The sequence below is a fragment of the Crocodylus siamensis genome, chromosome 1, assembly GCF_052110815.1.
Source record: "Crocodylus siamensis isolate JL-2025a chromosome 1, ASM5211081v1, whole genome shotgun sequence".
In the NCBI taxonomy this organism is placed as follows: domain Eukaryota; kingdom Metazoa; phylum Chordata; order Crocodylia; family Crocodylidae; genus Crocodylus; species Crocodylus siamensis.
The window spans coordinates 211,160,513-211,225,946 of NC_143395.1; the positions used below are offsets into that span (position 1 = coordinate 211,160,513).

At 45.6% G+C, this 65,434-nt stretch overlaps 1 protein-coding gene across 5 annotated transcripts; it reads right to left on the reverse strand.

Moving 5' to 3' along the window:
* Positions 1-8,602: 8,602 nt before the first annotated feature.
* TMEM45A (transmembrane protein 45A) lies at positions 8,603-49,159 on the reverse strand. Of its 5 annotated transcripts, none has more exons than XM_090055680.1 (7): positions 49,000-49,158; positions 48,530-48,729; positions 30,199-30,394; positions 27,450-27,662; positions 19,104-19,288; positions 14,641-14,786; positions 8,603-13,888 (listed from the first exon to the last, which is right to left on the reverse strand). In XM_090055680.1, the coding sequence occupies exons 2-7, from the start codon at positions 48,701-48,703 to the stop codon at positions 13,795-13,797; spliced, it is 1,008 nt and encodes a 335-aa protein (XP_089911806.1). In that variant the 5' UTR covers positions 48,704-48,729; positions 49,000-49,158; the 3' UTR covers positions 8,603-13,794. The 5 variants fall into 5 exon arrangements, with proteins under 5 accessions (XP_089911806.1, XP_089911816.1, XP_089911826.1 ...); XM_090055690.1 differs by having other exon boundaries at positions 48,937-49,158; XM_090055700.1 differs by lacking the exons at positions 48,530-48,729; positions 49,000-49,158 and adding exons at positions 33,019-33,096; positions 36,050-39,917.
* Positions 49,160-65,434: the final 16,275 nt, after the last annotated feature.

A 65,434-nucleotide genomic window follows, 5' to 3' on the forward strand; every position in this document is an offset into this window, starting at 1 on the left:
GTAGTCAAGGAAATAGACTTGGACTTTTCAGTTGAGGAAGCTGGGTTTTTGGTTGTAGCCATGTTGATCTAAGGACACAGGCAGACAAGGTTCTTTGAGCAGATGTGATGTCGTTTACTAAACCAACTGAGTAGTTGGAAAAAAGTTCTTGGCAAGCTTTTGGGCGCAGTCACCCTTTTCAAGCATATGAAGTCTTTGTTGATCTGAGACCCCAAGGAATAAGAGAAGCTAAAAGTGTGGCAGGATGTCAGTGAGAATGTAAACAGGCAGAAATTAGGGAAACAAAAGGTAAAGCAGGGAAGGGGGTACGTAATCCAAGGTAGAAAAGAGGCTGTCTGTGAAAAGAGACAGACAGACAGAAACAGCCTCTTTTCTACCTTGAATTACCACCACTGTAGTGTCTCCCTTACCTTTGGTTTTTTTCCCCTGCTCCCCTCCCTCCCTCCCTCACCCCCCCCCCCCCCGCTTTACCTTTTGTTCTCCTCATTTCTACCTTTCTACCTGTTTACACTGTCCCTGACATCCTGCCACACTTTTAGCTGCTCTCATTCCTTGGAGTCTCAGAACAGCAGAGACTCCCCATGCCTAAAGAAGGGTGACCGCACCTGAAATCATGAACTTTCTTCCAAAACTAAAGATACTGCATGCCTCGCTAACAGTGGTCCTCTGTGAGCCCTACATAATGTTGCAGAAAAGACATAAGAAAGTTCCAGGAAACATTCAAGCTACTGGGAATTAGGCACAGTGAGATTTATAAACATCTATATTTCTTTATAAATATGGCCCATGGTTGTTTATCCTATTAGAAACTGCACCAGTACAACTAACCAATGATGGTAACTGATATAAACTCTCAATCTGGATGAGGCCTGACAGTAGATGCAGATAATGTAGGGACCCTCATTTCAGTGGAGAATAGTTGCCATAGACTTGCCATACCATTAGGACACTCACCATGCATAGGGAGAGCAGCTGAAGCCTCCAGATCAAGTTCTGCAATTTCCATTTAAGTGAATCATCTGGATGTTTCAGGGAGCCTCTGCCCAGTCTCTTAGGGTGCCTACAGATGTTTAGGGGCCCCGCTCTAACTCATGGCACTTTACACAAAGCAACATGAATTAGAGTTCACTCCCCCAACCCAATATGTTCATGTCTTAAGTCAGGGGGTGGGGTGGAGCCTACCTCCCAAACTGCCCCTATCCCCAGCCCTGACCCCCCAGCTCTGGGGCTGTCATTGGGGAGGGAGAGGGAAGGGAAGGGAGAAGCACAGAGCTGCTTTGCCTGGCTGCAGCTGGAGGTGGGGGCAGGCCGAGTAGAACAAAGCCCCCTCACCTTGGGGCCCCCCAGCTACCCTGGCCTGGTTATTGGGGGAATCTGGGCAAGACTTACAAGAGGGGGGAGGCTTCCCCCATCCCCTACCTGGGCCTTTTGACAGTGGAAGCATGGAGCTGGTGGCTGCTTTGCTGTGGCTAGGGCTGGGGGAGAGCAGTGCAGAATGATGCCCCCTTGCCTCACGGGCCTGGCCCGGCTCCCCCCAATACCCCAGCTGGAGTAGCTGGGGGGAGGCTGCACCCCCAAGCTCTGGTCACAGCAAAGCCACAAGCAGCTCCATGCCAATCCCTCCCTCTCACTCCCTGCCCTGCAGTCAGCCCTGTAAAGTGTGAAAAATGAACTCTGGAAGGAACACAAGTTCCTTACGCCACTCTGCTTCAGAGCACCTTCATCTAATATCTCATTTGACTAGGGTTAATTTTGTGTACAGCTGGCCATTTTTAAAGTGCTCTGCAGCCATGCATGTGTTATGTCATGGCTGTAGAGCACTTTCAAGAGCCCAGCTGTGCAAAAATGTGACTTGTATAAGCAACCCTAGGCAAAGGCTGTGGATGCTCTCTTCCCCTCTTGCCCTATCTTATCTGGTTCCCCTTATATAACATAACTGGGAAGGAAGGGAGAGAAGTGAACAGAAAAATTATATTGAAGTTTGGATAGGAAGACAAAGGGTGGACTTGAGAGTGGGTACCAAACAGATTGTAGGTGGGAGATATTAACTGGGTAACGGAAGAGAAAAGATTTTTCTCTCTCCTATCTTCATGCAACATCTTTCCCGCACTCTCCCCCTCCAAACAATGCCAGGTCTTGCTATCTCAAGCAGTAACTCATTCACCCCATAACACACAACAATATTTTTCCTAGTTCATTCTTTTGCATCACATACTCACACACACACACACACTCTGATTTCTTCATTACCTCCCTCCCACAGAGACTGGTCTCTCATAAATTAATCTACTCCACAAACAGCATCATCCCCAAACCTGCATCACACCATGAATGCCAATGCTCCCATATTTGTTGCTCTCCTGAGGTTTCTGTTTCCGTGCATTCCTTTCCTGGGGATGGTTGATATCAAGTGAAGTAAGGTGCTCAGTGCAAGAAGGCCCCCTCTAGGGCTGGTAGTGAAGTGGCTCCTCTCTCTCTCTCTCTCTCTCTCTCTCTCCCCCTCTCCCTCCCTCCCTCTCTCTCTCTCTCTCTCCTTTGCCTAGCCTGCATGGGAGAGCTGAAGAGAAGGATTTGCAGAACCAGGTGAATGCCCAGTCCTTTAAAGAGGAATAGAGGGGAAAGCCCCTTAATATGTAGATGGAGGTAGTTTGCCCTACCTCAGGAGGCCAGTGATACAGTAACCAATCAGAGGGTTAGGTTTCTTTCCTCATTGGAGGAGCCTGACAATCAGAGATCTATGAAGAAAACCTGCAGAACTATGTGGAAGATGTCAGCCCTTCCCTGGAAGTTGTCTGGAGGTAGTTAGAACAAGGTATTAGATCATTTATATAATATTTTCCACCTATAAATTAGAAAGGCATCTGTTTCCATTTTACAAAAACAGAATCTGAGGCACAGAATGGTTAAGTGACTGGAAGGTTATGGGGTACAAATCCAGCCAAGGCTGAAGGTCACAGCACATTAAAGGCATGGCCAGAATTAGTAATTTGTTTGATCCTCTATATTGTTCTGTATCAGTATAAAGCAGACACAAAATACTACCTGCAGCGGAAGGGTGGCTGTGGTTTTGCACTCATTTTGCAATGGTGTTACATAATTACCCAAAGTAGAAGGCAAGGTAAAATCAATTCTCAGACCTCCAAGTCCTGCTTCCTTTTCAGTAAGCCCCAGTTGCTCCTTGTCTCCCTCTGTATTAGGGATAAGATCTGTCATGGGCATCTAAGTTGCAGAGTTTTTTGTACAAGTCTGACAAAAATGCGGATCACAAGTGAAAGGGAATGAATTGGAAAAAACAATGGGATAGTCCCAATCCACTGACAAGTTCTGTTGGAAAACACAATCACCTTTATTTTTAAACATGAAACTATAGTGTAGACAAGAATTAAATCTGGAGAAATCTTAATACCTGCCAATGCATATGAATAGCATTATCTGTTTGTGCAGCAGTGAGGAACAAACTGTTCCTGAATGACTGGATATGCCTTTCCTAGTTCCCCTCCATTTCTTTTGACCCTTCATTAGGACCAGCTGTTTCTCATTTTCCTTCCTTTCCACTTTCAAGCCTGAACAAAGTATGACACCAGCAGCAAAAACTATCTTTGATATTTTTCTTTTCTCATATATTGCAGCTGGCTCACTTGAAGTTGTAAATAGCTAAAGTTATAGCATTGGGGCATTGCTTCCACTCACGCCATCATTTATTTCAAGGCAGGTCTATGCTATTGGTTTTTGTGCTATGAGCAGAACCTAGATACAAAAATCCTTTAGGCTGCTTACAGACATGGAAAAAAAACCCAAAGCAAAACAGCACTTTACTTTCAGTTCAGCACTCCCCTGTGCTGAGCACAGCACATACCCAGAAGGGGAATCATATCATTTGACCCAGCTCGGCCAGCATCTGTTTAGCTTGCACATTTCAGTGGGGCTTTTTGGCACTTTTATCTAATAGGTGATTGAATCAGCTATTAGATAAAAGTGCTAAAGCCCCACTGAAGCGTGAGAGCTACACAGACACTAGGGAGCCAAGTCAAACTGATGCAATTCCTCTTCCGGTAAAGTGCTGTTTTGTTGGTTTTTTCCCCATGTCTGTCAGCGCCCTTCAAAACAATATCCCTATTATAAAAGTTCTATTGACTGGTTTAAAATTATGCAGAATAATATACCCTTTTTGCCTCCTTTGAATATTCTATATATATAAAAGCCTTAGTCTGTCTGTGTGTCTGCCCATAACGCTTTATTTGCGCTCTGATTGGTTGTCTGAAACAAGCAGAGTGTCCCAGGGCATTCCAAACAGCCAGAGCGCCGCCATCATGGCAGCGATGAAGTGGACAGAGCAGAGCCACACCCGCCCCTGCTCCCCGGAGGTGGTGACAGCGCAGTTGCTGGCGGTGCAGCGCTGGCCTGGCCTCCCCCAGCTCTGGCTTCCCCCAGCTTCGGCCTCGCCACTGCCACCGGGCCACAACAAAAGCCAACAGAGATGGGGGGGGAGGTGGCAGGGAAAAGGAGGGGGGAGGGAAGCGGGAGGGGAGGGACACAGTGGCAGCCCACGCCGCTGGGCCCTGAGAACAGCCGGGAGGGTTGGGAACCAGGGAGGGGAAGAGGGTTGCATGTACCCAGACATGCAACAGTGGCAGCACAGGATGTTGGGTGGCAGCTGCAGCTGTCTTGTACAAACTTCCTCCCCCCATGCCTGGGAGGCAGTGGCGCCACAGGGTGGGACAGGAGGAGTGCAGAGTTGGATGGGGGCGGCGCACAAGGCCAGAGGCAGAGCGGCACTAGCGTGGGCCAGTGGGTGGCAGTGGTGGCTACCATCACATGTAAGCTCCCCTCCCCTCCATTCCTGTGAGTTGGCAGTGGTGTGGGGTGGATCAGCAGGTAGTGGGGAGGGCCCACAGGCCCGCACCAGGAACAGAAGGGGGTTGGGGGTTGGGCGCACAGGGCTGGATGCGGGGTCTGGGGGAGGCAGTTGCCACCGCATACAAACTCCCCTCCCCTCCCTGTTCCTGGGAGCCAGCGGTGGTGCAAGGTGGAGCAGCAGGGGGCAGGTGGGTGTACAGGGCTGCACTGGGGGGGAGGCCTTGGGGCCGGACACTGGGGAGGGAGCACCTGGGGCCAGAAGCAGCATGGCAGCAACATGGGGCACTGGGTAGCAACGCTCCGTCCCCACACATCCTGCCCCCAGTCATTCCCAATGGGCAATTTGCTAGTTATTTAATAATTTCTCTTAGCTTACTTGCTATTAAATAGTGTAAGTAGTGTATTCTCCAGTGCTCTTTTCTTTCCCCTCAGAGACTGACATTGGTTGACATAATAATATACGGGCACTTTATTTCAACTCCTGTTACATATTGTGATCTTGATCTTGTAGGCACCTTGGTTTGAAGAAAAGTTTGTGAGAGGTAACACCCTGTATACAAAGGCTGGGAAGAAAGAAATTCCCTACTTCCTATTTTCAAGCAGTTTCTAGGGTATGTTATAGTGTTTTATCTAACCTGTTTTTCATCTGATTTCTAACTGTTTTATGTAGTTACATCCTAAGCAGCTGGTCCAGTGCTACATGGAAGTCCACACAGTATAACAACTTAATTCTTTTGGGGCACATCTACATGAGTTTACTGTGGAACTGCGTAATCAGCTCCACAGTAAAGTCTCCACATCTACACTTGTGGCCCTATCATGTTGCAGTAAATTAATAAATGCTACTGTAGGCTAGTACTTCGTAACCTGTAGCAGCATTTACTGCGCAGAAACGCACATGTAGACACCTACCAGATAGGGCTGTATGAAACGGCAGTGTTTCATTTTAACTTCCATTTTGATGTTTCAGCAGGGCAGTGTTTTGTTTCGAGTTTCTTTTAATTTTGAAGCCCTCTTCCATTTTGTTTTGTTGAGACTGTTTTGCTGTTTCGACACTGTTCCAACATTTTGCCAATAGGCTATAAAGGGGAAGCATGAAACTGCCTATAACTTTGTCATTGCTTGGCAGATTTGGACAAAAACAGCAGGGATGGTAGCCCCTTCTGAGGCCATGAAGCCTGTCAGGTTTCAAGGAGATGGGGCAGGAGTTTCTGGGAAACTGCACCTCAAGCTGCTGACAAACAAAAGTTGTGACGTGTGACTGCATGTGTGTGTGTGTGTGTGTGTTTCGACTCCCCTCGTTTTGTTTTGAGGCTGTTTTGAAGCCTTTTGTTTCATTTTGATTTTGCTTCTTTGCTCCCCAAATGAAACACCTGGTGAAATTTTGCACAGCCCCGCACTGAAGCATCCTTGTACTCCAGCCAGCCCTTTGCATCACATTGTGCCAGGTCAGAGCAGGCCCGGGCTGGCAGGCTGAACCCCAGGGCCCCCAGCTCAATGTGCTGCTGTCCTATTTACATTTACATGCGCATCTAGGGCTGTGTGTAGACAAAACGAGAGGTGTGTGTGCAACACACTTTAAAGCGGGCTAAATGCTTTTGCACTGCTTTATTGGTGTTGGTGTTTGCACACCTCAGCGGCATATTACACATTAGTTCCAGCCACTGTAGAAAATTCAGCGGTGTAATGTGCCTTAAATGACTTGAGGCATAGCAAACTAAAATTCCTTCGAGGAGTTTTAATTTGCTGCCCCTACAACCACAGAGCAAAGCAGCAGGCTCCATGCAGCTCCACAGGAAACCCTGCAGGTAACCTTGTAGCAGCCCAGGAAAGCAGACTCCACCCAAGAAAGGTGGAAAACCTAATCTGCACACCCCCTCCCTCCCACCCTTCCCCCCTGAGCCTGCCTGCATGCCTGCCTATTTGAGCTGCATGGGGGCCCAATGTGGTGCCCCCCCCCCAGACTGCCCGAGCCAGGTTCCCGCGGGAAGGTGTTGCCTGGGGGGGCCCACCACTGCTGCGGAGGGAAGCACCAGCCCCTCCCCCCGCAGCCCGGGGACTGATCTGCCTGCTGGCAGCTCACCTTCCCTGCCCCTCCCTGTTGGAGAGGCAGGTAAGTGTGTGCACGACATGGAGATTTAATCAGCCCTAAATTGAAGTGGTGTTTTTTAAAACCCACCGCTTCAATTTAGGGCCCCCATTTTGTCTACATACAACCGTAGGTGCACATGTAAACACAGCACTCAAGATCAATAAACTCCAGCATGATATGCAGCAGTTTTTATTGCCCCACATTAATTGCACGTGTAGAGGTAACCTCTGAAATGCTGAAAATGATTGTGCCACAATTTTAATTTGTTTGGGTGATTTAATATTAATCAGCCATTATTTATTAGTTATTAGCCTTTTAACTACCAAATATTTTGGGTGGGCTAACATATGGAATAGAGGTCAAACGCCTGTTTTCTAGTTTCCCTTCCTTGCTTTTCTGGCAGAAAGACATCACGTTTGTTGTACATCTGTTTTACCCAAGGCTGCTCCCAAAGCCTCAAAAATTGCTGTTCTCTCCAGACATCTCATAAACAAGTCTTCAAACCAATGAATTTGCAATGGAAGCACTAACCTTATCCAATCCATTCAGATAATTTTTTGTTCTCTTATATAAGAAACCTTACTGGATATATTTATTTCAGGTCTTGTGTCTTCATTTTTAAGTGAACCTACTTTAATAAAAAAGGCAAATTAAAGTTTGATGTTAGGCATTTGTGGCTTTTTGATGTATGTAAACCTACTGTAAACTTCTTTGCAGCACCACAAGCTGCACAAGTTGCACATTAATCAGTGCAGGGTGCAGCACTGGGACAAAATTTGCTACCACAATTTCCTAGTAGTAAAAAAAAAAAATCCTGGAAAAAAAGCGGGGCCACCCATGCCAAAGTCCTGAGGCCCGGGACAAATGCAGAGATGGGGGAGCAGGCAGCTCATTGCTGGCTGCTCTCACATCTCTACACGCTGTGGAGCCCCCATGCTGATACACCCTGGCTGGCTGGAGCACAGGCTGCCTCAAGATGTGGGAACAGGCAGTCTGAGGCTGTCTGCTCTGCTGCTTTCACATACCTCAGCACGGGGGCTTCACTGCAGAGCCTCCGCACTGAGGCACATGCAGCCTCTGTGCTGGGGCACATTGTGGTTCACAGGAGGGCTCTGCTGTGAAGCCCCCATGCTGAAGCACGCAGAGACAGGTAGCTACCAGCCCAAGGCTGCCTCCCAGTGCAGCATGGAGTGGCTGGCTGAGGCGCAGGGTGCCTCAGCAAAGGGGCTCCAGAGCGCAAAGACGGGGGAGCAGGCAGTCCATGACCAGTCCAGGGCCCAGGGTACCTCAGTGCAGAGGATGGCTAGCCCCTGCTGAGGCACCTTGTGCCCCAGCTAGCCCCCCTGCAGCACGTGGAGCAGTGGGAAAATCTGTCCCAGTGCAAAGCACATTAGGCAAGTTGGTGGCACAAATTTGTGCCACTACTATTTGTGGGCATCCCCTTATTCGTGTGGACCCTGCCACTGACTGCAATTTAAAAATGCTCACCCTTACCCCTCCCAGGGACATTAAGCACGACAGAAACAAAGAAACTGAACTGGAAATGGAGGCAGAGCAGTCATTTGGAAAGTTGCAAAAGAATTGTAACACAGACTTAATACTCCACCATAAAGTTACACCATTACGTTGAGGAAACAAGAGCCTTCATAGATGAATAAATTGATTTTATTTAAATACAATTATAGGCACATCTTTTCTATTATTAACCACTATATCATTTGTTAAAAGGCACCAATATTTAACAATAATTTAAATATTTACGAAAGCAGTTACCTTTTTTTTTTTTTTTAATGACATTTGTAAACTTGATAGACTCCATCCACTCCTTGAGTTCAAATGTTAACAGTTGATAAAGAAATGCCAAAGGTCAAATTTATTTAATGATTATAGCTACATGATAAGGAACAGCATTTGAAAACACTGAGTGAAACTTTCTACTTAAAAAACAATCCTCCCTAAAAGATGATGTTTAGATTCATTGTGCTATTACAAAAAATACTAGACAGGTTGAGTATACTATAAATACTGTAAACATTACTATAGTCTCGTGTTTGTATTTGAACATGGTAGCACCAGACCTCTGGATTGGTAGTCCAGAATTTCAAAACATCAGGCTGTAAGATATGTTCCTGCCAATACATATTTCTCCAGAGACGAGACTTTATATATCATGGTATTAAATAGCTGTGCCTATGTTGAAGTTAGCCTCTGGTACAGTGGTTCCCAACCTTTTTTTTCCATGACCCATTGCTGGGAGCGGAGTGTGGCAGCAGTGGTGACGCAGGGGCAGGGGAGCTTGTCTTTTCCATGCAGTACTGCTGGCATTGCCCCTGTGACCCTCATTTTGTCACGACCCGGGGTTGGGAACGGCTGGTCTAATAGATTAAGCTTCATTTCAATGCAGCATTGCAATATACTATTCGAGGACTAGGGAGACAGAAATGTCACCCAGTCATGTTGAACAGCCTCACCATACACCTGCAGGCCAGCTTACACTAGGTTCTGAGTGCCTTCAATTCACACTTAAGTGACAACTCTAACCGCTTGGCAAGTTCCACCCCTCTATGTCAAAAGCTACTCAGAAGAACCACGAGCAGCCAATAAATCACTAGTTTTAGAGGAGGAATTGGTTTGAGCTGAAAAATTCCAGTTATGGATTTTAAATGCCAAGATGTGTGATGCAGGTGTGCTCTGTTCTGGTTTGATTCATTACAGTAGTAGAACCAGCACTGAAACTGAGATTCAGATTACAAGGTATGCCTTCCTGTCTGTTAAAATGTAGGATTTAGGTTTAGGTCTATTTGTACAGTAAACCAAACTACTTATCAAAAAGACAGGTTTGGCAAAGGCAAACATAAGATATGGGAAAACTTGGAAGGAAAGCATTGGACATTATGAAATGTTTTAATTTTTTTATTTTAGCAAGTTGCAATGCCAATTTTGCTAATAAGAAAAAGTATTTTATATGTAAGTGACTCCTGTAGTTTCTTTGAATTCCTAGAGGGCAAACTGCATCAGACACTCTTGGTTTTCCTAACTTTCCAATTATTCTATGTGGCACCCTCCGAATCTCGCACAGGAAGGCGCAGGCCACCCCTCTCAGGAGACTGAATCATACATGGGTTTCCTGCATGACAACTGTAATGGAGCATGTGACAAAAGCAGCAACAACATTCAGTTCTATCACAGTTGCTGGAATCATGCCACAGCTTAGTTCCTTGAATATGGGTACTTCCAGAAGTTCAGTCAAAGATTCTCAGAACCAAGAAAGTGAAAAGAAGAGTTCTCATGGATACCCACTTCTTGTCTCATTAGTGACAATCTGTCTAAAAGAGAGTGGGTGCCCAGCTTTCCCTTCCCAGTTCTGGCCCTCGTGTTCCAACACAAGCTCTCACTAGCTTAGCAGATCAGCATGAAAACAGCAAGGTTTTTAGAAAGGAAAGCAATGCTAAATCCCCTCTAGTTTCACAACTAGTGCAGGTTACTGAAATATTTAACTCACCCTTGGGCCCACTCTGTCAAATGACTTGGATTCATTGCCAACACAAGTTTCTGCAATGAACCCCAAGGTTCTATATTTTAACAATATCATTCAGCTATTGGAATGGAAACTGCAAGAGATGTCCCCTGTATTGTATACTCGAACTGTTAAAGGACTGTGTTTTGTTTCATCTCCTTTTCTTAAAATTTGCAGCCGCTGGTTCAGTAGTATTATCTATATCACAGATGTAGCTCTTTTTATACATAGGATCTCAAGGAAAGAGAATAAAACATAGTTTTACATTATAGTCAGATTCAATGACAACCATGCTGCTTCAAATCTTTTGCTGATATAAATAGCCAAAATACCACTGATGCCAATGGAAATGTCCTTTAATTGATGCCAGCAGATCATCTGATTTTAATGGGGTTATAATTAGTATAACGAATGTGAGATTAGACCCCACGTGCCACACAAGTCTTAAGGGGTAGGTATTATTTCTACTACGAAGATAATGCCATGGACTGCTGTGAAAAAAAAACTTTGACATGATGACAGGGAAATGCCAATAAATATGGAACATGAAAACACAGATACCTAATTCACAGGAATGTCCTAAGGCAGGGTTCCTTATTGCTGCAGAGAGATACAAGACTAACCAAAGGAAAGCACTTAAGAGCAAATAATGGAAGGATCAATAGACGCGTACTGTGAAGTTAGGCTCTGGGATCCAAACTTTCCCATTTCACAGAGCACCTAAACAAATGAAAAGTTTGGGAGCACACTGTTCTCAGGGTGTAAATTAGGCTTATCTTTGTTCTTAACTATATTTTTTAACTACAAGCATCAGCCTGTCCTGACACTTGATGGGGATTAAAATAAATTTAAAAATAACCAATTAAAATTTTCATTCTAAAGAGACACTCCAAACAGGCTGTGTCCTTTAACATACTCAAGGCTCAGCTCACTTCAGGGTAGCCCTGAGTTATGTGAATTATTTGTACAGTATTACTTGTTATTGAGAAGAATGTGGGGAATACCTGAGCACCATGCTTTTTAATGCATGCAATATTTTAAATTTAGTTCCAGGTTAAAGATTTTAAAGTTTAGCTTAGCCTGGAAGATCTCTGTAAAACTTCTATAGCTTCACTCTCGAAACACCAGCAGCTGAAGATAGGATTCCCTGAAAAAAAACAGGTTCTTGTAGCCGTGTTAATCTAAGGACATGGGCAGACAAGGTTCTTTCTTCATCTCAGCCTGACAAAGGGTTTTTGAACCCGAAAGCTTGCTAAAAAAATTTGTTTTCCAACTATTTAAGTTGGTCTAATAAAAGATATCAGATTCACTCAAAGAACCTTGTCTGCCTAGGTTCTTGTAGTGCATCTGTAAATTTAAATGTTCAGTAACTACACAAAAGAAAGTGTCTTGAGCTTTTCTCCTTATTCCTGTGTTCCCTGTCATCTATAAGTTATGACAAATAGATTTTTATATGATAGTCCTGCTGCAATTTGATTTTAAGTTATATTAAGCTTGACAATGAAGGCCCAAGGATAATCCAGAAGACTATCACACACATAAAAACCAAATCCTGCCCCCACAACTCTTAGCTGCCAGTGAAAAGGATGACGTTATGTCAGAAAGCAGAACTGGGCTCTAGCCAAGGAGTATATTGTAAAAACATTAGCATAATAAGAGAAAAACATACTTCCCTGGTTCTAGTCTCAATGGGTTGGAACTTCTTTTATAAAACATATTACTCTGCAGCTTTCTGTTTTTAAATGAATAAGTGTAATACTTTAATAAATATTTTTAAAGGAAGCATTCTAGAATCAAGGTTTGTGCAGAGTAAATGACCTACCATTAATGATTCCTGCGTAACACTGCCTGAAGGATTCCTATTGTACTCTATACTAGCAGTTCCCAAGCTCCGACAGATTGCGCACCACCAACTTAAAACAATACAACCTTAAGTACCACCAACAAATTTTTAAGATCAACCTAAGTACCACCAGCAAATAATAAACCTGCCTGCGTAACACTGGTGGTACCCATACCACAGATTGGGAACTGCTGCTCTATACTCTAACACATAGACCCTATAAAAACATAAATTATTGTTGAAGAGCAAATGCCCACTCATGTCCAACTGTAGTCTTTTAAAAGAATAAACTTGGGTCATAGTTGTACTTCCAATTTTATACCCTCTGGGGGCAGTATAACTGCATGCAATACAGCTCACTAAAATTTTGCCACATATCATTCCTTTCCTATTCCTACATGTGATATGAAGGCACATCTTTTCTGTAACAGCAGCTAAAGGCACTCTGCACTTCAAAGAACAGGGCTTCAATTTGTCCGAGAAAACTATTTTAAATTCAGCTATTGCTCCGTTGCGCAAATAAAGCTAAAACTGAGAAAACATTTGTTATGTGCAGCACACTGCTCTACAGAATGCTCAGTATTTGCAAGAGAAGTGCAGGGGGAACAGTGCAGGTATCTCCGCCATGGGCTGGATGCAAGCACACTTGCTATCAACGCTGAGCCTAGCATGCACATTTATGCACCATGTGTCATCATGCAACTGCTTCTGTGCCCTGCTGAAATCCTCCCAACCTGCATGGAGGGAAAAACAATCTCTGGGGTAAAAAATGAATTGGAATGTTGCTCTACTCAACACACAGCAACCCTCCTATAAAAAGTTGTTATCCCTGCTGTAGAGAGTAAAGTCACTGTACTGGGAAGCCCAGGGTAAGAAGAGGGCCCTGGAATAGGTAGCTTCTCATAATGACGGTAGTCATTTTTTAAAACTTTGATCATTTCATAGAAATTGGAATGAATACATATGATAATGAACAAATTAATTATCTAATGAGCAATGACATTCTTTGATATATTCAACAATGTAAATGTAAGACTTTTCTACCAGTTTGTGTGCTTGTGCTTTTTCCATTTGTTTTAGCATCTACACTGTTCTTTTATGCACAATTGGAACAAAATAGCTTTTTGGGGATCTTAATACATGGAACTCTATTAGCTTCTCCAACAGCAGCAGCAGAATATCACTCAGCAACTAATGAGTTTGAACTGACTGATTTACAGTATCACCCAATCCAATATAAATTTGGATAACAAGAAAATATTTTTCTACTGAACCATGTGAGAAATAAGGTACTAACAAAAACACCACAAATTACTTACTCTCTGCAGACAAGAATGCAATCCAGTAGAACTATACAGTATTCAAAGGATGCTTTTTGCATAGTGAGTAGTATAAGGAATGAACAAGGTGGTAAACACATCTAGGAATGAGGTAACAATTAACCTAATATACTCAAGGCAGCAGACTGGTAAAACAGAATTTATACTAGATTTCATCTTCTGATTCCTGATCCCGCTCAGCTGTTTTCAGTAATCCCATCTCCACAGACTGAGCCTGCTTAATCTTTGAACAAACTCTCCTGGAAAGGGTAAAAGAAAGGGAAAATAAGCCACACATTTATCAGTCTAAATCAAACAGAGTCAAATGCTGACTCTGGTGATTTTGCAAAGGATGTAGGAGGCAATCATTTTTGTCACTAGATTTAAGACGACTATAAGAACTATAAATGGCTATCAGGGGTATACCATCCTGATAAATGGAAAGGGTACAAAAAAGGAGCGAGAGAATGGTAGGAGAAAAAGATGGGCGAGATCCTGCAGTCTAACACTGATGAAAATCCCATGTGCAATTCCACAGAAATGAAGACTCCAGAAGTTTTGCCAGAGGAAAACTTTTCAAGACCAGATAAAGGGCTACCATTAAGAATCATTGGACACAACTGGCCAGAAGAAAATGACATTTAATCCAAGGAAAATATTAACAGTGAAGTCCGTTAGTCTGTGCTTCAGATCAAATGTTAATACCCTCCCAACTAACATACTGGTACAGGCAAGCACTTATAACAAGCAAGCTGTAGGAGAATGATTCTAATCTGACCTTCACATTTTAACAGTCTCTAACTTTTCACCAGGGTTATTCTTTACTTTTATTGAATGGGTCAGTTACATATTATGCCTTCGCAACATGCTATTTTTCATTTTCCTTTTAAGAAAAAAGGAACAAAAAAAGAGCCTGATTTTAATTTTTTCAACTAAGACCCCTCTGAAATAAAGCCTCTCTCATGGTGTAACAACACAGTTCTCCCATGTTTTAGTTCTGCATTTAACTTACCAGCTGACAATGGTGTAGTTCACTGCAAGTATAAGAAAAGCAAAGGCATAATGCCAGCAATAGCACATCGTCAAGAACATCATATTATTGTGATCCATTTGGTTCCATTCTGGGCTTCCATTTGGAGGATACAGTACAAAGCCAATCTATAATTAAATGAAATACAGTTTATAACACTCATCTGATATCTATGCTATGCCACATCACATATTGCATGTGTACCACATGTCAAACAGCAACTGCTTACAGATTTTTTTTATACTGGTGATTATGTCTAAGATGTTATTAAAACAGTTATGCAGCATCACATTCAAATTTGATCATAAAAAAACCCTATAGCACAGAAAGACAAAGAAATCCATTCAAAGACAGTGACAATTCCAGGGGACCTTGGTTGCTCCTTCTTTCCTCATGCAGACAAACTCCGTACCAGCCTGAATGATCCTGCAGTAGTCAAGCTTGTATGGTATGAGTAGAGACCAAATGCACAGCCATTTTGTAGTCTGAAGGGGAAACAAAATACCAACTAGAAAAACTGCCTGGCTCCAAGATTGCCCGAACTCCCATAAACACTGACCTTACTCCCTGCACTCCAAAAGCCTGCTTACTAGGTTTTCTTTATGAGAAGGAGCAATAATCCCCTTACACTGTAAATAAAAATTGTTTGTATCTGAATATGTCGTCTTAATTTCAAGAGAAGGAGCTTGATTTTGCAAAATTTGAGTTTCATAGTATCACTTTGCATAAAAACAATAAAGACAAATAAGAACTGCTCTCCTCTGCACCCTGTGAAAAAGATTTTTCTTTTAAAAATAATAGAAGAAGTGACATCCTCATCTGAACCTGCAAACTACTGGCAGTTACAATTGTGGGACACTGTCTCAGGAGGTAGAAAAGCACAAACTCATTTTACTGTGTAAAACTATCATCTGTCCTGGTTTAAGTTAAACCAGAATTCCCCAGCATCCCAGCATGCTTTTCAGTCCTGGGCTGGGCTGTCTGCTCCTGAGAGCTGGGCTGGCCTTTCCCATCTCCCCCCTATCCAGAGCTCCAGCTGGCTAAAGAGGGGGTGGAAGCTACAGGCACAGCAGCATCTGCCTGGCTTCCACCTGCCTCTCCCCACCCCACTGCTCAAGCAGTGATCCCCACCTCTCCAACAGCAAGGACCCCAGCAGCACGACCCTGGCTGGCATCTGGTCACGGTCATGCCACCCTCATGCTAGCTAATGGTGAGAGGTGTCCATGTGTGTCTCCAATTTTACTGGAACAAAGACAGACAGAACAGGGCTTTTTGGAATTAATCATCAGGTCAGCTAGTAATGTCCCTCCATTCTTCCCTACAAATGCCTTTAAGAAAAAGCTGTTTAAGAAAAGCTTGGTCCAGTGAGAAGTTTTCGTTTTATTGATGGGTTGATAAGCTTTGTGTTCTAATAAACTCCCTGCTGGCTGTTGGCTTGTTTCAAAGGGCACAATCTGTCAGTGTTCAAGAGAGGACAGAGAGAGGTGTGAAAAATGACCTGGTTTTCAAAGCATGGGACCTGTGAGTGCCATCAGTTTGCTACAGACAGTATGAAAAAGCAGGGAGAGGGAGATTGAAAGCTCAGTACCATCAACAGATGCATGCAGTCCACATAAACAGTCCTCCCTCTCCCATCCCCCGCTTTGCCTCAGAGTGTGAGCCACAGGCCAGGGTCTGGCAACACTCCTCACTCCTTGAGCAGCAAGCAGTGGGGGAAAGCCTGACAAGGGCTGCTTCCCTCTCCCCCTCTAAGTACACCCCGGCTGGGGACTATGTAGAACAGGGTGGGGATTTAAATACCTCCCTAATCATAGCGTCCTGCCATGCCGCCGCCCTTCAGCTCAGCACTGCTGCAGGGAAGGGAGGACTCACTCTAATGCCCCCTGGCTTCTAGCCTGAGCCACTGCAGGGATGTGCCTGAATCAAAAGTGAATTGTCTATCCACCTGCAAATCGGTTCAATCTCCACAGGTTAGACTAGCCTGCAAAGATTGAATCAATTCAAGCTCAAGCTTTTTGAATGTCTGTTCCTAGCCTTGGTGACTATCCAAGCTGACCCAGGACAGACTAATACTAGTTCTCTGTGCCACTAAGTCTCTTCTAGAGTCAGTGCTCAGCAATTTAGTTGGGAACTTTTGAGGCAAGGCAAGTTTCACATGCAAAGCACTGGTAAAGCAAAAAGAAAATTCACTCATTTTTTACATGTGTACTGTTCTGCACCCAATGGGCACCTATACATGAGTGCAGAGGCTGCTGCAACACTCTGGAATTCTAGTGCATTGAAGCAGACTTGAGTAATCAGCCTCTGTGTCTCATGTATCAGTGTCCCCACACTTAAAAATAACAGCAGGGGTCAAATGAGCTTTTGTTCAAGCATCCCCACCACCATTTTTCAGCATGGGGACACTGATACATGAGATGCAGTGCCATTTTAATTAAAGCAGCTCTCAGTGCCGCTCTAATTAAAAAGTGTTGCCCCACTCCCACTACCCCCAGAGCATGTGTAAGAGTGCCGAATGTGTGGTATTCTGTCATACACACAGGTAAAGTCTGTAATCCAAGCGTGAAAAAGCCACACTTACATATCTTTTATTTTTTCAAGTTACATCTGTGGTGTACTTTGAAACCAAAAACACTTTCCCAATTATTTGTCTAAATGAATACTAGATATATAAGAAAAAATAAATGACTACCTTTAACTCTTCTGTTGTACCATTTTTTAATCAACCAAGAAAACTGCCCATATTTCAAAATACAGCAGTATGCTCTGAGATGCCCAACATTTTTCTTGAGCTCAGTTATGGAAAAGATTCATGTTTAGGTGGTATTTTCCTTGTCAATGAAAACTTCTACATATTTGATTTAGTGCTAAAAGTCCAAGGTTTGTGAGGAACAGCCAACGGTTTAATTTTCCATGTCTGGCCAGAATATAAAAAGGGAAGCCAGTCTAGACATACTGAAACAAAGAATCACTCTAGTGACCAGTTTTCCAGCATCAGGCCAAGTCTAAGTGCCTGTTAGTGCAGCAATTCATAAAATAAGTATGTGCCACCATCTTTATTTTGAGTATACATGGTTCTGACAATAACTCATTAACACATAGCTATTAAACTCCTGCTAAAAATGTGGAATGACAAAGTGGCGATAGGAACACCCGCTAGATCTTAAAAAGGTAACTGATGCTGCATAATTGAAGTAATAAAGTTCTGGGCTGCAGTTTTACTTGTTCAAATCCCAATGTTTTTAAATTGGCAAGCTGTGTTTTATGCAAGGGCTTTGGCCCAATCTTTAGTTACCTTGAGCCTAAATATCTTAAGCCTTAGTGACCCATTGGGATGCTTTTCAGTGGAGAGATGGAGTCAACTCAATGCATTCAAGATATTTCCCTTTATCCTTCTTCTTCACAGTAACTTCAGTGTTCACAGGACCTTTTCTCTACCTTATGCCTTATTTTATTAACTATGGACTAACACACTTTCTCTGCACAATTACTATATTTAGGTAGGAGTAGGAAATATTAACTGCCCCCTCCGCTGCTTTCCTTCTAGCTCCAGCCCTGCTCTAGCCCAAGGCATAAAATGCATCTGCTCCAGCCCCAGCCTGACCATGCAGCAGTCAGGGCCAGAGCTGCCAACACCATTGCTACATGGCTGGGCTGAGGCCAGGGCAACCATGTGTTCTGTGACCCAGGCTGGAGTGGATTCAGAGCTAGTGGGTAAGCAGCAGCAAAGGAGCAGAAGTGGTGAGGGGGTAAGGGGGCAGCGTAGAGGTTGGGCAGCTGCAGCTCCAACTCCAACCCTGGGGAATCAGAGCCACAACAGCTGCTTGCCCCTACCCCTCTGCCCCCCCCCCACACAATTGTACTTGAATCCAAGGGGACAAAGGAACTATCTGGACTTGGGAAAACAGAAGTAGCAGTAAAATAGTTTCCTCATCTTTAACTTGGTATTATAATAAAATCTTACATCTCTGTAAGGGCACTGATGATTAATGGCCCTTTGTGAATACTCTGGGATCAGTGTATAAAATGAATTGTGCAAATACCTAGTACAGGATTCACAATCAGGCTGTGGCAGCACTCCAGATCTTTTTAAAGGTGCTATGGTGTGCCACACAATATCATCCTAGTTAGGGGTGCAAACACCTACAGATGATTCACCAGATAAACCCAAACATTTCAAATAGGTATCTATAATGTTAAACACATTCTGACTTGTTGTGCTCTTTCTGAGTTCTATGCAACAGCAGAGTTGCTCTATTATTTTTCTGTAGTCAAAAAAGAAAAAAGTGAAAAGGAAGAGGAAGCATTTTCCAAAGGGGTACCTTGGATCTAAACAGGTTGAGAACCACTGGCCTAGTAGGTCATCCCTGAGGTATCTGCAAAGGGAATAACGACTAACAGAAACCAAGGAAGAAATCTTAAAAGTCATGAAACAAAGACTCACCTGCCAGAACCAGCTGCCCTGCAGTATGCACAGACTTGTACGGAACATCTCTAGTACAATGCTACCGCGGAAAAAGACCTCCAGAAATATGCAAATAGCTGCACCAAAGATAGCCACTAACAGTAACTGATGAACATGAAGATCCAACATGGCTCTTCCATGTATGTGGTAATAAAAGAGGAAACCTGTGACAACAGAGAAGATCAGTCTTAAGACAACAGGATTAAACTAGGCATTTTGTTGTAATAACATCTAAAACCTCTACAAAAAAACCCCAAACAGTAAACACTGGTCTTTTTCTCTTTGTATCAAGACCTTCTAAAAATTATTTTTCAGAATGAATTAAGGTATGAAAACAGGTCCCTTTCTACTCTAAAAACAAAAAATGGGAGAGGGAGATGATAAATTATTTACCTTGGTGTGGGTTGCTGCCCATGGCCAGTAAGGGGCAGGTGGACATGCTAGCTTCCATACCATACTTCTCATCAATTAAAAAAAAAAAAGGCATTACTGGTAACAGAGACAGAGACAATCACCATATTTAGAGTGTAACAAGAATGGTGCTGTAGTATGCTCATCTTGTGTTTCCTGGTGACTGATGCATGTGTAGATACACCCAAGCTAGCTTCAAACTAGCAAGCTCTGCACTAGCTAGCACTGGTACCAACATCAGCAAAGCTACAAAGGCAGTGACTTCAGCTCCCAAGTACTTACACTGAGGGTCCTGGACAGACTTGTGCTGTCCAGGTAATTAGGACAGATGGTTTAAACCTACCTCTATGGCTGGAAACACATCTTTGGTGGAGCACAATCAACAATGGGGTCAAAGGAGGGGCAAGCTGAAGTGCTCTGGGTCAAGATACAAGGGGGCCGTGGGGAGAGGGATCTAACGGTGGGGGTCTACTACAGACCCCCCAACCAAGGGGAGAAGCTGGACCAGGAATTTTTGGGCCAGCTTGCAGAGACACTTAAGGCAAGTGATGTAGTTGTCAGGGGTGATTTAAATTACCCGGACATCTGCTGGGAGGAACAGTCAGCCAGGTCGGACCGTTCCAGGAGGTTCCTGGCCGAGATACAGGACCTCCACTTAATCCAGGAGGTACACAGTCCCACCAGAGGAAACGCCCTGTTGGACCTAGTCCTGGCCACAGGCGATGGCCTGGTAAGGGGCCTCCAGGTCCTTGACCACCTGGGTGATAGTGATCATCGCTTGCTGGAATTCACCATCCAGCGCAGGGTGTCAAGGGCCTGCAGCAAGGTGGCAGCCCTAGACTTCAAGAGGGCCAACTTCAACGAATTGAGGGGATTAGTGGGAGAGGCACTGCGGTTCTCGAGAGCAGGGGAATTCAGTGCCCAAGATGAGTGTTCATTCCTTAAGGAGATGATATTCAAGGCCCAAGGGGTGACCATCCCAACAAGAAGCAAGGGGGGCAGGAGTGCCCGAAAGTCCCCCTGGCTCACCAAGGGTGTACGGGAATGCCCGATTGTCAAAAAGGCAGCGTGCAACCAGTGGAAGGGGTGTGCTATCTCCAAAGAGGGGTATACCTCCTCTGCTTGGGCCTGTAGGGGGGCTGTCAAGAAAGCTAAGGCAGACATAGAGCTAGGAATAGTGTCCAAAATCAAAGATAATAAAAAGTCCTTTTTCAAATATATAGGGAGGATGAAGAAAGCACCGGAAAATGTGGGGCCCCTGCAAGATTCTCTGGGCAATCTGATGGTTGCGCCAGAGGAGAAAGCAGACCTCTTTAACCAATTCTTCACCTCTGTTTTCTTGGGCAGGGACCCGGACTTCCCCACCATGATGCAAGATGGACTCGAGGCGAACGCCTCCAGACCTCAGGTTGGGGAGGACCAGGTTAGAGAGCTTCTGGAGGGGCTGGACGTGTTCAAATCAGCAGGTCCAGATGCTCTGCACCCCAGGGTGTTGAGGGAGCTAGCAGGGGTTATTGCAGGGCCCTTGGCACAGCTTTACGAGCGCTCATGGTGCTTGGGCCAGATGCCAGATGATTGGAAGATAGCCAACGTGGTCCCCATCTTTAAGAAAGGGAGGAGGGAGGACCCGGGCAATTATAGGCCCGCCAGTCTTACCTCAATCCTAGGGAAACTCTTTGAGATCATCCAGGAGCACATCTGCGATGGGCCAGCTTCAGGGATGATGCTCAAGGGCAACCAGCACGGTTTCATTAGGGGCAGGTCATGTCAGACCAACCTGATTGCCTTTATGATCAGGTCACAAAAGCATTGGATGCAGGTGTTGCCATGGACGTAGTCTTTCTGGACTTCAGCAAGGCCTTTGACACCGTCTCCCACCCCATCCTCATTAAAAAATTAGGCGACTGTGGCATTGATGCCTACACAGTCAGATGGATTGCAGATTGGCTGGAGGGTCATACTCAGAGGGTGGTGGTGGCCAGGTCATATTCGACCGGGGGGGAGCGGGCAGCAGTGTCCCCCAGGGCTCGGTCCTTGGGCCTGCGCTGTTCAATTTCTTTATCAGCGATTTGGACGACAGGGTGAAAAGCAACCTGTTTAAATTTGCTGATGATACCAAAATTTGGGGTGAGGTGAGCACGCTAGTAGGGAGGGAAAGACTGCAGCAAGACCTGGATAGGTTGCAGGGGTGGGCCAACAAAAACAGGATGCGTTTCAATACTGACAAGTGCAGGGTGCTGCACTTGGGCAGTAGTAACCAGCAGCACACTTATAAGATGGGAAACTCCCTTCTTGAGAGCACAGAGGCAGAAAGGGATCTTGGAGTCATTATTGACTCCAAGATGAACATGGGCCGACAATGCGAGGTCACGGTTGGCAGGGCTAACTGGACCTTGTCGTGCATCCACAGGTGCATCTCTAGCAGGGCCAAGGAGGTGATCCTCCCCCTGTACGTGACACTAGTCAGCCCACAGCTGGAGTACTGTGTCCAGTTCTGTGCGCCCCACTTCAGGAGGGATGTGGACAACATGGAGAGGGTCCAGAGGAGGGCCACCTGCGTGATCCGGGAACAACAGGGTCTGTGGGACCTGAACCTGTTCAGCCTTCACAAGAGAAGGCTGAGGGGAGACCTGGTGACTGTCTATAAACTCTCTAGGGGGGGACCAGAAGGGTTTGGGGGAGACCTTGTTTCCCCTTGCGCCCCCTGGCATAACAAGAAATAATGGCCACAAGTTGTTGGACAGTAGGTTTAGACTAGACATCCGTAACAACAACTTCACAGTTAGGGTGGCTAGGATCTGGAACCAACTTCCAAGGGAAGTGGTGCTGGCTCCTGCCCTGGGGATCTTTAAGAAGAGGCTTGATGCCTACCTGGCTGGAATCATTTGAGCCCAGTTTTTCTCTTGCCCAGGCAGGGGGTCGGACTTGAGGATCTACAAGGTTCCTTCCGACCTGACTTCTATGATTCTATGAACTGCACTATGATATGTGCAACCCCCTGGCCTGCGGGAACTGCCCGGCAAGGTCTGGGGGGGCAGGGACTGGGGACTCCTGCACCTGTCCTGTAGGTATCCGCCTTAGGACCCTGGAGGAATGGGTGCGGGGGCTCCTGGAGGAGGTTAGCAGGCTGAGGGGAATCCGTGAGGCAGAGGAGGAAATTGATAGGTATTTTCTTTCTCTGCAGGGTGGTACGACCGAGGAGAGGGCAGCCCGGGATGAGCCCTCCACTGCTGAGTGGCAGACGGTCTCCCGTGCCAGGGCTATTAACCATGTTGCGGCACCAGTTCCTCCTGTCCATCTGGAGAACAGGTATGAGGCCCTGGCAGCCCTGGAGGAGGAGGGAGCAGTGGAAGATACCAGGGAGGAGACTCTGTGCACACAATGTCCTGTGCGGGCGGCGGGAGACAAGAGGCCTAAGTGGAGGAAGCGTCGCGTCATCATGATTGGTGACTCCATCCTGAGAGGTACGGAGGGCCCCATCTGTCGCCAGGATCCCTCAGCACGTGAGGTCTACTGCCTGCCCGGAGCGAAGATTCAGGATGCGAAGGGGATGCTCCAGTCCATCATCCAGCCTACCGATTATTACCCCATGGTCCTTGTCCATGTGGGTACTAACGATGCGGCCAGGAGAGCCCCTGATCGCCTGATGGAGGACTACCATGCTCTGGGAGGCGTGCTGAGGGAGATGGGCGCACAGGCAGTCTTCTCTTCCATCCTACCAGTGAGCGGTCAAGGCAGACGCCACGAGATGTGCATAGCGGAGACCAACTGGAGGCTACAGGAATGGTGCTTCGAGGCGGGCTTTGGCTTCCTCAGCCATGACCGGCACATCGTGATGAGAGACATGCTGGGATGGGATGGGCTCCACCTTTCCCCTAAAGGTAAGCGTGTGTTCTCTTCCAGGTTGGTGAACCTCCTTCGGCGGACTTTAAACTAGGCTCGTCGGGGGAGGGGGAAGATGAGGGCGGAGGAGACGATGAACTACCAGGCCCAGCAACAGCCAGCGAGCCCAGACCAATGGTCAAAAGGGAGAAACAGGTAAGTGATGGGGGACGGGGCATTGCTGAGACTAGGGGGTCAGTGGGCACAACTGTTGGAGGCCTCAAATGCCTCTACACGAATGCTCAAAGTATGGGGAAGAAGCAGGAGGAACTCGCCCTCCTCCTAGCTGTCACCAGCCCTGACATAGTGGGGATCACAGAAACGTGGTGGGACTCATCGCATGACTGGGCGGTGAGTGTCAAGGGCTATAGGCTATACAGGAGGGACAGGATAGGAAGGAAAGGTGGAGGAGTAGCACTCTACATCAAGGAGGAATATACTTCCTCGTCAATTAGCAAGGGGGTAGAGGGGGGGCACTCCGAGGTGCTCTGGGTTAGAGTAAAAGGCAGTCCAGGGGATAGAGACTTAACGGTGGGAGTCTACTATAGACCTCCCAACCAGGGAGAAGAGCTCGACCAGGAATTCTTAGGTCAGCTCACAGAGGTAGTGAGGGCTAAGGATGTGGTCATCATGGGGGACCTGAACTTCCCAGACATCTGCTGGGAAGAGCAGTCAGCTAAGTCTGATCGCTCACGTCGGTTCTTAGCCAGAGTGCAGGACCTCCATCTAACCCAGGAGGTGCACAGCCCCACCAGGGGAGACGCCTTGTTGGACCTGGTGCTGGCCACGGGTGATGACCTGGTGAGGGGGCTGCGGGTGATGGGCCACCTGGGAGACAGTGATCATCGCTTGCTGGAATTCACCATCCTGCGTAAGGTGGCAAAGGGCTGCAGCAAGGCAACAGCCCTAGACTTTAGGAGGGCTGACTTCAACAAGCTAAGGAGGATCATTGGGGAAGCGCTGAGGACCCAGAGGGGAAGGGAGCCAGATGTCCAAGGTGAGTGGTTGCTCCTTAAGGAGACGATCCTCCATGCCCAAAGGGAGGTAATCCCAACAAGGGTCAAAGGGAGCAGGAGGGCACATAAACCCCCATGGCTCACTAGGAGCATCCGGGAATGTCTCCTTGCTAAAAGGGAGGCATACACCCAATGGAGGGATGGGGTCATCACCAAGAAGGACTATGTTACAGTCGCCCGAGGATGTAGGGGGGCAGTCAGGAAGGCCAAGGCAGAGATGGAGATAGGACTAGCTTCCCGGATTAAGGACAATAAGAAGTCCTTCTTCAAATACATAGGGGGTAAAAAGAGGGTCCCGGGTAATGTGGGGCCCCTGCAGGACACGATGGGCAACTTAGTCGTCATGCCAGATGACAAAGCTAACATATTTAACGATTTCTTTGCCTCTGTCTTCCTAAGTAGGGACCAGTTCAGCCACCTCCCTGCCGGGCCCCCCTCGGGCCCCGGGAGAGACACGCCTGGGCCAGGGGTTAGCGAGGAGTTAGTTAGGGTACTTCTGGAGAGGCTGGACGTGTTCAAGTCCGCTGGTCCGGACGATCTTCACCCTAGGGTTCTACAGGAACTGGCCGAGGTCATTGCGGGACCCCTGGCGCGGCTCTATGAGCACTCGTGGTGCTCTGGTGAGGTGCCGGAGGACTGGAAGAGGGCCAATGTAGTCCCTATCTTCAAAAAGGGAAAAAAAGAGGACCCGGGAAATTACAGGCCAGTTAGTCTTACCTCAATCCCGGGTAAGCTCTTTGAAAAAATCATCCTGGCACACATCCAGGAGGGCCTTGCAGGGGAATGCATGCTCAGGGGCAACCAACATGGGTTCATCAGTGGCAGGTCTTGTCAGACCAACCTGGTGGCCTTTTACGATCAGGTCACCAAATCATTAGACGCAGGGGTTGCTGTGGATGTAGTCTTTCTGGACTTCCGGAAGGCTTTCGACACTGTCTCTCACCCTGTCCTCATCAAAAAGCTGGGAGACTGTGGTGTCGATGCCCACACGGTCAAATGGGTCGCCAACTGGTTAGAGGGCCGCACCCAGAGCGTGGTAGTGGATGGGTTCTTCTCGACCTGAAAGGACGTGGGCAGTGGGGTTCCGCAGGGCTCGGTCCTCGGGCCCGCACTGTTCAACATCTTCATCAGTGACTTGGATGAGGGGGTAGAAAGCACCCTATTCAAGTTTGCTGATGACACTAAGATGTGGGGGGATGTGGGTGCACTAGAAGGGTGCAATAGGCTACAAGCTGACCTTGACAGGTTGCAACGGTGGGCGGATGAGAATAGGATGGGGTTTAACACTGATAAGTGCAAGGTGTTGCACATGGGGAGGAAGAACCGGCACCACACTTACAGGTTGGGAAACTCCCCTCTTGCCAGCACGGAGACGGAAAAGGATCTTGGAGTCGTCATTGACTCCATGATGAACATGGGCCGGCAGTGTGGGGAGGCAGTCAAGAAGGCCAACCGTACCCTGTCATGCATCCACAGATGCATCTCGAGCAGGTCCAGGGAGGTGATTCTCCCCCTCTATGCGGCACTGGTCAGGCTGCAGCTGGAGTACTGCGTCCAGTTCTGGGCGCCACACTTCAAGAGGGACGTGGACGATATGGAAAGAGTCCAGAGGAGGGCCACTCGTATGATCAGGGGTCAGCAGGGCAGGCCTTATGAGGAGAGGCTACGGGACCTGAACCTGTTTAGCCTCCACAAGAGAAGGTTAAGGGGGGACCTTGTGGCCTGCTACAAACTGGTCAGGGGGGATCAGCAGGTACTGGGGGAGTCCCTGTTCCCCCGTGCGCTGCCAGGAGTGACCAGGAATAACGGTCACAAGCTGGCGGAGGGTAAGTTTAGATTAGATATTAGGAGGCGCTACTTCACAGTCAGGGCGGCTAGGGCCTGGAACCGGCTTCCAGGGGAAGTGGTGCAGGATCCTAGCCTGGGGATTTTTAAAAGGAAGTTAGATGAGCACCTTGCCGGGGTCATCTGACCCCGGTGCTCTTTCCTGCCAAGGCTGGGGGTCGGACTAGATGATCTTCCTAGGTCCCTTCCGACTCTAGCTACTATGGAACTATGTTACAATGCAGGTGATCACGCTTCAGGGATATCTATAGGTGCCCCCGGCTGCCACATTCCAACTTGGGAAAAACCCCTGCTTGCAAATGGGCTCCCCTCATATGGAGGAGCAAGGAATCCACTGTGAACATATCTGCAAACAAGTCCAGCACATGTTTCTGGCAGCAGTGTGGAGCATGGACTGCAAACATGGAGGGGGAACCCCACTATGGGAGTTCTTTCCATCCCTCGCTCTCCCCCCCACACTTGCAGGCTTTTCCCCATAAACTGCACAGAGTGTGCGTCTCCAGGCAGTGGACCTCTGCTTCCAAAAACACACCTGAAGTCCTAACTTCTCACGCTTACCCAGATGCATCCTTGGAGAGACATGCCTGGGTAAGCTGGAAAACAGAGACATTCCCAAAGCTTGAGGGGGAAAATCCAGGAATAGTCTGGGTGTGCAGGATGGGGCACTCAAGCCCAAAGAGACCCTGCCCCTGGGGGATGCTGGAAAGCCTAGGTAGTTTCATGCTACCTGAGCTCTTCTGCCATAAGCAAACAGACATTGACCGCAATAAAATGGCCCAATTTAATACTACCTTCTGTTGCAGCCACCAATTTGAATATTTGTGGCATGACAGAAGGCATGGACATCTGTTGGCTTTCACGCTATGCCCCATAAAACATTTTTATGGCAGCACAAAGGCAACATATATTTCCACCCCATGGGCTACAATCATGCCTCTGAACTCTTCACATGCCCTTCGAAAATATCAATCTAGGAGGGTTAAGGTTGACATTTTGAAAAGCGCCTATGGCAGTTAAGGACCTAGGTCCCATTGAAATTGGACACTTAATTCCTTTAGGTCACTTTAATAATCACAGTCCAAAGGATTGCTATTTATTCTAAAACATGTGGTTGTTCCTTGTTTTCTCTGAAGTTCCCCAGAAAAATCTCTGAATAGATAGGCAAACTCACCTTCCACAAAAACAGCTAATGAAAGCATCATCCTATCCATAGCCACTGGCAATGCATTCGTTCCATGAGCTACAATATCAACCAGCCCTGAGATGCAATAGAATAGATACATGGTGGCATGCTGCCAGTTCATCAAGTGATCCCAGTGGTTTTCTTCATAATTATACAACTTCAAATGAGGTCCATCAGGAACAAACTGCTCAGCAATCATACCTGCATATGAAATAACAGGGGAAGAGCTGCTATCCGTTCAAAAGTACAGATTAAATTTTAAGTCTTCAGCCATACCATAGAGACAAACGCAACAGCATCCTAATTATGCTATATCACTGGTAATTTGCAGCCAGTAAAAATACAAATCAGCAGGTTAGGTTGCCTTTCAAACAATTAGCCTTGCTGATAATCCAACTAAATCTCTGGCAATCTTCTTCAGGGGCTTATAATTAGTTTAATAAGAAGCTCATTAGAACCACAAAGTTAAATGCCAACAAGACAATTTAGCGTTTCATCCCTCTGCAGGACATATATTTGCCCCTGTCACTATATAATTAATTACACGGGAAGGAATGTCTCCAATACAATTTTAAAAGGGGCTGCTGCCTCTTCTGTACATGATTATTAAAGTTCCCAGGAGAGTTTGAGAAGAGGTTTATGATGGTTTGGTTTTTTTGGAGATGGTTAATTACCATTACAGCCCTATCTTAAGACCTCAGTTTTGAGACCCGCATACAGAAAACAGTTCAACAGTCATTTTGCCCTCCTTCAGGAAGAAAAAGTTCCTGGGCTAGATGAGAGTGATAGGTTTTGAGCAGGGGAATGATACTTAGTTCACCAAGTCATCTGTCTGGCTTTCATTTTGGTTTGAATCTAAGCCATTCCATCATGGAATGCAAAATGGCAAAATGCAGTTGCCACTTTGCACATCAGAGGTCAAATGACCTCACATTTGCACTAAATCCATATCCCAGCCTCCAAGCTGGCATACAACTGTTCCAGCTGACCCTATGTGTGTCAAAGCATGAGCTTCTTAAAGTGGTTTGGAATTATGTGCATGTGCGTTAGATAGAAACCATGCTACAATTGTACCTATGCTATGGAAAGGCTAATGGTAGCTCCAGTTATTCTTAAGACTCATGGACTTTAAGGTCAGAAGGATCATTAGATCACTTGATCTGAGTTCTTGTGATCACTTGATCAGTGATAATGTGATATTCTCCAATTATATCTGTACCAAGCCCAATAACTTGTTTGGCCAAAACAGGAAGGGATAGGGCAAACCCACAATTTTTGGGGAGCTCCCTGCAAGATTGGCTTGGGGGCCCCAAGCCATCAAAAAAAATCAAAATTATGGTTAATCACAGTATAAACTCACTGAGATAAAATAGTCAGGGCCAGGCTGCGTGCACGTGGACTGTGCTGCCGGGGGTACAGCAAAGATGCAGCACATGCTGGGGATGCCTGAGTTCCAGACCCAAGGCCGGGGTGGGAGTGGAGCCGGGAACTCCTTGCCCCGCTCAGCCAGAAAGGGACTCCCTGCCTGCATCAAGCCCTTTAAACATGGCACAGGAAGCGAGGCGCGAGCAGGGCACGGCCCCTTGGCTGCAGGGCCTCCTGTGGCCGCAGGTTGCACAGGATAGGACAGGCTGGCCCTGGAAGCGGACAAAATACAGCCCACAATACTCTGGAGCACGGGCTCCAGAGACAGCTGCAGCAAGAAGCACCAGGCAGGAGCATGGGGGAGAAGCCACTTTTCCATCCATGCTGAGCAACAGTTTCTGCCCGGCAAGCATTACTGCTGCCATTGTTTAGCATGAGCGGACAAGTCCAGAATAGGCACAGGGTGGGTCAGGTCAGGGCTGTGGCACGGGTCCCCACTGGTACTGCAGGGGAGGCACTCAGGGGAGCACACATGCAGGGGGCTCCCAAGCACACCCCACCATATCCACAAGCCCTCCCCTGCAAACCCCACAACCACACCCTCCCTCACACACAATCATATACCTCACAAACACTGCACCTACCCACACCCTCTCCCACACTCCTCCATAACTCCCCATGCCCCCACAGACACACCCACATGCCTCTGGGGGAAGCCCTGCTCGCTGCCCCCCCTCCACACACACGGAGTCCCCCACAAACCCCATGCCCACCCACCCATACTCTTGTATACTGGGGGGATTGTGTGGCTAAGACTTCATTTTGAGCTATTATGCTCTAAATACACAATGCAAACACATAAAAATCAGGACATTTAAAAAAATTAAATTAAAATATGTTATTGTGGATGCCTGACTTTTAGTATATAATTTGTTTCTTTTCCAGTTCCAACATGACAACCCCCACTTCCCAAATGGAGTACTTCCAGGGCTAGGTCTGGTGGCAAGTTCAGGAGTTAGGGGGTGGGACTTCTAGTCCCAAGATGGTGGCCAAGGGGCAGGGCACCTGTTAAGGGACAGGGCTCCCCTTGCAGCCCTTGACAGATCGCCAAAACTTGTCAAGTGGCCCTCCAGCTGAAATAATTGCCCACCCCAGGGCTAAAACATGACTTTCAGAATGGAATCCAGTCTTGATTTGATAAAAAAAGAGGGAAACTTGTTACAATATTGCAGCATTAATCATTAATGAACTATTTAAACAATCACTAGAATTGTATTAAATCTGACAGTGAATAGGACTTTTTAAAAATCAAAATACTAATAAAAGTGGCCTTTGCTTTGTTTGGTCTCTTTAGAACCACAGTCTAACTTACCGATCAAGGCAAACACTGCTTTGATGATCCCCTCAATTAATTCCAAGCGCTGAAATCCTGCCCTGGTACCAAGGTAGCAAGCATTCTTGTTCTTTCGGCATATGTACTTTAGTGGGTACTTCACTGACCACCACAAGCCAAAGAGAAGGAAAAAGCTCCCAGGGAGGGCATGGCCTTTGAAATTGCCCATGTTTCTCTACAATGTAAAAAGAAAGCACAGAATTCTGATGCATTACAGTAGCTCTACAAAAAATTCTAGAAATTTTCGAAGTTGGCTAAAGAACTCCAGCACCAAAATCCTACTATTAAAAAAAATCATTTAATTCAATGAAATGTGGAGTCCCTTAGGATACTTTCAAAATCTTGCGGAGAGTCTTACAACTTCACAACACTTTGCAGAACAAGAAAAGAGTGACACAACTTGGAGATATTACAAATCTAACAGATTAATGAAACTTTACCGAACACAATACAAGATTTCAGACAAAGTTTACACTGATAAAGAGGCCATATAAATATTCAAAACCCATTCTGACACCCTTAATGAGTTGCTGTATACTGTCTTACTCTGCAAATAGTGTATGTCCTCCTCCTCCCCACCCCAAGTCTAGGGGACTAGTTGCAGAGAAAATAAATTCTCATTAAGGATAAGGCTAGCGGAATGAGGGGCTAGGTAAACATTTATTAATTACGCCTTGCACTTGTATCAACTTTCATCCAGATATCTCAGAGTAATCTACAAACGTTAACTAATTCTCAACATCTTTAAATGGTAGGTAAATTGTGCAACCGTGGATAGAGATATTGCCCCATTTTATAGGTAAATACAGTCATGCAAAAAGTTATTACTTAGTCCAATAACTGAACAGCAAAGGCAGAAATAGAATCCAAGAGTTCTGACACCCAGGCATCATCAGCCACTTCAGGCATACTATTCATCCATCTTTCCCAAAAGACACTAATCCCTGTGCAGGAAACAGCCATTCAATAATACGCAACCAACAGTAACCACTTCAGAACCATTATCAATTTGTGCTTTACATCTTTCATATTAGGAATAATAAATCTACACCACAGTACCCTGGAGTCAAATCTGATATAAATAGAATATGGAGGCTCTAGTATATCTTCCTTCCCAGTAAGTATTTCCTCTGGTCAAATGTGACCAGCAGTTTTCAAACTGTGGTTTGATGGCCCATGTTGTATTAGCTGATCATGTTGTGCCAGCTCTTCTCCCTGTTTTCACCTGCTAAATTCTATTAAAAGCAACAGCCAAAAAAAAAATCCAAATTATTTTCTAACATTTACAAATATAATCATAGAAAATTAGGGCTAGAGGGGACCTTGGGAGCCCAACACATGCTCAAGGCAGGATCATCCCCATTTAAACTATTCTATACAAGTGTTTGTCTAATCTAATCTTAAAACCACACAAAAAACCCTGTCCCGCAACTACCAGGTACATTACTCAAAAACATCAAGAACACCCTAATCTGCCATAAGTAAACCAGCGGGATGAGGGCATTGTCAATAATTTCCATATAAGCAATTACCGAACCTGCCAAAAGTTGTCCACCAGCAGCTGGAGGAAGGATGACCCAAACAATCACAATTTTAAAAGGAAAAAAGTTCCATGAAGGGCTATTTACATATAATTTATGCTATGGAAGAATGTAAGAACCTTTGTGCTGAAACAAATTCAAGGAAGGTGTGGAGGGACTTCCCTCCCCAACCAGAGAGATTTAAAATTAGTAAGGAAAATATTTAGTAGAGGAAAGTTCAGGGGAATGGTTATTTCTGAATTACCAGAACAGGGATATATGGTATTGTCTGTCAAAATACGTCCATTTCTTGCTCTGTCCACTCAAGACTGTCATGGTATGTAACTGTTCAAGTATGGGGAATGAAAGTTTAAGAGAACGTGATTTCAAGGGTTCCAAATAACACATGCATTCACTTGTCTGTGCTCTTCCCTGTACTGAGAGGGACTGAAATTCCAGAAACAAGTTTATGTTCACCTTCCCAGAGGTTTCATGCTTTATGCTTTTAAATATTCCCCCTGTATGGGACGCATTAGCCTTGGTGCCTCCAAAACCCACTGGCCTCAATGGCACCACTGTCTTTTATTTTTAGACATGTTATTTTTAATACTTTGAGCAAAGGAAAAAGAAACTTCCCCCTCCATATTTTTTTGATCTCTCTGAACACCAGTCATTCAAAATATTTTATTCATTCCACATTTGGTTACTCACTGCAGGTGCAAAGCACTTGGACAGGAAAGCAGACAGGAAAGCCTTACCCTCTACCATACATCAAAGCAAGATATTAGACTAGAAATGTAAATGAAATCTGTAAGAAGCCTATGCTTAGAGGGAGGTTATAATTACAGTAAATCAGATTCAAATGCAAATCAGCATGTTACTGCAATATTTAGTACGCAGCAATATTTGAGGCTATAAAAATAAGCTATTAAACAAGGCAGTAAGAGAACTAATACTGCAAGATGTATTTCCTTAAACAGGACCAGTTAGTCAATTAATATAAACATACATATGTTTAAAACGAATATTTCTCTTTCAAAATCAGAGGAAAAACAGGCTTCTCCAAATTTAGCCACAAAAAGAGCAGAAGAAGGAAGACTGACCACGTGCACTATTTGTTAGGGTGACAGTATTTGGATCTTGGCTTGGATTTGCAGCTGAAGAAAAGGCCATAACCTCTGGCCTAGCAAGCTGCTAACCACAAGGCAGAATAGTATATTAAAAGTAACAGTGCAAGACCTCCCCCCTTAAGCTGCTTTGTGGCATCTTGGTATCTTACCATGCACCCCAAGTTGTCCGATGTTGCTTCTGGTGTGCTTGTCGCGCCTCCTCGGCTGGCTCATCCAGACTGAGGTATCTGGAGAGGAAATTCACCACAAGGTTATCTTTTCCAGGGCAATGCGCCACCGTGAACTTAAGTGCCCAGCAGGTTATGTGGGTGTTCTCTATATGGGTTTTGGTTAGCCACTGAAGTGGGACGTGATCTGTTACCACCAGGAACTCCCAGCCCATCAGATAGTATTTGATATACTTCACCATCCAGCATATGGCTAAGCACTCCTTTTCTATTGTAGCACACCTGGCTTCTGCTAAAGTCAAATTTACAGCTGGCAAATGCAACCAGGCAGTTGTCTTCCCTGCATCATTGTAGCAGGACCGCCCCCAAGGTGCTACCAGATGCATTGGTCTGTAAGATAAAAAGGGCAGAAGTCTGAGGTATGCACTACTACATCTTGACACATGGACTCCTTCAGATTCTTGAAGCTTTTTGTCATTTCGGCAGTCCATTGTAGAGCCCTTGATGCCCTTCCTTGGACTGCATCTGTAAGGGGTGTGGCAAGCTCCGTGAAGTGCAGTATAAATCTTTAAGGGTAATTAATGAGCCCCAGGAAGGACCAGAGTTGATGACGGTTGCACAGCTCCTGAAAACAGCGTATCGCTCTACTTTGTCTTTGGGGGGTCGGATAGTTCCCTGGCCCACACAAAACCCCAGATACTTGGTCTCTTTTCCTGCCAGTTAAGGTTTTTTTGGATTGGCCATCATTCCGGCCACTCTGAGTTCCCCCAGGATGGCCTTCAGGGCGTTAAGATGTCATGGCCAGCCTGTGGTAAAGATGATTATGTTGTCAATGTAAGCAGCAGCATAGGCTGTGTGCAGCACCAGCAAGGAATCTGTAAGCCTCTGGAATGTGGCCACAGCTCCATTAAGCCTGAAGGGCATTTGTAAGAACTCAGTTAGGCCCCAGGGCATTCCGAAGCCTGTTTTGGTGCAACCAGCGGGTCTTATCAGGATTTACCAATACCCTTTGGCTTAGTCAGTGTTAGATATATACCTTGCTTCCCTGATCTTCTCCACAAGGTGGGCAATATAGGGCATGAGGAACGCGTCACAGGTTGCCAGTGCATTCAACTTCCAGTAGTCTATGCATAGGCAGAGTGACCCATCGGGTTTGGCTACTGGTACCATTGGACTCGGTCAGGGGCTTCAAGAAGGCCAGATAATCTCTTGCCTCTGCATCTTCTCTATTTCCTGCCCTACTTCTTGTTGTAGAAGATGAGGCATAGGCCTCCATTGCTCCCTAACTAGAGCGCTTGGCAGCGTCCCGATTTTGTGTTCTATTCCTTGGGCCCATCCCAGGGTCTCTTGGAACATGTCCCAGAAGGCTTCTAACATCTCTGTCAGCTCCCACCATTGCTCAGTGTTTAGGTCTTCCCCAAGCTGAACTCACACCCCATAAGTTGCTCTGTGCTCAACTCCAGGCAAGGAGGTCCCAACTCCTCTTTCATCTCTTCGTGTTGCGCCATCCAGCCCTGCAGTGCCCTCCTCTCTTTGAGAAGGTTGACAGGGTAGATCTGGCATTCCCAGCAGTCTCCGGGTTTGAGTGCCTCATAATCTACCAGACCTACTTGCTGGATCACTTTAAAGGGGCCTTGCCACTTGGAGACATGCTTACTTGTGAAAGCTGGAAGCAATACTAGTACCTTGTCTCCCAGTTGAAATGTCCTGGACTTTTGCCTTTCTTGTGCTGCCTGGAGATTCTTGTAGGAAATTTGCTGGGCCTTGTTTATATGCTCTTGCAATTCCTGGTGATACCTTTCTGCCATAAACCCTGGCCCCACTGGCCTCTCCCACTCTTCTCTAACAATCTGTAAGAGACCCCTTGGGTTGTGGCCATATACCAGCTGGAAAAACGAGAACTACATAGACTGTTGAGGAGCATCCTGCAGGGTGAATAATAGTGGGGTTAATACCGTATCACACCTATGTGGATCCTCTTGTGCATATCTCCTGAGCATCCTCTTGATGGTCCCGTTGAGTCTCTCCACTAACCTGTTGGTCTGGGGGTGATAAAGGGACGTCTTTAGATGGTTGATGCCCAGGGTGCTGCACAGTGCCTTCATTACTCCTGACATAAAATTAATCCCCTGGTTGGTGAGTACTTCGTGGGGGAGTCCCACGCAGGCAATCCACTTTAACAGCTCTTCACCCGCTTGAGTAGCCGCGATTAACCTAAGTGGAACTGCTTCCGGAAAACATGTTGCATAGTCGACCAAGACTAATACATATTGGTACCCCCCCATGAGACTTTGGCAGGGGTCCCACGATGTCCGGTGCTATGTGGGAGAAGGGTGTCTCAATCACCGGCATGGGTTGCAAGGGGGCCTTCAGAAGTCTCCACTCCTGGAATCTCTGGCACTCAGGACACGCTGCACCCTACCTGTCCACATCATCTTGTAGCCCGGCCAAAAGAAATCATGGACCAATCTCACCCTGGTCTTGTTACACTCTAGATGGCCCCCTAGCAGGGAGTTGTGTGCCAGCCTCCAAATTTGCCAGCAGAATGGGGCTGGGACCACCAGCTGACGTCTCTCCGCAATACATTCCTGACCCCTCTGGCCACGATTTTAAATACTACGTAATATTTTAAATACTATTTGATGGGCCAGGAGTTCCTAGTGGTCATGGATCATGCCTCACTTCACTGGCCAACAAAAGCCCATATAGAGAATGCCCGTATAACCCGTTGGATGCTGGCACTACAACCTTTTAAATTCTCAGTGGTACATCATGGCGAATCTCCTCTCCAGGTACAACAGTCAAGATGAGCCAGCCAAGAAGGCATGGCAAGCACACAAGAAGCAACATCAGACTACTTGGGATGTTTGGCAAGATGCCAAGATGCCACAAGGCAGCTTAAGGGGGGAGATCTGTGGCAGCAAGAAACCCCCACAGTGCTTGGAAATGCAGAAGGCAAACCCCAGTGTTCCTGAACAGGACAGCAGAGCAACCCACACCCCGGGAAACTTACCTCTCAGGCAGCCTGGGGCGGAGCAAGAGCCACGTGAGATGACGTTTCTCCGGCTCTTCAAGCAGCTGCTTCCCGGGCAGGGCGGTAGCCAGATGATTATGTCAGCTGGAGCTGCCATCACAGATAATTTAAAAACCCTGCAGGAGAGGGGAAGCCAGCTGGGAGCACACCAGCTAGGCGGAGGCTCTGTGTGCCGGCTGTAGCAGCTCTGGAGGTACTACCCCACAGCAGAGGAGTGGTGACAGTGGTTGGCACCTGCCTGGGGATGGGCAGTTCCCAGTCCCTCAGGATTAAAGTATCCAGCTGGCATTCCTCTCAGGGAGGATGCCCAATGCCTGTGGCTCAGACCCCTGAGGCTGGGGACTGAAGCTCCAGGTATGGTCGGCATCCTGGTGGTGGGCCAGATTATTGGAGCCAACACTGGACCCACAGTGGAGTGTTCAATAGCCTGTAGGGGCGAAGGTCTGAACACCTGAGCACTTGGCGAGTGGACGGGGTGTAGGGGAAGTAGAGCCCCGAGGAACACCGCAGCATACCTGTGAGTACCCAGTCTTCGGATTAAGAGGGGAAGAAACACCACTGAACCCCCTCCTTCTTTATATATTCCATCAAGTCATGGCAGGTGAGTTGGAGGACCCCAACCGTGGGGTGGGGCTATACTCACAGTGCTGACTCAAGGTGTGACATACACACACATATATCTTAACAGCATTTTATTTTTCCACCACTAATATATTAGTGGCATTTCATTTTAATCATGGAAAAAATGTCCATTTTGGGTTACTTTTTTTAATCCAAAAATTGGGGATTTTTTTTTTTAAATCAAAGTAAACCAGGATTCCTAGAGATAAGGCTATGCTCCCAACAGCAAGACAGCCTATGCTTCCCTGCCATGGGAGTCCTTGTCTGTCTGGGGCAAGGAAAAAAGACCTGGGGCAGCAGGGGAGAGGGAGAGGTTGGCTGGAGTCCAAGACAGAGGCCAAGACCTGGGGCAGTGAGAGGGAAGGCTGATGAAAACAAACAAAAGCATTAGTTATTTTTAGTTATTTGGATAATTAATGAGGGAGAGGGGGGTTAAACCTATATTTATTGCAATGATCGGGTAATTCATGTTTTTTGCCATTGGTAGAAAGTACACAAAGAAATGAGAATGCCTGACATTTATTCCTGAAACATTTTGCATTTACAAATACAATTTCACCGCTAAGGGCACCAACAGAAGTTATATTGCCACACGACTGGTCCTCCGAAAGCACTTGTCACGGGATGGGATCCCCAGGGATGGCTGTGATACCCTAAGACACCTTGACCATGCCAGTCCTATCCAATGGGCAACCTCTTTCTCTCCTGCCACATTTTGCTGGCAATTTTAGTAAATCGGGAAGCTGCCCTTGAGTTTGTATTCTGGACACAGTCTTGCCGGACTCCACTGAAACCTGTGAGTTCTTAGACCCCTTTGGCATCCCGCTTCAAAATGGATGCCTCATGGGACACCCTCAGCCTGATGGGCTAAATGTGTGGCTCCACCCCTTTACCACAACCCAACCCTCGCAAATGGGATTTAAACATTGTTTCTCCTGGGGCCTTGCTACAGCTCGGCCTCTTGTCCTCATTGGGCTCTCCACAGCACAGTCTCTGTGCCCCACACTGGCGCTGGACTCTGTTCACCCCCTTTGGCAGTGCGCCCCCTGGCACTGGGGTCCCCACACTGTAGTGAGCCCCCAATTAGGCCTCCTCCTTCCAATTGTGGTAACCACTCCTTCCCCAATTGTGGTAACCAGAACCAGAGGCGTTACTATCATGAGCAATAAATATGCTCGGATTTCTTGGAGAAATCCAGGCAATTGTCTAGCAGTTAAGATTAGCTAACGCAAAGCTTGCAAGTTTGCAATCTGCAAATGGAATTTGTCCGTCACAATTTAACCAAAGTGTTGAATCTAACTGTTTGCACCGATCATGGGCCCCAAATATAAGCAGAACTACAAGGTTAGCTGATCCAACAGGTTTTTTTAAAGGTCAGCCATAACAAGATCTGACCACCTAATATAATTAGCACATTCCAAGGAATAAGAAACCAAGGGGTTGAGCTTGGGTACAGTAATGCTAATTTCAAACCTCAAAGTAACGTGGTGTAATTTGCTTATTGGGTGAACCTGAGTTCAGGTGGTAACCTTTCATGATAATTTCTAACACCTTTTAATCCTATAGGGTAACAGCTATAGGGCAAGATTGTGAGTGGCTCTAAAGCCAACAGATTAGCATAAGATAAGGCATAAAGGAACATGCATGTCAAGTGACCAGTTAGAAGGACGGGACAGAAGGACCATCACCCCCAGTGGATTGGACTGGATCCTCACCAAAGGACCGGATCCTGACCAAAGGACCTTCCCAGTGACCCCTCAGACAGCGTTGATCGGGGATACCTGACTTCACTGGAACAACTTGGCATGCACCTGGCATAGAGGGACTGCTGATAAGTTGCCAACCCCATGTGGGAACTCTTTGTCATTCTGTCTATCTGTTGTTATTATTCACTATTAGCTCTTTATTACTGTACTATCTGTTCATCACATTAACCTTTCTGTTAACTGTCGTATGCTAAGCTACAAGTAAATTTGTCTTTACTTCACTCCCAATTCACCTCAATCCCAAACCCAGAAGCTTAACAGCTGATACACTCACAGCACCTAGCTGGTCTGTGATGCCCAACAGCCTCAGGCCAATCCACCAGTATTTATAAACAGCAACTTAAACATTAGCCCCTGAGTCATAACATAATATAAGCAGTTCAGGGTGTGCTCTGTCCCTTTAAGAAGTCAAACTTCCCCCAGCACTAAGTTCTTTGTAGGCTAGGGTACCTGTTGAGCTCCTCGAGCCCCATTAGCCCAGGATGCAGCATATCAGGCAGTGCCTGGACAATTCTTCCCTGGCAGCTCCTTCCCCTTAGCTGCTACTAAAGAACTAAACCTCTAGTCCCAGGCCTGGGGTTTATATATGCCCAGGGCCCTGCCTCTTCTGGTCAGCTGACCAGGTGCAGGTGTAGGCCAATTTGCTCATTAGCCTGTTGCCATAGTAACCTGTACCTGTGGGCTTCTATCTGGCTCTTTGGGCTCTCTCTCTGGGCAGTTCTGCTCTTAGAGGAGCAGGCACCTTAGTGTCCTGCAACAGCACTATACACCCATGCTGTGATGTATGTGCACAACTGCAGAGTGCTTTTAGAGTGGCCAACTGTGCATCAAATTAACCCTCATTGAGGGATCAGATGAAGGAGCTCCGCTTTAGAAGGCTCCACTTGTGATCCCCAGGGTTAATCTGTGCATGATCAGGGCTGGGCTGATGCAGCTTATCTCCAGCCCCCAACCTGCCAGCACAAAGGGAGTGGGGAGGGGAAGTGAGTTGCTGGGTAGGGTTTGCCCAGCCTGGGGTTTGGTTGGATCAGAGCCCCTCACCAGCTCTCCCCTCTCCAGCTCAAGCCAGGCAAGGCCCAGACAGCAGCTTGCTCCCATTCCCCTTCCCTTCCTGCTGACAACCCCAGAGCTGGGGAAGTGTGGCAGGGCTGGGGAAGAGAAAGGTAGCTCTTCAGCTCCAGGCAGACTTCAGGCTCCTGAAAGCAGACTTAATCCCTGCAGATGCAACAGGCAAATGTCTGTTGGGTCAGGGGGAGGGGAGAGAGATCTCTAACTCATGGCGCTTTATGTAAATCCTGTACATCTGTCAGTCCCCAGCGTTATAGAAAGTGCAGTTATTTTGCGTATTTTCCAGCAGTTAAAAGGTGGTTGATGTTGTAAAGTCATGTTTACATATACAATTCAAAAGTCTTGATCAAAAGGCTTCGGAGCGGTAAGAGACGCACGGGTGAAGCCTGCTGCGCCCCCGCTCCCCCGAAGTTCCCCAGACACCACCTCAGCAGCCGCAGAGCCCCCTGCCGACCCCCAGCACAGCCGGAGGTAAGCAGGCTCATGGTGGGAAGGGGTTAACTCCTCGTTCCCTGGGAAGAGGCGGCTGCATGGAGCCGGGCCGGGTCAAGCCCCCGCCCAGGCCCCTACTTGGCCCAGCCCCCCAGGGAGCCACGCAACCAAAGCCGCGTGAACAAGCTGCATAAACAGGGGCTAGAGTTAGCACAGAGTTTGCGCAGGAGAGGGCGTGGGAGGGCACGAGACCCTGCCTGCAACCCCCCCAGAGTAGCCAGCCCCAGCCGCAGCCAGCCTACCAGAGGCATGACACAGATGGGCATGAGCCGCACCCCGAGGTTCCCCCCATCGGGCACCTCAGAGACTGCCACCCAGATGGAGCCCATGGTTCCAGGCTCCACGCAGATGGAGCCCCTGGATCTCAGCTGCGGGGGCTGCCTGTTGCTTTTTCAGGCTCTGGGGCCCGGGAGCATGGCCACCTCCCCTTGCGGGGTCTGCTCCCTACTGGGGTCTCTGGCGTGCCAGCTGGAGGAGCTCCAGGCCACAGTCCAGAGACTGCGTGCCATAAGGGACTGCGAGCAGGAGATAGACTCCTACTGCCAGGCCCTTTTCCCCCGGGAGCCGCAGAGTAGAGCACTGTCTCCCTCCAGGACTAAGGAGGACTCTGGGACCTCCCGCTCTGCCCAGTCAGGGGCATGGACCAAGGTGGTCAAGGGCCCTAAGGCCCGCCGCACCAAGGCCCCTCCCTCACCAGAGCTTAGCAACAGGTTCGCACCTCTTGCAGCCCCAGCTGAGCCTGCTCAGTTGCTGGCTCCCGCAGGCAACCCAGGCTCGACCGCAGCTACTGGCCCCGCTCTCCCCAAGACAAAACGAAAGGTGTTTGTTGTGGGAGACTCCATCCTGTGGGGGACTGAGGGGGCAATCTGCCGCCCTGACCCCTTAGCCCGGGAAGTCTGCTGCTTCCCGGGGGGCCGCATCCAAGACATTGCGGAGAGGATCCCAGAGCTCCTCCGGCCCACAGACCACTATCCCATGCTTCTTATTCATGTGGGCACCAATGACACGGCTCGGAGCACCCTCAACCAGGTCATGAGGCACTACATGGCTTTGGGAGCGGGGCTTAGGGGTCTGGGAGCTCAGGTGGTGTCTTCGTCGATCCTCCCACTCTCGGGCTATGGGCTGAGGAGGGAGAGGAGGATCCACGCAGTGAACCAAAGACTGCGGAGCTGGTGTCATCGGAAAGGCTTTGGCTTCCATGACCACAGCCCGCTCTTTGGCGAGACCCCAGGGAGATGGGAGTTCAAGAAGAGTGGTTGCTTCTCAAGGAAGCGATCCTCAGTGCACAAGCTAAATCTATTCCAACACAGAGGAAAGGCAGCAAGAAGGCACAGCACCCCCCCTGGCTCTCCAGGGACCTAGTAGACCTCCTGCGGCTAAAAAGGAAAGCCTACAAAGGATGGAGGACGGGATTCACCTCCAAGGAGGATTATTCTGTGCTGGTCCGGTCCTGCAGGGAGCAAACCAGGAAAGCCAAGGCTGCAACTGAACTCCAACTAGCTTTAAGCATCAAGGACAACAAAAAGTCCTTTTTCAGATATGTGGGGAGCCGGAGGAAAAGCAAAGGCAATGTTGGACCCCTGATAAAACAGATGGGGCAACTGACAACTGACACCCAGGAAAAAGCCAACCTATTAAATAGGTACTTTGCGTCAGTCTTTCATCAGTCCCATGGGACGCCCATGCCTGCTATGGGACAGGAAGATCCGGGTGATGGGGATCCCCTACCCTCCATAAATGCTGACCTTGTGAAGGAACACCTTGAGAAGCTGGATACCTTCAAGTCAGCCGGCCCTGACAATCTGCACCCCAGGGTACTCAAGGAGCTGGCAAGCGTCATAGCCCAGCCCCTAGCATGGATCTTTGAAAACTCCTGGTGCTCTGGTGTAGTGCCCGAAGACTGGAAGAAGGCCAATGTGGTGCCAATCTTCAAGAAAGGGAGGAGAGTGGATCCAGCTAACTACAGGCCCATTAGCCTGACTTCTGCCCTTATGTAGATCTTAGAAGATCTTAGAAAAGTTTATTAAGGAGGCCATCCTTGATGGACTGGCCCAGGCTAACATCCTAAGGGAAGCCAGCATGGGTTTGTTGTGGGTAGGTCTTGTTTGACCAATCTCATTTCCTTCTATGACCAGGTGACCTATCACCTGGATGAGGGAGAAGAGATTGATGTCATATATCTTGACTTCAAAAAAGCTTTTGATCTGGTATCCCATGATCACCTCTTGGCCAAACTGCCCAGTTGTGGCCTTGGCTCCACCACGATCCCCTGGCTGGGAAACTGGCTCCGTGGTCGGACCCAGAGGGTTGTAATCGATGGCAGTCACTCATTGTGGTGTCCTGTGACCAGTGGGGTCCCTCAAGGCTCTGTCCTTGGACCAATACTATTCAACATCTTCATTAACGATGTGGACATTGGAGTCAGGAGTGGACTGGCCAAGTTCGCCGATGACACCAAACTTTGGGGCAAAGCATCCACGCCAGAAGATAGGCGGGTGATCCAGGCTGACCTGGACAAGCTCAGCAAATGGACAGAAGAGAACCTGATGGTGTTTAACACCGAAAAATGCAAGGTTCTCCACCTTGGGAGGAAAAACCTGCAGCATCCTTATAGGCTCGGCAGTGCGACGTTGGATAGCACTACAGAAGAAAGAGACTTGGGGGTCATCATTGACCGCAAGATGAACATGAGCCTACAATGCAATGCTGTTGCTAATAAAGCAACCAAAACGCTGGCTTGCATCCATAGATGCTTCTCGAGCAAATCCCGGGACGTCATTCTCCCCTTGTACTCGGCCTTAGTGAGGCCGCAGCTGGAGTACTGCATCCAGTTTTGGGCTCCACAATTCAAAAAGGATGTGGAGAAGCTTGAGAGAGTCCAGAGGAGAGCCACGCACATGATCAGAGGTCAGGAAAACAGATCTTACGATGACAGGCTGAGAGACATGGGACTCTTTAGCCTGGAAAAGCGTAGGCTCAGGGGGGGATCTGATGGCCACCTATAAGTTTATCAGGGGTGACCACCAGGATCTGGGGGAACGTTTGTTCACCAGAGCGCCCCAAGGGATGACGAGGTCGAACGGTCACAAACTCCTGCAAGACCGTTTCAGAGTGGACATAAGGAAGAATTTCTTTACTGTCCGAGCCCCCAAGGTCTGGAACAGTCTGCCAGCGGAGGTGGTTCAAGCACCTACATTGAACACCTTCAAGAGTAAATTGGATGCTTATCTTGCTGGGATCCTATGACCCCAGCTGACTTCCTGCCCTTTGGGCAGGGGGCTGGACTCGATGATCTCCCAAGGTCCCTTCCAGCCCTGCTGTCTATGAAGTCTATGAAATCTATGAAAAAAACACGTGAAAAGGTGATATATAATGATGAATACTTTGTCTTTCTTTGATAGTTAGTGTTAATCTTCCACTGGGTATAGGAAGGGATTGATATAGGATCAGGTGGGAGACACCCAAGATAGTAATATGAAATGTATGACAGGTTGCCTGTTTGAGGGGTGAGGAATAGGGTAAGTGGAATCTGTCTGAGAACCAAGGGAGGTAAATGCTATTTTTTCAAACTGCAGTGGTAATTTTGAAGAGTACTAACATAATCCCTTTATTTAAAAAATGTGAAACTCTTTTAATAATGTGAAACATCATACCCTACACTGGAGTAGGGCCCAAACTACTGTCAAGTCAGAGGATGCACATAGTTCCCTTTCCCTGCACATTCCTTTGCTGTATCACATGACCTGTAATTTCCTGTGTACATCAAACCTTGGTGAATGTTAATGAGGAAAGTGAACCAAAGACCCTTTTAAAAACAAACCAAAAGACAGAGAATAGTGAAATTCCAAAGCCATTTTCCTCTGTTCCCTACTAAACCATAGGAGTCGCCATCAGAAAGTCAGTGTTTGCAAAGTTACATAAGTGGTATCCATGTTTTCTGCCTTTTGCTAAGATTACAAAACAACTGTGTGAAAGGAGGAAATAATATTATAATCACCAAAGGGAGGATTTATTAATCAATGCACAAGGTTGAAGCCCTATAACTGTAGTGCAGTGCAACCTCCAGGATGCAGATTCACAACAATACTCATTAAAATTCCAATGTTGGCACTTAGACAAGGAGTAGTAGTAATTTAAGTGTTTTACTCCATATTTCTGATGCTGTACAATATGCAATGATTAACATGTTCAAAATTAATGGGAATTGTGCATTTCAGTACCTCTTACAGGTAGTTAAAGGAAACACTGATCTTGGGTCAAGGATAAGTGAGGGACATGTTATGGCATCCATTTTCAGAAGCAGTCACTGGTTTGGGGTGCCCCTCCTCCTCCAAGTTCAGCTGAAATTGAGGTGTTATGTACTTATGAAAATGAGTTCTAAGTTGCTTTAAGCTGAGCACCCAAAACAGCACTGGACAATCTTGACGTTTTTGGCCTGTTTGGCTTACCCAAGGCCATGCAGTTGCGGCAGGGGGTATGTCAGTGCCAGAATTAGAAGTCAAGAGTTCATTTCCCAGTCTTATACTCATCCTGACCCTATTTGTAACTGTCTTTCTTCCGTGAGTCATGCATATTACCCTGAATATGTAATAAAAACTTTCCCCATCAAGGATTTAGAAAATTTGTCTTTTTTCTCCCTCTTTTCATATGCTTTCCATTTTAAAAAAGAAGGATTGTTATGTGGAAGGCAGAGAATTTAGGTCCAAGAGGAGCTGCAAAGGAAGAAAATTCACTCCCTGTCAGAGACGAGCTGAGCAGGGTGCAGTGCCCAAGGCAAATCAGCCTGTGTGGGGCTCTGCCTCTGGTGGCAGATTCAGCAGTGGGGGGGTGGAGGGGTTGTTGAGCAGCCAGATGTAAGCCAGTGGCAATGCAGAGTCACCACAAATCTCTCCATCTGGCTCCACGGGGTCCCCCAAAGCGTGGGGCCCAGGCCAGTTGCCCCGATTCACACACCCCACCCTCCCCCAGGGACAGCCCTGCTCCCTGTTCTGGCCTTCTTCAGGAGTACAAGGTATGGTTAAAAATGAGAGGAGGCAACTATAGCTTATCTTGTGATCTTAATAGAGTTGCTTCTTTCCAACTGCTGTCTCTAATATTACTCATTTTCCCCATTCAAACCCCTCAATTAGGTCTCTGTTACAATGCCTCCAAAGTCCAGCCATATCTGAAAACTTCATACTGCTTAGTCTTCCTCAGCTTTCAATGATGCCCCTCACTCAGCTCTACCATCTGATATTTGTAGCCCATAGCCATCATTTTGCAAAGTAACTCCAGGCTCCTGAAAGATGTGTCAAGGCCTAGGGGCTTTTTAAAAGAGCCTGCTCTTTTTTTCCCTTTGTTGCTGTGTTTGCAAAAAGAAATAACCTTTAAGATTATAAAACAATACAGAAATAACTGTTTTGTTAGCCATACATGTTTCCTGCTTATGCCAATGATGGTGTCCATTTTTAACTGCATTAGGAAAGTCACACGGATATTTCTAACACCATAGCTAAGATTGATACGCAAGTTAAAGCCCATCCTAAGTGCAATAATGACAGAACATATTATTATGTTGCGCTGTATTAATCAGTTCTATGAACCAGAGAATCACCCTTGCAACTAATTAACAGTACTTTTGAGTGCTTCCTAGAATAGCTCTAAGAAGATAGGGAAGTTGTCAAGAGTACTTATTTTAAAAAACATGATGGATAGCTGTAATAAGCAACAAAGACTGCTACAGAAAGAAGATCCATTTTTCATGGAACTGTCAAATATGTCCCATGACATGACAAGCAGAAGTGCCAGTAACTAACAACTGACTTAACATTGTGTTAAGTTTTCCTAGGAGTCATCAGCCACTCTTTATATTGGTTTTCTCAATGTAAATACTTCATTGTTTTCCATTAGGTTGCAAAAAATAAAGGTTGCTCAGCTATCAATAGAGAGGTTTTTAAAACTACTTGTATTTAAACGTTCCCGTACAGTGTGTGAAAGAAATATGATAGCATCATACCAGTGGGGAAGAAGAAGAAAGCTTAACTACTCATTGTTCAAATTGAAGGAACATAGGAATAGAAAATGAAAACTGTTGTAGTATCACAGAGTAGGCCTACGCAGGTCACAAAACCAGTAATGAATAAGTGGAAGATATTGCACATAAGTAAGCTCTCATAAAATAACAAATGGACCCAAGAACCAAGGATATTCCTCAAATCACACACCTCTTTGTAATTATTAGAGGACATTTGGGAATGCTGATGGTATCAATAGTAAATTTAAAAAATCCTCCATAATGAATGGCTAGACCAGGGTGTCACAATACGTGCAGCCAGATCATCTGGAGCACAAGGTCTGAGGAGATAAACAGATACAATATGTGCATGTTCATGCTTGACCCTGCCTGGCTGATCCCCCCCCCCCAATGCCAGCCCCTCTGCAAAGAGATAAAACACTGTAACATATAAATTAGTTTTTGAAATTGGGTGCCATTCCATTGACAAGTTATGGAGGGATGCCTTGAGTCATGTAGAATATTAGAGGCCCCCATTCTGTAGTCTGTCCTCAGTTAAAGCTCCTGCTGAAAAGGGTGAGAATAGTGCCTATGAACTAGCCACAGGATCAAGAGCAAACATCAACAAGGAAGTAAGCCATGTTCTCCTCCAAGACAGAGCATGACTAGCTTTAACAGCTCTAGAAATTTTGTAACTTTGAAACCAGAGACAGCAATAGACAGAAAAATATTACAAAGTATCCTAACCCTGGCTTAGTGACAACAGATGCTTCAGTCAAGTTACAAGAGAAGAACCTCCGGGGAAAAAATAAGAGAAAAACTACAGGTACAATAACCTGAATAATTTGCTAGGCTACACACTTCCTGAAATGTATAAAGCAGTATACAAGAACTGGCCCAGCATCTTGATTAAATAATTAGCATACTTCTGGACTTACTTAATACTTTTTCTTGTTATCTAGTGGAAAGAAAAGGACTAGTATTCTAAGGGTCAATTGTACTGCCAAATAGCAAAGAATGGAAATAGTATGCTCTTCTTTGCTCTATAAAAACTAACTGCTTTTATAAAGGAATTTGTTCAATAACCAGGACCACTGAAGCTTTGCCCAATTCAACAAACATCTGGGAAGGGAAGAAGTTAAAGATGTCTACTGCTTATTGAAATATGGTAAAATGTCTTACTGAATGTGATAAAAGGAAATGGGAGTCAAGCCACAGTTCTACTGAGATAAACAGGAGTTTTGCAATTGACAAATCTTAGTCCAACCCTATCTTAAGGCTAATGAGGCCCCTTGGGTGCCACTGGTCTGGGTATTTGCTGGTCTAGGTGAGAGGACAGTAACAAGCATCCAGTGCCCAAAAAGAGACGGAAAATAGCAAACAGAGGAAAATTTACCTAACCATTGCTATAGTCACTCTTTACTACTCAGAAAGGCTATCCTTCTCCAACAGTGGTTCTCCTTGTTTTAGATCCACCTTTTCAACAAACAAGTGAGATCTAATTTTAACCAGCTCCATTTTCACAGGTTAAATATTGGAAAAGCCTACATAAGAAATGCTAAACAGAACAACGATTTACAGGGCATGTGGATAAACTCTAGGAAAGAAAAGTTCAGTGCGAATGATCAATCTTTACTGAAAAAAGACACTAACAAATTCTGGTTAAAAATTATGACCTGTCAAACTTAAAACATGCAATTACTTAATATCCTTACAAAAGTAGTTATGTAGGATCATACAAGCAAATGCTAGCTGGTTTGTTCTCCCCGAAAGCAGAGCAGGAGGAAGTCACAAGCGATACGGCAGGTGCTTCAATGTGAAAGGTACATCTAACGTGCAAGTCCTTTGTAAAGGATACCAATACTATTTTGAGTTTTTACTCTCAGCCGCCCTGAATCTTTGCTGGAAAGGACAACATATGAATTAAATACATAGATAATAAAAAAGAAAGATATAATACTAGATATATAACAAGTGATAGGTATGCAAAGTGAGCATCCAAATTCCAGTACAGACATGTAAAGCTTAACGCACTTCTATCTCTGTCCTTGTGCAATAAAGTTCCAGCTTCTGAAAATTCTAAAAGGCAGCGACCAAAAAGATAATTAAAGGACTGGAGCACACAGTAATGAACATGGTAACCTTTAGGATTATCAGGAGGAGGAGAATGTATGTGATTTCAGAAAGGAAAATGGTATGTTTCCAAGGATTTTAAATGTTTTCCTGATATTATTTCAGTATACAGCAAAATGAGGAGCCTGTCTAGATCTGGGGGTTCTAATGCTTAGCTAGAGAGCATGAATTCAGTTCCAATTCAGTTGCTTTTTCACTCAGAAATTTAAGACTAGCCTTAAGTTTTCTGAGACAGCCAAAAATATGGGAGAAAAGCAAGCTATACAAAAAACTGTGCAGAACGTGTTTTATTCACACACGTAATTTTTCCAGGTGTCTCCACTTCACAGTTTGGAATAGCTAATCTAAATGATTTCCAGTCCCCCAAAATGAGAAAGAATCACCCACCCTTTGGGTGGAGCAGTCCAGTACACCGATGAGTTTAGATCGGTGATTCTCAACCAGGATGTCACAGCACCCCCGGGGGGTCTTAAAATCTTTTTCAAGATGCCACAGGACCTTAGCCCTGATCGGCTTGCAAGCGGGATTCACAAGATAAGTCTGCAGGCTGCAAACAGACATTCATAGTTGTGGTCTTTCCGAGTTGCCTGCAACAGAAAAACGACTCTATTACGTGTCTGCCGGCAAAAAAAACCCGAGTGCAAACTCAGAGCTGGCATTTTCCAAGAGGCGCCTCGGGTCTGTCAAGGTTGAGAAGCAGTGCTGGAGCCAAGCCCCTCCACACTTCGAGGCGTCCGCGGGCCCCTCAACCTCTCCAAAAGCCAGGCTCCGCGCAAACACGAAGTGTCACATACTCGCCACGGAAGCCAAGGGCGCTCCCACGCCCAGGGAGCCAGCAACTCAGGCGCTTCTCTTACCCCGTGGTAGGGCAGGAGCCGGCAGCCGGGGGCAGCACAAGCCCCCTCCCAGTCCCCGGCCGGTCTGCGGCGCCCCCTGCTCTCCGCCCGCCCCGCGGTACTGGCCGCAGCGCGCCTCCCTCAAGCCATGCCGCGCGCCCTGCAGAACTGGCCCCGCGCTCTCCCCAGCCGCCCAGATGTGCCGCAGCTGGCTCCGCCCCGCGCCGCCTCCCATTGGCGGCCCGGCCTCGCCGCGCCTCCACACTGGCTCCGGCCGCAGTCAGTCCCGGCCCCCACATGCGGCTGGCGAGGGCGGTGTGATGTGGCACTGGGCTGCGGGGCAGGAGGGAGGGAGGGAGGGTCCGGGGCCGCAGGGGCCCCGCTGGCCGTGCGGAGCCGCTGGCTTCCCGCGCTGCCTTGGCCACAGCAAGGCCGAGCGCAGGGGGCGCTGCGAGCCGGCGCCGGCGCCGGGACACGTCCCGCACGCAGCCCGCCTTGGAGGCCAGCGCCGGCTTCCCCCCCCACGGCACCGACGGACAGCCCCGGGCCACCCCCGCCCCGCTCCTCTAGCTCCCCGGGCGCGGAGGGCGGCCTGCTTTCACCCGCCGCTTTCTTAGGGGCATCCCTTTCAGAAAGTCAAAAAAGGGTCAGGGGGAAAGGCTCGCTGGCTCTTGCTCTCTCGCCTTCCCCGGTTCTGAGGAGTTACCCAAAAGAAAAGTGACATAACATAGAATCATAGGGCTGGCAGGGATCCACTCCAGCTCCCTGCTCAAGACAGGGTCTTCCCTGACTACGCAGCCCAGTGTCTAGCCAACCTGCTCTTGAAAACTCCCAAAGATAGAGATCCCACAGTTTCTCTAGGCAGCTTCCAGTGTTTGACTGCTCCCAGACTCCTCTCCAAGTGCAGGTAAAGGCATGAGACCTAATGAAGGCTCCACACAATCACACCTCCTGCCATGCTGTGTGTGCAGGACAGGAGGTGTGGGATGGCCCATTAGATCCCATCATGCTTTATTGCTGCTAGTGCACAACATAGTGCCCATATTGAAGAAAGGTAAAAAGGAGGATCCAAGGAACTACAAACCAGTCAGCCTCACCTCAGTCCCCAGAAAAAACATGGAGAAAATCCTCAAGGAATCCATTTCTAAGCACTTGGAAGAGAAAAAGGTGATTAGAAACAGTCAGCATGGATTCACCAGGGGCAAGTCATGCCCGACCAACCTGATTGCCTTCTATGACAAGGTGACGGTCTCTGAATGAGGGGAGACTGGCGGATGTGGTATACCTTGATTTAGCAAGGCTTTTGATACACAGCGTTCTCACAGGCAAGCTAAGGAAGCATGGGCTGGATGAATGGACTGTAAGGTGGATAGCAAACTGGCTGGAGCATCAGCTCAGAGAGTAGTAATCAATGGCTTGATGTCTGGTTGGCAGCTGGTATCAAGTGGAGTGCCCCAGGGTTGGTTCAATGTCTTCATCAACGACCTGGAAGATGGCACAGAGTGCACCCTCAGCAGGTTTGCAGATAACACCAAGATGAGGGAGTAGTACATAAGCTGGAGGGTCGGGCTAGGATTCAGGGAGAACTAGATAAATTGCAGGATTGGGCCAAAAGGAATCTCGAGAAGTTCAACAAGGACAAGTACAAAGTCATGCACTTAGGTCAAAACAATCCCATGCACTGATGCAGGCTGGGGGCTGCCTGGCTGGGCAGCAGCTCTGCAGAAAAGGACCTGGGGGTTACAGTGGACAATAAGCTGAATGAGCCAGGAGTGTTCCCTTGTTGCCAAGAAGGCTAACAGCATACTGGGCTACATTGGTAGGTGTGTTGCCAGTAGGTCATGGGAAGTAATTATTCCCCTCTGTTCAGCACTAGTGAGAGCCACATCTGGAGTACTATGTTCAGTTTTCCCCCCTCTTCCCCCTACAAAAAGGAGGTGGACAAATTGGAGACAGTCCAGTGGAAGGTGACAAAAATGGTGAGGGGGGTGGGGCACATGATTTATGAGGAAAGACTGAGGGAACTGGGCTTATTTAGTCTAGAGAAGAGGAGACTGAGAGGAGACTTAATAGCAGTCTTCAACTACCTGAAGTGGGGTTCAAAAGACGATGGACCTAAGCTATTCATAGTGGTGGCAGAGAACCAGGAACAAGTCTCAAGTTTCAGCAAGGGATGTTTAAGTTCAGTATTAGGAAAAATTCTCTCACTCAGAGAGTAGTAAAACACTGGAACAGGTTACCCAGAGAGGTGGTGGAAACTCCATCCTTATAGGTTTTCAAAACCTGGCTAGGCAAAGCTTTGGTTGGGATGATCTAGTTGAGGATGGTCCCAGTTTGAGCAGGGGGTTTGAGCAGGGGGCTGGACCTCCTGAGGTCCTTTCCAACCCTAACTTGCTATGATTCTATGATTATAAGGCTGCATGGGATCCCTAGACCTCTACAATTTCCACTCTTTTGTGTTTGAAAACCCTATCTATAGCCCCAAACCTTCTTTCCAAGGATATATGTGAATGGAGACAATTCTTTATACAAAGTCACCCGTTTGGGCATTCACTATTTAATTTTGTATCCTGTTTATCAGACACATCCATACTCACTCCTTTGGCAACCTTCTATCAATATGCTTATGCATATATGCAGAGTTCTATACAGCATTGTAAAACGAGTCAGAGCAAATGCCATTTGCAAAAATGTAATTGGCAATCATTTTGTCTTTTCAGGTTGGGTGGTGTTATGTAGACTAAAAATGAAATACTAATGAACATTTTCCAGAGCTCCCACCTCACTCTGAATACAGTTTCAAGTTGTCCTCAATTCTAGATGGGGATGAGTCTGCCATGTGCAGTTACAGCTTAATAAAAGGTATCCTCCCTTGAATGAGAATACCACATTAATTGTATTCTCCTCTGTCATTTAACCAAACTGCAATATCAGTTGGCAAGGCTGTTAAAAGTGCATTGCAATAAGATCCATCCCGTAAAACATCCATTCCTACTTACTGGTCCAAAGGGACTTCATTTGCAATTTATTTTAGAATTGACAGCAGAGTGCATCTCACATAATGGGACTACCTAATGGATATACTTCTGCTGCAGAACAATTTTCAGATGGACTAAGCTTATTCAATGTCAGTGCATTTGACAAGTGCACTTACCTCATCTGTTTACCAGTTGCTTGATATATTTACCTAGGTGGCAGCAATTTTTCCTCTTTCCAGGACTCCAGTGCTTCCATTTTTACAAACGTTGCTTTACAAAAAGTATTTTCCCCATGTAGCAATATTCCCAACAGCATTTCTGGAAAAGAAAGAGTTTTGGACACCTTTGATAAAAACACCTTTGTAGTATATATTACAGGAACAACAGAAAAGTAAATGTATAAAATATCACATAGTACCTGCATAGGCTAAACAGACAACAGAGCTTCTATTATAATGTTTCTACTCTGCTCAGCACTGGTAAGGCCTCCACTGGAAAACTGTATCCCATTTTGATCACTGCACTTCAAGAAAGATGTCCACAGATTGGAAGGAGTTCAGAAGAGGGCAAGAGAATAAGAGGTCTGGAAAATATAACATGTGAAGAAAGGTTGGAAGAATTGAGACAGTTTAGTCTAGAGAAGAGTAGGAATTTTATAACAGTTTCCAAGTACAAAAAAAGTTGTTCTAAAGAGCCTGGTGATCAGTTCTCACCATCTGCAGGGTACAGGTAGCAATGGAGATTTAGGTTAGATATTAGAAAGAATGTTCTATGATGGTGGTTAAGCATTGGAACAAAGCACCAACACAGACTGTAGAATCTCCATCATTAGAAGTTTTTAAGTTCAGGTTAATTAAGTATGGGTAGGATGGTTTAAATAGAAATATTCTTGTCAAACAGTGGATTTTACTTCTTGAAATCCCTTACAGTATTTTTCTTTTTTTTGCCACACCCAACTAAAAGTACAGCTAATTCTAGTGAAGTTCATGAAGTCACACCCTTCCTAGCTCTCCTCTTAGTTACAGCTGTATCTAGTTTCTAGCTTACCAAACCTACAGTCCACAACTCCTTGGAGTTCCTTTCATCAAAACATGATGGCAAAGTGCACAACCCTCACAGGTACCAACACTTGAAGCAAGCAATAAACCATTTCCCTGGCTAAAAAGATATGTGTAAGAGACAGTGGTTGGCAACCTTTCCTGGCTGCAGGCTAGAATGACCCACCTTTGCTCAGAGGTAGGCTGGCACTAGCACACAGCCACTGCTGCCACTTTTCTCCTCCATGCAGGAATCACCTGTTGCCAAACACCACTGAAGCCCCAGTTCCACAGCCTGGATCCATTGGCTTTGCAGGCCAGATTTGGCCAACCCCTGCTGTAAAAGAACTCTATGCTTATTTCTGCCATCCCCTGCATGGGTTGCATAATTTAACTAAATATGGAGCTGATAAGTAAGTAACAAAACACTTTTCTTGTTCAAAGGAGGCTCTGGGGCAATATATGTCTGACATAATTATAAAGAAGGGTAAATCCTTTAGAGAAAGTTTAAGTATGTCGAACCTACGTTAGGGTCGTCAAACAGCCTGCCGGCTGCAACTGGACCATGGAGCAGCGTCATCTACTAAATGAAAAAGTAATTTTCTCAGCCAGCTGAAGCTTTACTTCCCAGTCTATCACTACCCCAGTTATCTTCTACCAGTGTTAATCAAACCTCTTATTTCTGTATTCCTCTGTATCCTCCTGAATGAAGGTATACTTTTTTTGAGATGGGAATCTATGACTTCCTGTCACAAGTCAGAAAACAAATACTTGCTAAATAGCAATAATCATAAACTAATTGGATACGAGTTATACGGATCCCAAGATCCTACTTTATTCTGGTGTCTGTCAGGGTTTTCTCTGTTAGGCATTGCACAAATTACTGTAGTTGCTCCTTCTTTATTAGGCTAGAAGAATCCTTATTTCTGACAAGAATCACTTGTGGTATAATCTAGAAGCTTTGTGATGAATTTGTAAATAGTGCTTGAATCTGCTCTCACTGATAAAGGGAAAAATCCCACTGACTTGTACAGAACAATATCATGCCAAATATCTGTGGCCTTCTACCACACTAGACTATAAGATTACATTTACTACTGAGAGCAATTCTTCATTTCAATAGTGTAATCATAAATACTGTGCACTTATATCACTATTGTTATCCATTGCTGTCTTAGATGCTTGATTATAGCCAACAAATGCTGTTAGCGCCACTTCCCATGAAAGTCAAATTGCTTAACTAAGCCTCACACCAAATGCTTACACTTGTGAGTTGCTTTATACACCAGTTAGGTTGCTAGCAAGTTTAAAGTTAGTGTGGCATGCTTTCCCTTCTCTGCCTGCAGCACAGACACGTGCTAAATCACTGAAGGGTCATAGCCTTAACCACTCACAGGACAGAGAACACAGTTGTCTCCAGAACCAATTTCAGCCCACTAAACTTCATCTATCAAATGTGACAGTGTCCAAATGAAAGTAGATATCTACTACCCTATCCACCTTAACTCCAAGGTTTAATTTGTTATATGAAACAATATAATCAATATCATTGTTTCATGTAACAATGGTATAGACACTATATGTCTACATAGTGTCACATCTAGTTTACAGCCAAGGAATCTAAATGTTTGTACATAACTGAAGGTGGTAAAAGAATCATTTTTAAGAAAACATACCCTCTATAGTAAATGTGAATAGTTCTGGTCTTTCAGAGGTTTACTGGTTCAAACTACTGTTGTAAAGAACAAATTAATATATTGGATGTAGCTTCAGGAGAAGTAAAAACATTGAAATCCTGTTTCCATTACATTTTGAACCAAGCAAAATAAATAAAAAGTTAATTTCAATCCCAAGATTCATCATGAGAGTTTTTCTTATTTTATTTTTTATCCACAGCAGATTTTTTGAATTGTTAGAAGGGTGATTGGCCCCAGAGCTTACACAGCTATAAGGAAAAACACATGGCTGAACCTATAGGGTGATGTAACAATAGGACTCAGTTCTACTATTAGTAGAATTCCCATCAGTAAAATATGTATTAACCCCACTGAAAATAATGTTCAATGTCAATGAGAAAGCATGCAGCACGTACTTGCAAAGGGACTCAGTAAATTAGGTATCACACTGCTATTTGAAGTGTTTTCACATTGCTTTAGGACTGCCATAGCCAAGAAATTATAACAAAATATTGTTTTCAGGTGTTGCTCCTTTGAACATTTGGCAGGAATTTATTTAGAGTAGTGGTTCTTAACCTTCTTGGACTTGAGGCACCCCTCCATTACTTTTGTAAACTGAGTGGCACCCAATTTAAAAAAAATACTTCCTTGCAAAGGGGCCTGACTGTAGGGATGAGGGATAGTTCAGGCAGAGATGAGCCTGAGCCTGTGCTTCTCTGCTTAATTTGCATGTTTATGTTCTAACACCTCATCTACTTACACCTCAGGGCACTTTTCAAAAGCACCCTGGCTGGGAATCACTGATTTAGAGTCATGTTCAGTGCCATCTCTTTGTTTGTGAGTCTTCTCTATAGCCTAAAGTATGGAGAAAAAAGAGCTTAAAAGAGAAAAAAATGTGATCTTACAATAACCAATATTGTGAATTGCTCTCTATTGATGTTTATTCATTCTATCCCAATAACTCTACTGCAGTCTTTTGAGCACTTGGGCCAAGTACATACAGTCAAAAAGCCCAAGGCTGAATCAATTCAGTCTTTGCAGGTTGGTCTAAGCTGTATAGATTCAATTGAAAACAGAAGTGAACAGACATTTACCTTTGATTCAGGAAATGCAGCCACATGCCTGCAGTGACTCAGGCCAGAAGCTGGGGAAGTGGAGGCACTACAGCATGGCTTTCTCGCTCTGTGTCCACTTCCTCTTCCTGCTACCCCCCCACCACAAGGTCTCTGGGATTTACAGTCCAGAATTGCAACAGTAGGACTCTGCAGGGATGCTTATCACTTCTTCCTGAATTCAGGTGCCTCTGGGATTTGTAGTCTACACTTGCAGCCCGCAGTAAGTTTGAGCAGGGGATTGGGTGTTTAGCCCTACTCCTTATCCCCAGACTCAAGCCGGGGTTTGCTGGGGGTGAGGAGGGGGAAGCAGTTCTCCCCCTGTAGACAGGGCTGTATCCCTAGCTGGGCTTGTCGTACCCCCACCCTGTGAGCCAGCCCTCACTACTCCAGTTAGGGAGCAGAGGCGCAGAGCCAATCTTGCTCTCTGGAGCGGACAGCACAGCCCAACTTAAGGCTGCAAAGCATGATGGGATTCTGGGGGACTGTGATTTAACTTGAACCAGGAAGGGGTCTGGGACAGAAATTTCATAAATCAGTTTGACCCAAATCAGTTCAGTCTGATGCTACATTCAACCAGTTTTATCTTAGACTAATTTCAGCCATTTTGAAACTAGTTTATGTGCATGGAGCTTCTGTTCTGTTACAGGTTTAAGCTAGTTTCTGATCACTTAAACTGGTTTATGTGTAACTTCTGTCTCTAGCCTTGCAGACTTTTGCATTGTACTGTTTTAAGTCTAACACATCCATCAGTTTTCTTTGGTAGATATGCTGCAAAGAGGGAAAGAAAGCAAAGATTGCAGTTCATAGATTAAAAATCTTTTTTCTCTCTCTCTTTCCTCACCCACCCCTAGTTCGGTTATTGGCACTGAATTTCCTGCAGGCAGGGGAGACTGACAGTGATCCTGTATTTAAATTGTTTCATAATGCAAATATACAAGGGGATAAACTGAATTAAAGTTGCATACATATTGAAAATCTGGCATTTTCCAACTTTTGAGTGCTTGACATTGCAAACTTAATCATGCTCTTTTTATGATACAGTTTCACCTTCAGCAAAGTTTTCCCAGCCAGAAAGCTCTGACTCACTAGTTGTACTCTGCACGTACCTCTGGTGACTCAGAAAAGCAGGCTGGCCAGCAGAGGACATTGGGTTGGGTTTGGTTCACAATAGGAGATATGTATGGGTGTAAAGGGCAAACAGACATAGCAGGACTGACGAACATGCAGAACTTAACAGATAAACTAACATGCAGGATATAGATCAGGAAAAGTGCCAGGGGTAGCACAAATCTACCAGGGAAATACATTGGATGGCGAAAAGGCTAAAAAGTGAGAGTGCAAATACCCCAGGAACCAGATCTAAAAGGATTGCAGTCAGTGCAGGGGAAAGCAGAAACAATGAAAGGTATTCCTTCAAGTGTTGTTGATGTCTCAGTGCTGAGGTTGAGCATTCCTCCCCCAGAAGGCCCTTTTCTCAGAGGCTTCAATCTTGCTCCTTAATAGACTTCCTGCAAGCCAAGTTGTCATTTCCTATCCCGCTCCAAACAAGGCACCAGGTACTAATCTTATCCAAGTTGTTCCTTGTAGATTTTCCTCTGTTCACACAAGGCATCATCATACCATACCCCTCCTGCAGTTTGGTCTGTTCTCCCAAATCACATCTCATAAACAAAGCCCAGCTCTATAGGTGGGTCAGAGTCACTGTCCATACACATCTCTGCAGGAACCCTCCAGCCAAACCTCCTCCCACACTGAGTCCCATTTTTCCTTCTTCCAGCCACACAAATGCCACCTCTGTATCCTCAGGCCAGTCTGTATGAGGTCTCATATTTTCTGATGGTTAAATTTCAGATGGTTTAGAGAGCTACAGCTGCAGTGGTGAGTTAACACTGGTTCATTTCATTATCTCTTATACAGAATTAAAAAGTTGCACCTGACAGTGGGTTGGCAGGACTGCTGCCATCATCTTATGGTGCAGGCAGTCCCTTCTTTCTCTCTGCCATATTCTCCTGCTCCTTTACTAAAAGAAGTTTTCCCCCATTGGCATGTATCAGCATTTCCTGATGCATTAGTATATACATCAGCAGTGATGTACTATCACTAAGATGCATTTAAACACTGAAACAGATGACAAAATACAGCTGCTTAAGAAGCAGTTCAACAGCAATATGTTGTAAGGAAATAGCAAGAGGGACAGTGAGGATAAGTGGGGGAAGCACATTTTAAAGTGATGAAATAAGGTGGAAAGGGAAAATGAGATGGAGTATGAAAACTTGGAGCTAAATCTGGGGCAAGCAAGGGGAAGGAAAGTGAAGAGAGCTTGGGAAATACATTAGAACTGAGGAACAACTGCCTCCAAAGTTTGCATTTTTGTACAATGGGTTCCTTCTACATATAACATTATGAAACATTTTTCCTTCCCTCCTCCCACCCCTTCCGCCACAACAGACTTACCAGCTGGATGCTTCTCTCCACACTGCGGGGCTGCATATCAGAAAGAGATCAGTATCCGCTACAGAAGAAAAAGACTTGGGGGTCATTACTGACCACAAGATAAACATGAGCCTGCAATGTGATGCTGCGGCTAGTAAAGCGACCAAAATGCTGGCTTGTATCCATAGATGCTTCTCGAGCAAATCCCGGGACGTCATTCTCCCCTTGTACTCGGCCTTGGTGAGGCCGCAGCTGGAGTACTGTGTCCAGTTTTGGGCTCCACAATTTAAAAAGGATGTGGAGAAGCTTGAGAGAGTCCAAAGAAGAGCCACACGCAAGATCAGAGGTCAGGAAAACAGACCTTACGATGACAGGCTGAGAGCCATGGGGCTCTTTAGTCTGGAAAAGTGCAGGCTCAGGGGGGATCCGATGGCCACCTATTAGTTTATCAGGGGTGACCACCAGGATCTGCGGGAACATTTGTTCACCAGAGCGCCCCAAAGGATGACAAGGTTGAACAGTTATAAACTACTGCAAGACCGTTTCAGGCTGGACATAAGGAAGAATTTCTTTACTGTCCGAGCCCCCAAGGTCTGGAACAGTCTGCCAGCGGAGGTGGTTCAAGCACCTACACTGAACACCTTCAAGAGAAAATTGGATGCTCATCTTGGTGGGATCCTATGACCCCAGCTGCCTTCCTGCCCTTTGGGCAGGGGGCTGGACTCCATGATCTTCTAGGTCCCTTCCAGCCCTAATGTCTATGAAATCTATGAAATCCCATTCCGATATGGCTCATTAAAACTTGGCCTTTGGTATTGCCCCAAAAATCTCTATCGGTGCACTCCTACTTGTCCTATAAAAATAGGTAATTACTATTATCCATTTTATAAAGTGGTAAACAGACACACAGAAGATCAGGTCATTCAGCTGTTAAAAGGCAAGGCAGGCGGGATGACTCCTTAGTTAGCTTAAGGTGCCACCCTGCCCTGCCTTCTGCCTACTTCCAAACTAACATGGCTAATTACCTGTCTCTACTCAGGGATGGCAGGCAGGAACAATAATAATAATAAAAAGATGCCAATGACTCACATTCCTCTGTTCAGGGTCCCCAGATAACACTAGAGATTGTTTGAAAAAAAATAGCTTGATTTCCACATGCTTACTTTCTTTTGAAAGTGTTTTAAAGTTGCTTAAGAAATGTAGTTTCATGCAACAGAAAGAAATATTATCCTAAGCCCTGATCCTGGAAACATTGATGTATGTGTTTTGCTGTACTAGGATGAGTAAGCCCATTGAAATCCTTACAAGTACTCATAGCAGTAAAGTTAAGCATCTGCAAAATGTGGATCCTTATGTACAGTATATCTTCAGATTTTCTCTGAAATATGTAAGAATGGCAAACCAAAAGATGGATTGGTGGTGCACTTCCATATTTTCATCAATGGGAACATTCTGAAATATATGATTTTTTTTTAATTTAAACTACTGAGATAAACCTTTCTTTAGGTTAAGGGAGAGGCTATGGTGACCAGAGAACATGAGCAATAATGATTGTCTGTGGATGATGATAGAGTGAAACTTAAGCTCAAAATGTCCATCTAGTTGACTGATAAGGCAAGAGATGCTGTGGCTAACTCAAAAATCATAGGCAGATCTGCTAAGTACAACTTTTTCCTTTTTCTCAATTAGAAACTTTTTGGATTTGGTGCCACATCTGCATCCAGTGAAAGATTCTTTCCAAGCAGAGACCAAACTCAGCAGTGCCCTGGTACAAGATGTGCACTGCCATTCTTCTAATGAGCTGCCTTGTGTGCAAGAACAATCTTCCTAAAAGGCCTCATATAATATATACTGGACAATATAGGAACATAAGACTAGTCCTTGCAGAATGCCCATATATAACATCTCTCACTGATGACATAGAAGAATGTGTCATATAGAATTGGCATTTTTGCTTAGAAAATTCTTCCCCTATTCATTCACTACCCAGGAGACATTGATGGAGACCTGTTCTAGGCAAAACAGAACAATGGATGTATGCTGCACTCCCTGATCAAGATGCTGTGCTGTGTCACATTTGTGCTATTCTCATTCACACCAGCCAGAATCCCACATGGATATCCATAGACATAATTTAACCCTATAAAGATTAATGGAAAATCCTCCTTAGATCCAGCTAGCCTAGGAGACATTATAGATAGAAACTTCCTTTTTCTTCTGTATCACTGGAATGTATGTATCACCATAATTAAAGCACAGGGGCAGAGGATGAAATGTATTTTTTGAACTCACAGAAAAAAAGCAGATTGCTTTTTTCAAATCAGTTCTTCAAGCTGCCCAAAGAGTATGATTTTGTTTTCCAACTGGTCAGCAGACATTACATTTTAGGAGGTTGCAGAGTGAACACAAATGAGATTAGAAGAGACTAGCGAAATACGGGGTTTAAAGAAAAAGGAGATCTGACAGCATCCATGCACCTCTTATCTCTGCAACATTCAAATTCAGAATCTTTCACCAATACTAGGATTAATTTTAACTTCATACTGGTTTGTCACTAAAGATGCATTGTATATATTGTCAGTTGAACTAATGTGCCCCCTCTAGTATATAAAAACCATATCACCTACCCAACTGAAAGTCAAAGTGAAAATCAAGATTTTTTTTGTAGCAAACATGATTTTGTTTGCAAGTGTCTATACAAGTGTAAGTATTTTTTCACCACTCTTCCCCAAATGCTGGCATATTGCCATAGCATGCATAGGAAGAATGAATTAAGAGTCTGAAGTTGTTTTCCCCACACCTACCCCGCATCTTTAAAAATGATTTCTAACATTACAAGGCTACAGTTGTTACAAGTATCCAATGCCTTTACACAATGCAACTCTTTTCTTTTGTTAGGAAAATAAAAGCTTTGAATGAGTCCTCTTTGTAGTCCTTAGGAGGTGTCTTTTTACAAAATTTTGATCTTGGATGACTTTGACATCAAGCTTTGACATGAAGACAAGATGGGTACCCTAACCAGCCACATTTCAACATGCCTTTGGAGAAAAAAAATGGAAACCAAAAACTTTTTAGCATATCATGAAGGCACAGCTAGTATATTTCCATATAAATTAAAAGCTTTATCTAAACCTCCTAAAAGAATTTATTAAAAATACAATATAAACAAACAAATACTGTTATGGGACTCAATCCTGCTGTCACTGAAATATCTTTAATAGGATCAGGGTCGGGCCAATGCTATTTTTCTTCAGAAGGATATAATTACAAAAGTTCTATTTTTTTTTATCTCTGTTTTAAATACTTCAGTGCTAGCTTTTATTTCCCTTGAGACCAAGTCCCTGCGTTTATCTGTAGAAGTACAGTATAAACAACCATAATGCAAGCTTCTCTCACATTATTCCAACAATGTCTCAGACATCTCCTAGGAGGAAGCCATGTATAAATACGATAGAGGGCAATAATCCAGTTTCCATGGTTTACTTCATCTGGGTCACTATGCTGAGGCCAAAAAGATGTCATTTATTGCTATATGTTTCTGCCATATGGACAGCTGTCCACTGAGGACTGGACAAAACCTTTCAAGCTTTTTCACACTGATCAGCCAATAGTTAAAACCACTCTTGGTCACTTCTGTTCTGAGCCACATTTGAACTAGAGCTCAGTACTTTATCCCAGTACTAAATTCTTAACCATCCAGTTTCATTTAGGATAGTTATTTTTAAATACAAGCTGGCTACAAAGACTCTGCTTCTATACAGCATCAGGAAAATGCAATGTCACTCCCTCAGTGCAAAGCTTCCCTGAAAGCAGCTTAAGTGGATACTAGGTAGTATAGAGCTTCTCTACATGCACAAGGGCATGGCCAATGTCTGGTAGAGGCTGTAGAACAGGAGTGGCCAACATGTGGTACAAGTGCCACAAGAGGCACAGGAAGTCTGTGTGTGGCATGTGGCAGATCAGGAAGGGGACAGGCAGCACAGCATTGGATAGGGCAGCAAGTAGAAATCAGAGCAGGAGATAAGGCAGAAGAAGGGGCCTGGAGTGGCACTCAGGGACAGTGAAGGGTTAATTTGTAGCATGACTATGAAAAAGATTGCCCCCCCACTGCTGTAGAAGGTCAGATTCCAGTACTGGGCCAAGTGGAAGTGACAAAATAGGAGGCCTTATGACTAAATCCTGTGCTCAGTGTACAGCCCAAGTCATTTTCTAGGGCACTGGTGAAGAGACTTACAAGCAGGGCCATCCCTAGAGGGATGTACTGGGGCAACTGCCCTGGGCCTTGTGCTTTGGGGTGCCCTGCAGAGCCGGGTCATGCTGCTGCCAGCTTCACATCCAGCCGCTTGGCACCTGCCCCCTTCCCCCCCAACTGAATCCAGTACCACCAGCTGCTTGGCACTCTCCCGCCCCTCTCCCAGCCACCAAATCCACTGCCAGCTTCCTCATGACCAGGGGCAGGACCCTGCACATGCTGATTTGCCCTGGGCCCCGCATCCTGCCCAGGTTACCTCTGCATACAAGAATCCTTGCACCCTGGCTGCAGTACAGGAGCACAACTCTTCTTTGATCACTCTTTTGGCCTAAAGGAGGGGTAAAATGGATAGGCTAAATTCAGAAACCCTACAGTCCCCACATCCAGACTTATGTCTCATCTCTAAGGTTGTTTTTTTTATAATGAATCTTGTTATGATTTATTTCTCATAATATTTTAATCAGTCATGATTGTTCTGGAATTAACAGTCTATTTTAAATTTCTTACTGCTTAGCATAAATATATTTGACCTATTGGTCTCATGATTTTAAAACTTAAATTTCGTATAAGAAAAATGCTTATATAAGGTCCGTGGTACATCTGGCATGTTTGAAAAGGGGTAATGAAAGAATGAATGATGTATGTATGTGATAATGTGAAGGAAGACAGTCCTCTTGCAGCAGGTGAAAATAGCCTTCTGTGGTTTAACAGTTAAAGGTTTCAGTGATGAGTCATTAGTTAAGGATTACCAAATATTAAATCATGCCTTCACCCTGACAGATGAAGACTACAAGCAATGACCCTCCCTGAAGATTGCAGACAACAAGGTCAGAAGATCACATCCTAGCAATCCTAGCCTTCCAACAGGACAAGGAGGATGACCTTCATGTCTGACTCAGTGGAATCCATATGCTTGTATGGACAGCTACCACTATAAAGAATGGACACAAAGAAAAGGCTTGGGGTCTGTTTACCTGCAAGAAGGAGTTTTGGGGGTGTCCAACAAGACCTAACTCCATTCCTCATGATCAGTTTGGCTGGCCACCAGACTGACCCAAGCATCTTTAGAACTTGATAGCACCTTAACTTTTGCAAGACTGTCTAACTATCTGTGTCTGTGCTTGTTTCTTTTGTATGAATGAATATGTACGGGACTGAGTGAAGGAGATAACCTTACTGTTCTCTATTCCTTTTATGGTTTATGTTCCAGTAAATGTGGCGTTGTGCCTTATCCCCTGATAAGATTCCCACTTGTTTTTAATTCATGCTGTATGCCCTGTGCATACAACACAACCCCCACCTGCAAGCTCTCTCAGTTTGTTTCCCTTCCTAAAGGAGCAGGTGTAACTCCGTGCCCCGCTACAGTCCCACTTCCAGTTGTTGACCCTAACATCATTTTATACCTGTCTGGCAATCTGTCTGGCATAAGTTAAAAAAGTGTAAAGCAGCTCTTGTGTAAATGAAAACTAGCCCCTTAGTGTTGTGTCAGTGGGTTTAGAGACACTTTAGAAAACAACTTTATTTCTTCATCTGTTGAAATAGAGAGTTAGGTGGCGTTCCATCCAGATTAAAAGAAGCAAGAAGTAGGCAGGGTTTCTTCTGTGAAGCTTACTTGACTTGGGAGTTTACTTCCCTTCTTAGTCCACTAGGTCCTGGATGTATTATCCTTTTAGATATGCTGATTGGTCCATCTGCTTTTCTGGGCTTTAGTAGAAAATGGGATAATTTGTAGGTCTCTTTATTGCAATTAGTGTTCAGGGGGTGGCAATACTAGGTGGTCTGTTTGTACGTAGCGAGCGACTCAAAGGAAACTTATGTATATTAGTGAATCCCAACTGGGTGTCCACCAGTATTCTTTTATATATAAAAAAACAAATGCAAGGAAGAGAGGTGTGTTTTGCATATTTGATAGAAGGGGTGGTTGTTGTTTTGGTTTTGTGGGCTGGGTGGGTTTATTCATATTCTGCTGGATTTGTGTATTTAGTGATTCTGAGTAGTTGGGGTGGTTAATGTATTTTCCCTTAATTTGCTGATGCTAAAGTATAAATACAGGATTCCCTCGCTTTCTGCAGGGTCTTATGCAATGACCCTTTTTATACCAAAATTTTGTTATATGCAAGGTAAATTCACTCATGCAATCAGTATGGTGGAAGTCCGCAATCTGCTGCTTTGTGCAGTGCATTGTGGGAGTGATGTGCACCAAAATATAGTCTCCTGTGTGGATCTGTGCTCCTCACTTGTTCTCTGAGACATGTGTTTCTGTAGTTGACATCCCCATTATGACTTGTAAGCATCCTGGTAGCTTATCTCCTACCCCTCCCTTGGTCTATCAGTAAAGTCTTCACCACCCTCTCTTCACACCAACTAAACATTCACCACCACCCAGTGCTTGTGTGTACTGTCTGCTGCTGGTGAGTACCAAAATTGTCTTGTAGAAATGGTAGAAATGGGCCTAGGAGTCAGTACAGTTGAGGTCTTGGAACATATCCCTATTTGTTACATTGTAAAATGAATTCCCTTTATACAAATTTGAGTTATGCACTGTTTTCCAGGAACGCACGTACAGCATAAAGTGAGGGAAACCTGTACATGTACAGATTGTTTCCTGCTGCCCTTACCAATTGCCTCGTATGTATGAGTAGGAAGTCCAACTGCAATCCATCCTCCTAGCAATGCTACAATTAAACAATACATCAGAAGGTTCAGGGTGTATTTTCTCTGCTCTTATCCAGACCAGGCACAAACCAAAAAGTGTAGCTGGTGACATTAAATATCGTTTTGAATGAGATCCCTCTTAGAAATCACCTTGTTTCAAATGGCTTCTGCTTTCAGGATGACAATGCCAGAACTTTATATGTAACTCTTGCTATCTTGCTATCTTGTATCTTTTGCCGTAAATTAGTCCTATATGGTAGAAGAACAGTAAAAGAGATTAGTTTAATAGAACATTACATAACTTTCAGTA

Bases quoted from the DNA above. Each gene is read 5' to 3' on its own strand.
- TMEM45A (XM_090055680.1), bottom strand. From the start codon at position 48,703: ATGTCTGTTTGCAGCCTGCAGACTTATCTTGTGAATCCCGCTTGCAAG. The intron at 27,663-30,198 runs GTAAGTTAGACT...TTTCATATGCAG, and splicing joins AGCAGTGTTTGCCTTGATCG to GTATGATTGCTGAGCAGTTT. The intron at 14,787-19,103 runs GTGAGTCTTTGT...ATTTAATTATAG, and splicing joins AGGGCAGCTGGTTCTGGCAG to ATTGGCTTTGTACTGTATCC.